A 72089-nucleotide genomic window follows, 5' to 3' on the forward strand; every position below is an offset into this window, starting at 1 on the left:
AAAGTTAGAGAGTCAGTTAAGTCCTAATCTTCAGATGTTTTGAACATTTTTATTATGATTCACACTTACATTTCAAACTTTTCATAAATCATGTTCAAAGGTGTGGATATTTATAACTTTCAAAGCTTTCAGATAAGTGTTTAACCTTTTATTCAGTAGTAAGTCAAGCCAAGAGTTCGCTTGGGACGAATACTGATTTTTGAGTGTCGGCCCCGCCCATGATATAGGTTCGGGGTGTGACACATCCTCCCAATGGCCACTAAAGGTTTCTTTCGAAACCTCTAATAGCTCTCCAGTTGCTTCCCTAATACAACTAGATGCCTTATCCCACATGTTATCTGCATTTCCACTACTCCCCAAAACCCTCATCGCCATTTATTCTCTCTCATCTCCCAGGATCAGGTAGGGATAAAACCACCCTTTTTTATCCTCGGTCAATTATACAAAGTCTTCTTTTCCCTTTCTATCTTAATCTCGTCATCCATCGTCAAAATTTTATATTGTGTAGTAAGATTCTACTTCAGGATAACCTTTTCGTCCTTACAAAAGACTCTAGCACCCTTCCTAATGAGTAAATAATCTATGGGTTTTGGTCACTACACTATGAAAGATAACCAAGTGCTTCTCCTTTTTTGAAAAGCATGAATTAGCGAATACCAACTCAAAAGGTTTAACAAAGTTTAAAAGCGAAACTTCTCCGTTGAATCTAAAACCCAAACCTCCATACACGCGGCAAAACCACTAGTGGTTAACCCGGTGTGCTTTGTGAAATATCCACCATTGAAAAACTTCTTTGAGTGTGGTATACCCCTTACTACCTTGTAAAATCCTTGGAGAAGTGCTTCTTGACCTCCCCATCAAAGCCCACTTGTTGTGTAAACACTAATGATGTTTAACGTAAGCCCTCTAATGACTACCTTAACTGTAATCACCCTGTCAATGATCTTTCTAATCTACATCACATGCTCCCTAATCTTCTATCTACTAAAATTCCCACTTTATGCTATCCCTCGAGCCCTAACTACCACAACTTAAAACTGTTCACATCTCGAGCCTCGACACTTACACATTTGATCTCCTTGACACAAACTATGTTGATAGGAATCTTCACTAGCTCTAAGCACTTATTCGTCCTTGTCTTAATGTTTCAAGATCCTACCCTTAACCTAGAAGACCCATTAACCCGCTTACCACATTTATTCCTCAGCCCCGATTGCGACCAAAGAGATGACCCTAGTCTGATATGATTCACCAAAGCCACTAAAATAGATGTTTAGGAAACTAAACAGAAAAAAACTAAAGTTAAGTAAACAATACCCTAAATTTGCACAAAATCTATTATTTTCTAAGAATAGAAACCATAAACACATGCTTTAACAAAGTTGTATATAAAAAGGAAATCGAAAAGCCCAAAGAAATATGTTCATTTCTTTTGGCCCACCCAAAACAACCTTCTACCATTTTTTTTGTTATGGTCGATAGGAACCCACACACCTCCACTCTCTATCTAAGCTCAAAGCATCTCTCATACAAACCCTAATCATCACGCGCATCTCATTTCACTTCCTTCACTCCTTCATATTCTCCATTCTTGGTACCCTCTCTTCCTATTTAACATTTCTTTTACCTTCTCTCTTTACAGCTTTTCAATTTTTACATTTTTTTCTGTTTTTTTTTTGTTAATCTTGTTGATTTGTTGAAATGGTTGAATCGAGCAGTTCACAGCACTTTATGCTTCCTGTGAAGAGGTCATCGATAGTTGAAGTCGGAGGAGATAACGACGGAGGTTCAGTGGATCCTTTAACGAAGAAGTACAAGACCGCCGCCGCCGCTGCTGGTGGTGATTCATCGACGGTGACTATGGCAGGAGCTGGTTCTGCTACCGGTGATGTTAGCGCTAACGGTAACGCTACTAATGGACGTACTGGTGGTGTATCTCCGGTCGATCTGCGTAATCTGTCTGATATTGATGAGGATCTTCACAGCCGTCAACTCGCTGTCTATGGACGTGAAACAATGCGCAAACTTTTTGCAGCTAATGTTCTCATCTCTGGATTGCAAGGCCTTGGCGCTGAAATTGGTATATGTTTCTGTATTTTTTTCCTCTTGCTATTTACTCTGCTGGAATTGGAAGGAGATTATAATGAAGTACTGTTTGTTTTCTTCTGCGTTATGCTTCCATTTCTATTTTCATGCATGAAATTGGTGTTATTGAAGTTTTCATTTCATTTCCATTGGCTAGTTGATCGATAGTGTATGCTTTACTGTGCTAGAATTGGAAGTTCAAAATCTGGCATCAACTTCCTTGTTAAGTTTTCATTTCCATTGATGCCTAGTTGATTGATAATGTATGTTGTGCATGTGGCCTGATGCAGTAGAATGGATAATGATGCCTAGTTGATTGACAATGTATGTTTTGCATGTGCTCTTTCAGTGACCTACTTTTGTTAATCTTTGAGATGGTGATAACTGATAAAGAGAGGAAGTGATTGTGATATATTAATGTGCTGAATATGACAAGTATTCTGTTAAAAGTCTGTGATATAACTGAATTGTGTTTCCTTATTGCAGCAAAGAACCTTATCCTTGCGGGTGTGAAGTCTGTTACTTTGCACGATGAAGGAAATGTGGAATTGTGGGATCTATCTAGCAATTTTATCTTCACAGAGGAGGATGTTGGGAAGAATAGGGCACTTGCATCTGTCCAGAAGTTGCAAGAGTTAAACAATACTGTCATTATCTCTACGTTGACGGATGCTTTGACTAAAGAACAACTTTCCAATTTTCAGGCATGTAGATATGTACCTGATGTTATTGGTTTTAACTTTCTTGCATATTTTTTGTCTTAACGACTTACTGATTTTGTAATGCAGTAGTTCTAAATCAGTCTTAAACTAGATTGACTGGCATTATAAATTTTCTACACCTGCTCATCTCTATTCGGTCAATTTTATTTCACAACTCTCTAATTATACTTTAGGACAACATAGGAGCTCTAAATCTCACACTTCTATATTGCATAGAAGTCCAAAATACTAACTAAACCAAGATCTAATTCAAAATGTAATCATAGTTAAACTAAGTTGTGGTTGCTTTCTACGTATAGTGACAAGGGTTAAGATTTTATATAAAACCAAATTGACCTATGCTCTGATGAATTATGTAGAAAGTGAAAGCTGTTGTGATTTTTCATTCGAGACGTGATGTATTTTTAATTTCTAGAGCAGAAATGATCTATATTAGTTTCATAAAGAAAATCTCCAGTTATTAAAGACTCTTGGTGAATTTTACCTATCCAAAAGGAAAATATCCTAATTTTTCAATAAATGTTACTATAGTTGCAAAAATGATATAGGCCATGTACTGATAAACAGAGATCTATTTTAAAGATAATTCTAGTCAAATGAAATTGTAGTTGCTTCCACGATACAGTTATAATGGTTAAGATTTCATAACACACAAGTGACCTGTGTTCATATTCACTGTTGGAGTGATAGACATTTAGACTTTCCAAGAATAAATTATCTCAACAATGTCAATGAAAATTTGTTTGAGGAAATGTGTTTGGGCGGTGAAGAATTGGCTTTTTATGTTTTTTATTGTCAGTGATGTGAGCATGACAGAGTTAATTTGGTTGAGATGTTATAATTATGCTACTAATATCCTGGCATGGTTTTGGGGAGATAACATCCTGAATGCACTATTTTTATCTGCAGGCCGTTGTATTTACAGATATCAGCTTAGAGAATGCTTTTGAATTTGATGATTACTGTCATATGCACCAGCCTCCTATTGCTTTCATCAAAACTGAAGTTCGAGGCCTTTTTGGTAGTGTGTTTTGTGACTTTGGCCCTGATTTTACAGTTGTTGATGTTGATGGTGAGGATCCCCACACAGGAATCATTGCGTCTATTAGCAATGACAATCTTGCTCTTGTGGCATGTATTGATGACGAGAGACTTGAGTTTCAGGATGGGGACTTGGTTATATTTTCTGAAGTGCGGGGCATGACAGAGCTGAATGATGGGAAGCCTAGAAAAGTAAAATGTGCAAGGCCATATTCATTTACTATTGAAGATGACACCACAGAGTATAAAGCATATGAAAGAGGGGGTATCGTCACTCAGGTCAAGGAGCCTAAAGTGTTAAAGTTCAAGCCACTGCGTAAAGCAATTAGCGATCCTGGTGACTTTCTTCTGAGTGACTTCTCAAAGTTTGACCGCCCACCTATTTTGCACTTGACCTTTCAGGCCCTAGATAAGTTTGTGTCTTCATCAGGACGTTTTCCTGTTGCTGGATCTGAGGAAGATGCTCAGAGGCTAATCTCACTTGTGACTGACATGAACAATAGTCAAGATGCAAAAGTTGAGATTGACCATGAACTTATTCGTAACTTCTCATTTGGTGCAAGGGCTGTGCTAAACCCAATGGCAGCTATGTTTGGGGGTATCGTTGGGCAAGAAGTTGTGAAGGCTTGCTCTGGGAAGTTCCATCCACTATACCAGGTCAGTAAATGAATTGTTATAATTGAGCCAGAAGAACTCTTAAATTTCATGCTGTTTTTCTGTCGAGATGATCTGTTCAACTTGTAGCTGCATTGTTTGAACAAGCTATATTAGATCATATGGGATTTGTTTCTAGATTTTAAACTCCAATTAGAACTAAGTGCAACGGAACTCTATCTGAACACTATTTTGCTTCTGAAGCCATGATCGTTTGAGTTTGAGATGTTATATTTGTGTCTTCTTGACTGTCAATATAGGTAATCCTATGTATCTTTGGCAGTGTGGCAACTATTTCCTGAAATTTTAGATTAAATTAGTTTCTGGTGCTGCATATTGCCTTTTTGTTGTATTTATGGTTGCTTTTTAGTAATCTTGGAATGTTCTGTCACTGAACATTTGTTTTCAATCTGTTTACGACAGTTTTTCTACTTTGACTCTGTTGAATCTCTTCCAACTGAACCATTGGATCCAAATGATTTGAAGCCCTTGAATTGTCGTTATGATGCCCAAATCTCAGTTTTCGGAAACAAGCTACAGCAGAAGCTGGAAGAGGCAAAAGCTTTTGTAGTTGGGTCTGGTGCACTTGGGTGTGAATTCTTGAAGAATTTAGCTCTCATGGGGGTTTGTTGTGGTGTTGAAGGAAAGCTAACAATTACAGATGATGATGTCATTGAGAAGAGTAATCTCAGTAGGCAATTCCTCTTCCGTGACTGGAACATTGGGCAAGCCAAATCTACTGTTGCTGCTGCCGCTGCTTCTTTGATCAATCCTCGCATTCGCATTGAAGCACTGCAAAACCGCGCAAGCCCTGAAACAGAAAGTGTATTTGATGATACGTTCTGGGAGAATTTGAGTGTTGTGGTCAATGCACTAGATAATGTGAATGCCAGGCTTTACATTGATCAGAGATGTTTGTATTTTCAAAAACCGTTATTGGAGTCTGGGACCCTGGGTGCCAAGTGCAACACTCAGATGGTGATTCCCCACCTTACAGAAAATTATGGTGCATCAAGGGATCCACCAGAAAAACAAGCACCTATGTGTACAGTTCACTCTTTCCCTCACAACATCGACCATTGCTTAACATGGGCCCGCTCAGAATTTGAGGGCTTGCTAGAGAAGACACCAACTGAAGTTAATGCTTATCTGATCAATCCTACCGATTACATATCTTCTATGCAAAAGGCTGGTGATGCACAGGCCAGGGACATTTTGGATCGTGTTCTTGAGTGCCTCGACAAAGAGAGATGTGATTCATTTGAGGACTGCATAACCTGGGCTCGCCTGAGGTATAACCATAAAAAACCTACTAAACTTTAACCCTTTTAAACAGATTTCTTTTTTATATATATGCTTTTAACCATTTGCATTTCCTTGTACCAGGTTTGAAGATTACTTTGCAGACCGTGTTAAGCAGTTGACATATACTTTTCCTGAGGATGCCGCTACAAGTAGTGGTGCTCCATTCTGGTCAGCACCAAAACGTTTCCCTCGACCATTGCAATTTTCTGTTGATGATGCCAGTCATCTTCAATTTCTCCTGGCAGCCTCTATGTTACGAGCAGAAACATTTGGCATTTCCATTCCAGATTGGGTGAACTCTCCTCAAAAGTTAGCTGAAGCTGTTGATAAAGTGATGGTCCCTGATTTCCAGCCAAAGAAAGATGTGAAGATTGTGACAGATGAGAAAGCAACCAGCATGTCGGCATCATCCATAGATGATGCTGCAGTCATAAACGAGTTGGTGATGCAGCTGGAAACGTGTCGTCAGAAATTACCTTCAGGTTACAAGATGAATCCCATTCAATTTGAAAAGGTGCTCTCTCTCTCTCTCTCTCTCTCTCTCTCTCTCTCTATTGTGTGCATGTTGCATATGTTAAATGGCATCTTTAAGAGTGATCATTTGGTTGGTATATGCGTTCCCTAGGAGGAAGAAAAGAAAAGGGTCTGACATGTATATGCCCGACTGATGCTGAACTTGAAGACGCACATGATGTTTAACAAACATTTTATGAGGAAATGAAGATAATACAACTTTTTACCATGATAGATGTTCAAGTTATAATCATGTATTTTTTTCTTCCATCTTCTCTCCAAATTAAATTGTCTGGATTACAGGACGATGACACCAACTATCATATGGACTTCATTGCTGGACTTGCAAACATGAGGGCTAGAAACTATAGCATCCCTGAAGTGGATAAACTGAAGGCCAAATTCATAGCAGGGAGGATCATTCCAGCAATTGCTACTTCTACTGCTATGGCCACTGGTCTTGTTTGTCTTGAGCTTTATAAGGTTTTGAATGGAGGTCATAAGGTGGAGGACTACCGCAACACTTTTGCCAACTTGGCTCTCCCTTTATTTTCCATGGCTGAACCAGTTCCACCAAAGGTGATCAAGCATCAGGACATGAGCTGGACTGTGTGGGACAGGTGGATTTTGAAAGACAATCCAACTTTGAGGGAGCTTCTTCAGTGGCTTCAAAACAAAGGTCTGAATGCTTATAGCATCTCTTACGGGAGCTGCTTACTTTATAACAGCATGTTCCCTAAGCATAAAGAGCGGATGGATCGGAAAATGGTGGAACTGGCCAAGGAAGTAGCCAAGGCAGATCTGCCTCCGTACAGGAAACATTTTGACGTGGTAGTGGCTTGTGAGGATGATGAAGACAACGATGTTGATATCCCTCAAGTCTCTATTTATTTCAGGTAGATTGTTTGTTCTTTCCTGTAACCACTCACCGGAGTAGCCTGAAATCATAGGGTGACAGTTGATTTTCTCCATGCTATGTTTGGTCTTTCTTGTTGGCAAAAGCTAGATAGATATATTCTATTCTATACTAGCCAGCCTGCATACAAAGTCAGAACCATATGTTGAGTAGTAAAATTATGACGACTGTTGAACTTCGAGCATCTGATTTATCACATGTCTCCATTTTCTTGCTCAACTATTTGAAGAAATATAGTTGATGTTGGTTAGTGGATTCGAAGTTATGAACTAACTATTTGCTTTGATACCATAATGTCTAAATTGTTGCTGCTGTGATATTTACATTTGCAAACTAGATAAGTGGTTCTTCAGTGCAATTTTTGCTGAATTATTGTTCTTATATGATATATGATTAAAAGGGGAAAAAAAGTACAGCGATGGAAAAATTTATATGCACGACTCGTATCATTTTTATAGACTGTTTGGTTGGTGTATAGACTGAGTAGGGTGTACTATTGTAGTAATAGCACCTAACTTATTATTCTAATAATGTTGAATAAGGTATTATATATGAGTAATACTCAGTTTCGAAAACTATTAAATAAGAGATCACATTATATCAAAGTGAATTGGCTTTTAACCATTTATATTGAAATGAAAATTATATACCCCTTTGGTCTCCTTTTGGATCTTAATTATGGAGGAAAATCACTTTAAATTGGCTTTTGATCATTTATAATGAAAAATTTACACATAATATTACTCCCTACTCTTATTTTACTGATATACTTTCATTGAATACAAAATTCAACAATTTTTTTTTTTTAAAAAAATTTATGGTATAAAACAAGTTTACTAGCAAAGATTTTTAAAATTTAGGGTTTAAACCAAGTTTATGTATATGTAGTTATAAATTATGTCACTAAAATTTAAAATAAATTACTCATTAAGAAAGTAAAAAAAATGAGAATGTTAAAAGTAATTCTATCATTTTTCAAAAAACAAACTAAATAAAGAAAAATGTATCATATAAATTGTCATTTACAATTGCGGGTTTTAACAACTCTAAACAACATAAGTATACTCACACGCTAATATTAGTATTGCCTATACATTTTTGAGACTAGATAGGAAAACACAAGTAAAAGAAAGCGATAGAGAATGATTTTATGTCTTCTTGTTCTACATCCAAGTTGAAACTCTCACAATAGATATGCCTTTCCATTCCAAGACCATTTCATGTTGCCTCTCTTCTTCAATCCTCACCTTAAATGGAGTTTCTCTTTCATTCACCACTTCTTTGGCTTGTAATAAGTTTTCTTTGCTTATTCTCATACCTTGCAACCCCATTTCACTACAAGAATCAGAAACATTTGTCATCTCTTCCCAGTTTTGGAACCAAGAAAATGAGCACACTTCAGGAGCTAGAAAAAGAGATTCCATGGCAACTCTTGCTTGTGCAAGATGAGAGGGAAAATACAATTCCAATGACTCGAAAATCGATTGGTAATGTAACAAATTCTTGTTAAAGTATGAAGAAAAAGTATTGTTTGTGTTATGATGACTATTATCCATTGCTTCTCCATCGCCAAAAGTGACAAGTCCTCTGTGTGTTGAAGAATTAGCTAATAACAACTCCTTAGCTAGTTTCAGAAACCCCAACGCGTCGATTCTACGCATCCTTTTCCCCATGTAAGAAAATTGAAACATACAGTTGAAAACCAACCATTCACTCCTTTTACCCCTTTTCTTCATTCTTCTCAATTCACTTGCCAATTCTTCAAATGTCATCTCATCAACTTGTAATGTTAGGCCAAAAAGATTTGCATAATCAACAAGTCTTCTTTTTGTTTCCTCAAATCTCCAATGATCACTTGTTGATTTCTTTATGGATGTTAATCTCAAAATCTTTCTTTTTTGGCTCATGGCTTTAATAATTGGAGGCCATTGAATCCCTTTTCCCATATCATAATCTATTATGTGAATTGTCTGTGACTCATCAGGCATAGCTTCTATAATTGCGGAGTTAGCAGCAAAATGAGCAAATTTCCCTAATGGGAAAATTTGGTAGAAGGCTTTGAATGCTGCTTCAATAATCTTGTTTGATTCTTGTTTCAAGTAACTTTCTTGATCGTCTTCTTCTGTATGCTGGAATAAGTTTGAAGCAACGCGTTCCAACGATTCACCTAAAGGATTTATTTTCCCCTTTATGCATCGTATGATCACTTCTGCTAATTCTTTGTGACCATTTTCCATTGCCTCTCCATACACCGACAATAAATGATGAATTCTCATTTGGTTGTCGATTTCTCTACTTTGTGAAATAACATCATTTCTTGACTGTATTGTCGTTGAGGTATCAATGGATATGCTTGAAAGTGCAGGACTACATGAGTCTCCATCTTTTTTAGTCTCTGAAGTGATTTTTGTATTTTCATTTCCTTCATTTTCACTATCGTTTAACCATCGAGAGACATCAACGAACTCGATATCATCCATGGGGAGATCATTAAGAACATCATCAGAGAAAAGGGAAGTGAAATCTGATAAGGAAATTTCAGAGGAATCTTGATCTTTGGAGTTAAGTGAAGAATAATTAGAAATAACATGATTTTGATATTCATAAAAAGGATGAATTTGGTTAGTTGAAGACCATGAGTTGTGAAGAATCTCTGATTGAATCATCTTCTTTGATGCCTTTTCTTACAAGGGAAGAAGAAAAAAATTTTGTTTTGTTTTTTTTGTAGGTTTGTGTTACACTGTTTGCTCCCAATGATTGGTGAAGAGGTATATATAATATAGAATGGAGAAAATTTTAAAGTAATTTCTTTACGATAAGAATTCTCAAAAGCGAAGTCTTAACATTTGAAATTCCAACTTTGAGACTAGAAATTTAAAATGTTGAGTTTTTGACATAAAGAGTTTTTGACGTATACGCCATGTAATTTTAAAATTAGCATTGTACTTTAACTTATTTTAAATGATTACAATAACAATTACGAAAAATTATCCAATTACAAAAATATTTCTACAATCAATATTTATCCAATCTGTTCTTTGAAATAATTACATATTGTCTCACTAATTAATAATTTCGTATCAAAATTTAAGTCCACCATTCCGTCAAGTTTCAAGATAGATACATGTATCAAAGATATTATATATATGTAATTTGATACAAGATATAGATGCACAGAGAGAGAGAGAGAGGCGAGCGACAGAGGAGAGAGGCGAGCGAGAAAGTTAACATATATCTTTTGATATAAGATACATATACTTTGATATCATATATATTGTAAAATACAGATACATAGAGAGAGCAAGTAAAAAAGAAGTGAGTGACAAACTCAGTGCATCAAGATACATGCGAATCACTTTTGAATATAGTGTATATTGAATTATTACCTAATTTTACCTGCATATATTAAAAATACATGTCTCTAACTGTGTTCGTATATATATCTGATAAATTATAAAAGATAATTTTAAAAATTAAAGTGAAAATATATAGTTAAATTCTAAATTAGTGGAATTTAAAAAAAAAAAATTAGTGGAATTTTTATTGTTTTTTTCTTAACAAATATCACCAAATTTTTTCCATCTTATTTTATTCGACTGGAGATCTTTATTGACATATTCTTGTAAACTAACACTGTTCCATTGATTTGATATCACTCCATGACAATGGAGCTTGAGAGAAAAACGAAGAAGTAAGAGAGAATATATTATTGAAAAACGAAGAAGTAAGAGAGAATATATTATTGAATGACTTGAGAATTACAGTTGTACAAACTACTTATATACAATTTGTAGATTAGTTAACTATCTATCAGACTAATTATCATTAAGACCTAGCTTGGACATCAAATAAACATGTCGAAAAGTAAGCAACCCCTTAATAAGTATGTCTGCAGGCTACTCTGCAGAAGCCAAATAAATTGTATTGATCAATCCCGACTGGATCAGTTCACGAGTAAAATGATAATCAATGTCAATGTGCTTTGTACACTCATGAAATACTAGATTAGCTGCTATTTGGATTGCAGACTTTCTATCACATGATATATCTACTGGCAACTGAATCGATAATCCCAATTCCTTAAACAGACCAATGAGCCAAACAACTTCAGCAAGTGTTGAAGCAAGACTTCTATACCCTGCCTCCGCTGAGCTTCTAAAAACAGTAGTCTGCTTCTTTCACTTCCAAGAGATAAGTGAATCAGCAATATTCACTGCATAGCCACTCATTGATTTTCTAGTTGTAAGACATGAACCCCAATCAACATCACAATAAGCCTGTAGCTTAGAAAAAATAGTAGATGACATGATAATTTCCATTCCTGGTGATTTCTTTATATACTTCACCACTCTGATAGCAGCTTCCATGTGAGATTATTTAGATGAATGCATAATTTGACTAAGATTTTTTATCGGAAATGAGATGGATGGCCTAGTTAAAGTCAAATAAAGTAACCTCCCTACCAGTCTTTGATATGGACCTGGATCCTTCAACACATGGTCATGTTGTTAGTGAATATGTTGATCAAATACAACTGAAGTTAACTTTTTGTTGACTTTCATAGGTGCTCCAACTGGCTTAGTACCTCCTAGACCCTAATCTAAAATAAGTTCAAAGGCATACTTCCTTTGATGCATCAAGATGTCTTCACTACTTCTAGCAAACTCAATGTCCAAGAAGAATCTAAGTTTGCAAAATGTTCTTAGTATCTTGTATAAGTCCCATATCACTTCCTGTTATCAACAGATCATCTACATAGATCAAAACAAAAATCTTCTGTCCATCTGTATGCTTAATGAACAAAGATAGTCCAAGTGACTTTGAGTAAAGCCGTCCAAGTGACTTTGAGTAAAGCCTGACTCCATCAAGTATGCAGTCAATTTGATATTTCATTGCCTAGAAGCTTGTTTGAACCCATACAATAATTTAAACAATTTACAAATACTTCTTGCTTGACCATATGTTGTTGGAACATTGAAACCTTGAGGCAAATCCATGTATACCTCTTCTTGGAGATCTCTTTGAAGAAAACCATTGTACACATCCATCTGATGGATAAGCCATTTCTGAGCTACAAGCAAAGCAATAACTGATCTAATTGTTACCATTTTCACTACAGGTGAAAAGGTCTCTTGATAATCCAATCCCTCTCTTTGGCTATAACGTTTTGCTACCAATCTTGTTTTATATCCCTCTATATGTCTATATTCTCTACACTTGACTTTATAGACCCATCTACAACCAATAACTTTCTGTCCTTGAGGTAATGAAACTACCTCCCACGTCTTGTTATTTTCTAGAGCACTAATTTCTGCCTTCATGGACACTATCCATTGTATTACGTTAATTACTTCTGAAATAGGTACTAGGTTCAATGGTAGTTGAGGCTGAAAAGTTACATAAGAAATCCTAGTATTGAACATATAAACATGTGTAGCTCATAACATTTGATAAGGTATATGGGCAACTCCTTTTGTTGTTAGTCATCACAAAATCTTTGTGCCAAAAGGTGGTCTAATGGATCTATGTGGTCTGCTATCATCGAGTGCATCATTCTGCTCAATTGAAACTATAATATCATCAATATTTTTTTGGTACATTATCAACTCCATTGCTTTGTATGGCATCACCAGTTGATTGTATGGCAACATTAGTCGACTGTCTTATAGGGGAAATTACAGATTCAACATCAAAAAATGAGTCAAAATTTTCTACTGAAATAGGAGAAACAACCTAATTCATTGTGTTTGGATGTGCCAAGTTGCTCTGAAATGGAAAAACATGTTCATTAAAATGAACATCTCTACGAACAAAAAACTTTCTTGTTTTCCAAATCTAATAATCTATAGCCCTTTCGATGAGCTCCATAACTCATCATAACAACCCTGATTGCTTGTGGCCAAACATATCTTGTTTGACCAAGTTAGTCACACAACATAAACAACCAATAACCCTCAAATGTTTTAAGTCTGGAATATTGTGACAAACAAGTTCATATGGAGTCTTCTTGTCTAGAATAATAGATGGAATCTTGCTAATAATATAGACAACAACTTCAAGACAAATCCCCCAAAATTTGTCAAGCAAACAACTTTAAAACTTGATAGCTCGAGCTGTTTCAAGTATATGGCTATGTCTCCTCTCTACCAACTCATTTTGCTGAGGAATATATGGACAAGAACTCTGATGAATAATACCAAGGGATTGAGAAAGATTTGCACAATGCTGATTAAAATTGTCTGACCTAAAAACTTGGATTTGCTTATTGAATTGAGTATGAACCATAACAATGCAGTTTTTGAGTAAAAAACATCAAACTTAACTCTCATAAAAAATGCCCAAGTCCATCTAGAATATTCATCAACTATGGTAAGAAAATACTGCACACCATCATATGTGGTTGTTTGTAAGGACCCCATTCCATATGTAACAACTCAAACAGTCTACTACTCTTAGTGACACTAAATGGAAAATGAGCTCTCGTTTGTCTTGCCAAAGAGAATATATCACATTTGTCTATAGTGAAACATGATTTATTATGAAAACTGTAATTTTCTTAAACTGACATGGGAGCATGTCCCACCCTTTTATGTCATAATGCTGCATCAGCCTCTTTTTGTACTACCAGAAATATCTGCTGGTTTTCTGTCCACATCTTTGGGTACATTACATAGAGTCCATATTGTTCCTCACCAATCTCGTTCACCTTCCCAGAGGAGAGATGAGAGATCCTGAAACAAACATAAATCAGGGAAAAATACAACACAACATTGCACTTCTTTTGTCAACTTGGACACTGAGAAAATATTGAATTTAAATGTTGGCACACACAATACATTTAATGAAATCACCTCCTGAAAATTGGCAGTTCTCTATGTGAGATATATTTGCAGATTCTCTTGTTGGTAATTGAACATTTCTTGCATCATCTACTGATGTACCAATTTGTAACACAAACTTGTCACATATCATATGATTAGTGGCTCCAATATCAAAAACCCATTTCACACTATCATCAATATGAGAAAAAAGTGTACATGTAGTGTTGGAACCATAGTTGGAATTGCCTTTCATGTTTGCACTCGTATCACTTGTGGAGCATTTGTTCAACATTTGGAAAATTTGATTGTACTGATTCTGAGTAAAAGCAGGTGCAAGGCCAGCAGGTCCAACTTGAGTTTCATGATTATATCCTATATTTAGTCTTGCAAGAGGATGTGTAGTAACATTGACTCTTTTCTTCCCTTTGAAGTTCTCTAGAAAACTAATTAGTTTATAGCAAGTCTCCTTAACATGTTCCTTATGCAAGTAATGTTCACATTTCATCAATTTATAACAATCAGCCTTAGTATGACCCTTCATATTAAAGAAATCACAATATTTCTTTTGATGACCTCCCAAACCATATGATTGTCCTGGTCCTAAACCTTTAGTTGAATATATAGTTGTAGCAACCTTTTCTGAAGCATAAAAAGCTGAAGGATCCATTCGACCTGCAACAACACAATTCCCTCCAACAAATATTTTTTTTTACTTTCATCCAGTATGATCATAGCATACGTATGACTCACACTAGGTTCAAAACTCATCATTAAAATTTGAGATCTCGCCTGAGCATAACCATCGTTTAGCCCCATAAGAAACTGAAATAACTTTTGCCTCTTTAAATGTCCTACAAAATCTTTCGATCTCTCACAAGCACACGTAGAGAATGGAATAATCGAATTATGTCTATCCCAAAGATCTTTCAGTTTAGAACAACACACTGAAACAAATGATACACCTTGAAATACAGTTGTTATTTCCTTATGGAAATGGTAAGGTCGAGAATTGTTTACCTTGTCAAATCTCACTTTAAGGTCATTCCAAACGAGATACGCATGAGATCTACAAAGGATTCCACTAAGAAGATCTGATTGTACACTACTCATTAACCACATACCCACAAAGGGATTGTATCTATCCCATCTTTTCAGTAGATCTCCTGCATGGATGTTTCCATAACAAATCCATCGATGAATCCCAATTTGTTCCTTCACAGAAGTGGTAACTTCATAGATCGACTTCAAAACATGTAAATTCTCCATGCTTTTGAGCTGAATTTCAATTGAAAGTGAACCTGATGCATCATAAGGATGCAAATACAATGAATGATTGTAATCGATATTGCTCCCCATAGATCAGAATCTTCTTCAAAATGCGTAACAATCAATGGTAGGAAAAATGAATCTCCCGATCCTCTGTATTTTGTATTCCTCAAAGAATTCCTAGGTCCAACCTTGTTGTGATACCATGTAAACTAACACTGTTCCATTGATTTGATATCACTCCATGAATGGAACTTGAGAGAAAAATGAAGAAATAAGAGAGAAAATATTATTGAATGAATTGAGAATTAAAACTCTACAAACTACTTATATACAATTTGTAGATTAGTTAACTAACTATTAAACTATCATTATTATCAAACTACACTATAAGCAAACTAATTAGCACTTGTCAATCAACTAATTAATTGTTAGTTTCAACTCGCTCAGCACTACATTCAACAATTCTCCCTTTAAGCTCATCTTAGACAGATTCTATACAAATAAACTAGAAATTTGAATTGTTCTATAATTTCTGTGGCTCAGACAGAATTAGAAGATTCTTTGGAAAAATATGACAAAAAATAATACACTAATTAATGTGTCTAATACATTATCTCTAACTAATTGATATCACCAATATAGATCTTGTCTTATCTTTTAAGGTCTTAAAAACTTGCTACAAACAGTTTATTGTAGTTTATTAGTAGTACTAAATTTTTTATTATACTATCAATATATATACATATATAATTAATTATATAAGAAATGTTCTCCTGCTTTAAAATATCAGCAAGTAAAGACAAAAGTCCAATCAACTGTTTTTACATAATTTATTCTATTAAAGTTCCATGTTGAGTCATCTTTTTTTCTTGGAATATTCTAAATAATTTATTAGGTTCCATATCATATCAGTAATCACTATAGGAAATCATCCAAACTTTTCATATTGCCACAATTTTGTCCTAAAATGCTATCTAAATATGTAAGTTACAATAGAAAATCGAATTATAAAAGAAAACTATTGTAGAAAGGAGACACGAAATATAGACTTAAAAGAAAATAGATGAGAGGACTAGACATTTTTCTCAATAATCTGCGCATAATTTCTTAATTACATATTATTATCCTTTTTGATGGAACCATTTTATGTCAACTACTCAATCTGAATCTCAAATTAACCTAGCCCTATTGCTCGTTCTCAGCTCAATAACTCTTGTCAGCCCAAAAACTACACGTGTGAATTTGATACCCACATTAGGTTGAACTTGGTTCATAACAAAATATTTCATTAGCTTTAACTTCTTTTAACTACTTATTTTTTTCATCTGTTTAAAAAATAATAATAATTTTTTTAACAATTTCTCAATTTCAACTTTATACGTGAAATATTTATTATCATAAAATTAAAAAATATTTTAATATAAATAACATATTTTTATATTAAGATCATAAGATTTAAAAGTCAGTAACAAAATTGAAACGAAGATACTAGCCATTTATATAATAGGCCACATTGTCTTCTTCAGATTGAAAGGACAATATATCTATGGCCTTATTATGTGTTATTTACTTATGCTCTTATTCGACTTTACTAAAAATATAGAAAAATAAATTTTGCTTCATTCACAAGCTGATTTATCACATTTAAAATTTGTGAAATGATTAACTAAAGTGGACATGATGTCACTATATAATATTTTGTTGTCAAGAATAATCCATTAGTGGCAAGTCTTGATTTCAAATTATTAGTTGAAGACCATGAGTTACACTTCTTGATTTCAAACTATCAACAAGTTCGATACGCATATCTCGATTAAATTTAATTTTATATTCGAAAAATCTTATATTAAAATAAATAAAATTTAAATTTTATATAAAAAAATCTTATATTAAAATAAAATGCTCTCTATCTTTTTTTTAGGTTTGTTTTACACTGTCTGCTCCCAATGATTGGTGAAGAGGTATATATATAATAATATGGAATATAAAATGGAGAAAATGTTAAAGTATTTTCTTTATAACAAGAATTCTCAAAAGGGAAGTCATAACATGTGAAATTCCAACTTTGAGAACATGTTTAGGATTTGACGTATGCGTCACGTAAATTATTTTAAAATTATTATATAAATTATCAACTTACACAAATATCCATATCATAAATATTATAAATTTTTATTTTTTGTCATACTCATTATAATTTTGAACCAGATTTCAAGTATATATATTAGATACATGTATCTATATTATCATATACATTCTGAAATATAAATAGATATAGAGAAAGGCGAGTGAGAGAATAAACATATATGTTTTTCAATACTAGATGCATGTGTTTTTTACACCAAATACATTCTAAAAGAGAAACACAGAGGGAGAGAAGTGGGAGACGTGAGCAAGAGAGGAGAGAGAAGACGGACGATCGAGAAAATTAGTGTATTTGTGAATCACACTATAATATACTATATTTTTAGAAAAGGCAACTTTCACATATAGAAAATAAAAAATTCATATTTGTATACTATAAAAGTTTGTATGATTGCGCTCCATAGCAAACACAGAAGGTGTATAATTCGCTATACATATACAGTTGAAGCAAATTGTATAAAACGAAGTGTATAAAACAAGAAAGAGAAAGATACTTGGGCAGAGAACTGTATAAAAACGAAGTATATAAAAAGAATTGTATTATTATAAGTGTATAGAACGATTATATACAATTTGAACTTGAATAAAATGAGAAAGCGAGAAGGACAAAAGAGACTTGACAAGGAATATACAATTGAATCGAATTGTATAAAACGAGAAAGAGAGAAATTAGATACAATTTAAAAATTGGATAAAACGAGAAAGAGATAATGACAAAAGAAACTAGGCAGGGGAGTATTTTTATTGTATAATTGTAAGTGTATAAGACGAAAATATATGCACTTGCATGTGTATAAGCAATTTTCTCACGCTTTATACAAACAGAAACACAATTTATACAAGTGAGAAAGGCGAGGGTGGTGAGCGAGATTTGGGAGAGTGGGGAGCGTGATCTGGAAGAGGGGAGAGAGCGGAACAAAAATATCTGTATTTATACAATATTCTCTGCTTTATACAATTAGAAACAATTTTTATACACTTGTGTTTGTATAAAAAGTGAGGAAGCGAACGAGAAATTGGAGGAGAGTGGCGAGCGAGATATTTGGGAGAGAGGCGTCTGACAATTTTTTGCAAACGTTTGCTATGAAACACAATTAAATCAAACCCTAGCTACTCTATTTATTTTAGTTATTAATGTGCTATTATATACAATTTCCCTAAAAAAGTTACACCTAATTTGACACACATATATCTAAGACATATATAAGTATCTGACAAAATAAATATGATACGAAAAATAACTTTAACAATTGAAGTAAAGAAACACAATTAAATGTAAACTAGTGATTTTTTTATTTTTACTTTTTTGGATCTTACAAGCTTACAAACAGTTTATTATAATTTATTAGTGCTAAATTTTTTATTATACTACCAATGTATATAATTATAAGAAATATTTTTTGGCTGTAAAATTCAGTAAGTAAAGACAAAAGACTAACCAACTGTCCTTACAGAGTTTCTTCTATTAAAGTTCCATGTTGAGTCATCTTTTTCCTTGGAATGTTCTAAATAATTTTTTAGGTTCCATATCATATCAGTAATCATTGCAGGAAATTATCGACGCTTTTTATATTGCCACATTTTGTCCAGAATGTTATAAAATTACTCTATAGTTTTAGTTTTTATTTGAACTAATTTTTTTAGCCAGTTGAAAAATTAATAATTTCTTATTTTCATTTTTTATGTGATACGTTTAAAAAAATTAAAAAATATTTTTTCTTAATAGAAAAAATTACGCGGTTAAATAAATTTATATCATTTAATTACTCATCATAGCTATATTTTGATATAATTATCACTCGCGACTAACATTATACATTAATTACATAGAGTGACTTTTAATTTGTATATTTAATCATGTTTGTATATGTATAATTCGCTAGAATATACAAATATATATACATTATATACAATATCTAACCGATATACATATAGAATTCAACTCTCTCGCTCGCCTATCTCCTATCTCTGCCAATCTCACTCGCTTCTCTCCTCCCTATACCAATCTCGCTTGCCATATATACAAATGCATATGTATAATATGCAATTAGCTAACCAATATACATAAACAATTGACATCTCTCCACTCTTTGCCCTCTCTGATCATCTCTCTCCTTCATCTCTCAATCTAGCTCGCCTCTCTCCTCCCTCTCCCAATCTGGATAGTTTGTCTCCTCCCTCACTTAGTCTCACTTGCCATATATACAATACATATGTATAATATACAATTATCTAACTGATATACATATACAATTCACATCTCTCCCACTCTTTTCCCTCTCTCGTTCACCTCTCTGATCTCTCTCTCCTAGTCTTGCTGCCTCAATCCTCCCTATGACATATAGATACAAAGAATAGTTAGATTATTTCTGAGTGACTTTATGTCAAAGTTTCTCTTTTTAATTTTAAACTAAAAACTTATTAAGTCTGAAAAATACTTTCAAATTTTATGCTAAACTAAAAGTCAAACCAATTGAAACGGAAATAGGAATAACTATTTAGATAATAGACCACAAGTCTCCTTCATATTGAATGAACAACATGTATCTTGATTACGTGTTATTGACTTTTGCTGTTATTCGAGTATTTACTAAAAAATACAAAAATAACTTTTGCTTCATTCACAAGCTGATTTATTATATTTCAAATTTATGAAATCATTACTTACAGTAGACATGATGTCACTATTAATATAAAAATAATTTTGTTGTCAAGGAAAAAAATCCAAATTAGTGGCAAGTCTTGATTTCACTGTGTCTTCCTTTCAGCATCACTACTTTAGGATACATCATTTTCCACATTAATTATTTTTGAAAGATTTGTTATTTTTCTAAACAACAATATTACTTCCATTTTTCTTATCTTTCTATTTCTTCTCTTGTCTTGATATGTCTTGTACATAATTTTGTTGGCATCTGGTCTCTATACTTGAAAGTTAATTCCTTAAGAAGTTCTTGAATCAAATTTAAATAAGTTGTTGATGTTGGCATTTGTGATAAAATAAAAGTTTAACTTAATTTAGGAAAAGTTAGATAAAATATTCGTTGAATCGAAATTGCATAGCCAAAAAATAATCAAATTATCAATTCTTATAAAAATGGTAATTCGATACGTGGACATATTTGGTCATAGATTTTTCAAGTAATATTTGGAGAAAAAATTGACAAATAGTCTTTGTTTATATAATTTTATTATTTGACATATGTTTTTGAAAAATAATCCAAATTTCCAAATGCTATAAAAACTTAATATTTGGGTCAAATCTCATTAATTGAGATCTTTAAAAAATTTAAATTCTACCCCAAAATTTCAATTTCAACACCCTCTATATTAGTTGTTTGCGTTGTATTATATAATTTTTCCCCCACATAAATATCAAAGTTGTGATGAAATACTTAGTGAATATGAAAGTGATGTTATGACTATTGATGAAAATGTTGAACAATCGACTCAAGGTAACAAAGTCATGTATTTTGTCTACTTCACGATGTATGGAAGGATGCTTGTTGTACTCACTCCGTACTACCATATTGCTCTAGTTCATGGACACTACTTGTTAGTTGTTGCAAAGACGATTCAATTGACGTATAATACAAACTTATAATTAGTTTTGATAGTTTTCTTCTAAACTTCTGAATATAAATTATATTTCCTTAAAAGGTGAAATATGTTTCCTAAATATAATAACCAAACACATGATAATTTCACCTAAAATTTTAACACAAATAATATTTACCAAAATAATTTGAAGATTTATAGTCAGACACTGGCTTTTAATTTTCAAGCGAAGTGCATTTTATTTCGCTACTTCCTTTTTCTTTGCTGCTTTTATTCTCCTCTTTCTTCTTCTTCCTTCTTTTTCGTTGCTTTCAGCGATTAAAGTTTCTTGAATGTTTGGTTTAAAAATTCGACATGTCAGTAAATGTAAGTTATTTTGAATAATATATTAAAAGACATAAAATATTGAGTGAAAATCATATCTAATTAAATTTCACGCTATGTAAAGAAAATTTGAGTTGATCTGAAACATAGTGAAAGACTATGTTTAGCCATTAAAACTCACTCAAACAGTGATTTAAAAATTCAATGTGCCACAACAATAAACCGTTTTGAGTGAACATAATATATTGAAAGATTCAAAATATTGAAAGAAGCAGCATACATATATCTAAAATATGAAACTATGTAGAGGAGATTTGAATTTGTTGAGATTGACTATTGATCATAAGTAAATAAATAGCAAATTTTATTTTATGATTTTTGTTTTCAATTTTTATGTATTTTTATTATTGTAAAGACTCCTGATTTTAGGTATAAAAAAGATTTCAAAATACACTTAAATTTGAGACATGATATAACTTCAAGTCAAAAGTTAGTAAAAAGATTGTAGTTAAAATTGGTGTAATTTTGTTTTGAATTTGGGATCTGATGGATAATGAAGTTTAATTTGTTAGTCATAGTTCAACTATAAATAGGCGATCGTCTATTTTAATGTGTACTTTTAAAGAATTTTTTTGATATATAAGATTTAAAAAGTATTCGTTCTGAGCTACTCAAAAATAAACCATCCATTTTATTTATTAATATAGGTTATTTAAAGCATTATTTAAGAGCTCTTTAAATTATTGTGGAACAGAAGTTTCATCAATATGGTAAAGAGGCAGTGTTCTTGGATTGGATTTTGGGATACATTAATTGAGAAAATGAGGGGGAAAATAGAGAAAAAGACACAGAATAATCTAAAATGATAAATATAAATCCTAACCAGCTAAAGACATGCCACATCAATTTTTTGATTCCTAACTTTATATTAGTTATTAAGTATAGATACATTACAAAAACGATAATTATCTTTAATAGTGCTTGGAATTTCGATACATTATCAATAGAGAAGCTGAAACCATATGATATGATTTTTTTTTCTTTCAAAAATCAATAAGATAAAAGACAAAAGACAAAAGACTAACCAACTAGTTAACAAAGTTTCTTTTATTTAAGTTTCATGTTGAGTCATTTTTTTTCCTTGAAATGTTCTAAAGTAATTTTTTTAGTTCCATATCATATCAATAATCTTTATAATAAATTGTCAATGCTTCTCCTATAGCTACAATTTTGTCCTTAATGTAATTAAATTAATATTGGATAAGAGAGTACAAGTTTTCTTCAAATAAAAAGAAGTTAACATATGGTGGCTTAGTTACGTCTTATGTTGTTTTACGATATTTACTAATTATTCATTTATCACAAATGAAGATTATTAATTTTTTCTTCATTCACTAGATGATTTATTTAATTTCTAGCTTGTAAAATTATTATTGAAAGTGGACAAAATATCATTATAAATATATAGGATTCATATATATAAGTATAATAATATATCAGATAGTTTGCTAAAACTTTTATCACAATTTTTATTCTTTGAGTGAGCAATTTATGTGTACGCAATAAATTCTTCATTACGTTAAACTATAATAGCCTAAAAACCACATAAAAAGTATAAACCATAGTAGGCAATTCATAATATACATAATAATTATATTGATTTATATATTTTAAATAGTGCCTAAAAATATGGCCGGAGGAACATAAAGGAAAGAATCTCAATAAATAAATATATTATTTTAATAGTTTGTCTGGTTTCACTCTCTTTCTTTCACCATCACTACTATTAAAAGACAAACCATTCTCCTTATTAAATATTTCTAAAAGGTTTGTCTTGTTATTTATATTTGGGAAAATGCACAAATACCCCCTCAACCTATGCCCGAAATCTCAGAGACACACTTATATTATACTAAGGTCCTATTACCCCCCTGAACTTATTTTATAAGTAATTTTCTACCCCTTTTTAGCCTACGTGGCACTAGTTTAAAAAAAAAGTCAACCATTGTCAGGCACACAAGATAGTGACACGTAGGCTAAAAAGGGGTAAAAAAATATTAACAAATAAGTTCAGGGGGGTAATAGGACCTTAGTATAGTAAAAGTGTGTCTCTGAGATTTCAGGTATAGGTTGAGGGGGTACTTGGGCATTATCCCTTTATATTTTCATAAACAATAGTACTTTCATTTTCTTTCTTTTCTATTTTTTTCTTCTTTCTTTTTTTTTCTTCATATGCTTGCATAAAGTTGTTTGATGAAATGTGGATCATGATTCAATTTCTCACTTCATAAAAGTGAAAACTATATCGTATATTCTCACTTCTGTGGTACTCCAAAAGTGATCACTCGACCAGGTCACTCAATAAAAATAATAGTGCGAAAAACTGTAACAATCCTAAAAATGGATAAGATAAGAAATGCTTAATGTGTCAAGAATGCTTACAGTTAGACCGGGTTCACACGGATTGATGCGCATAGAACCAGACCTCGGAACCCTTGCTACAGCCAAGCCAACTAACTTGGGGAGTTAGTTGAGCTTGGAAAGGTTGGGTCCAACCATTTAGGGCTCTCGAATATGAAGATTTACTCGAATGAGTCTTTACTGGACTTAAAAAAGGGAAAATCATAGTTTTGGAAGATCTAGGGGTAAAATGGTCTTTTTTCAGGCTAAGGGTAGTATCGTAATTACCCTAAATATGTAATTAATTATTCAATTAATAAGGTGGAGGGGCATTTTGGAGAGAGATGACCAAAAATTGGCTCTTGAAGTGAAGTCTTGCTCCACCTGGGTTCGAACATAGATGGAAACAATGAATTAAATTTGTTATTATTTTAAGTTGGTATATTAATGAAATGAATTTGTATTTATTATTTATTAGCTGATTTAAAATAAAAGAAAATCAGATCTTTAATAATTAAATAAAAACCTTAATTGACTAAGTCCTAAACTAGACTCCTAATCCTAAGAAAACTCTTCTCTCCCACACTCATCTCTCTCTCACGTCTCTATCACTCTCACTCACAATTCTCTCTGCCAAATAACTTTAAAAAAAATAGTAGGTAAACCAAAGTTCTTCACACTTGAAGAACTCACAATGAAAATATAAGAAAACAAAAAAAAATCAATCACGTAGGCAAAGAGAAGTTTGTCCGTCGAGTTGGTGTTGACTTTGAGGGGATTTGGATATGATCTTGGGTGAAGTTTTTGGGCATCAAGTTGAGGGTTTAACGTCAAAAAGGTATGGGTTCTCTTCTCTCTTGGTCCCTTTTCCAAGATACCCCTAAGGTTCAGATGAATCTATTCCAGAAACTAGGGTTGTTCCTCGTTGCATATCCTTGTCACTAGCTCCCATTGAATCACAGGTTGATTATGTTTGCTGGTAGAAAACTAGGGATGAAACGTGTTTTCGTGATAATTATGTGTATATATGTATGTTCGGAATTATGTGACTTATGTTGATGTTTTTTTTGAAATTATGTGTACGTGTGTGTGCAATGTGAACCGTATCTATGTGCCTCGGGTTAAGGCTTTAAAAATTTGTTGTTGTCATTGTATTTAATGTACAAATGATTATATAATTTGTGATGTTGATAGGAGTTGAAATGTGGCTGATTTGAGTGATAATCTCTCGGATAAACGAATCCATGAAAAATGCACCTAAGAACGTATTAAATGATCTACGAGTTACCCTATGAAATTACGTATAAATATTGAAGAAAGTAGGCTGCAAAAGTGATTAAAATTTCTAGCAAGTTGATGGTTTAATTTCGGTAAATATTGAAGTTTAGAGGAGTTTGAAAATAATGTTTAATAAATGTGAGGTCAGTTGGGATTGAACCCAAGACCTCACTATAAAAAATCTATGAATGAAAGAAAAAGAAATGTGAGGCGTGGGAATCGAACCACAACCTCTAGGCAGTGAAGGAGCGTAAAGAAAATGAAAGAAAAGAAATGTGAGGCGTGGGAATCGAACCCACGACCTCTAGGCGCTGAAAGAGAGTAAAGAAAATTAACAAAAAGAAATGTGAGGCATGGGAATCGAACCCACTACCTCTAGGAAGTGAAGGACAATTAAGAAAATGAAAGAAAAGAGATGTTAGGCATTGGAATCGAACCCACGACCTCCTAGGCAGATTCAAGGAGAAAATTAAAAAGAAATTAAAGAGGGGTTGTGGGGGTTCGAACCCACAACCCCTTGGCCAAAGGAGAGAAATTAAAAGTAATGAAAATAAAAAGTAAATGAGGTTGTGGGAGTTCGATCCCACATCCTCTTAGTTCTATTAAGCGAATGAAGTGAGAAATTAAGAGAAAAATAAAATGAAGGCATTGGGGCTCGAACTTGGGTCCCCAAGCTGTATGGATCAAATAAAGTAAATGAAAAAAATGTAAGTGTTGTCCAAGAAATTTGAAACCGGGTTCCTTTTTCCAAATTCCGTATTGATTCATAAGTCATACGTGAATTAAATATTTAAGAATAATGCTGCCTACTTAGATCGAAATTGAGATCTTGGCATACATACAAGATGCGTAAGTCTTGTACTACATAATTTTTGGAAGATATGAATTACTTAAACGAACGATGAATGAAGCCTCATGACTTGTATGTATAGACCCATAAGTCTAGCATACATGTTAAAATAAGTGAACCTAAGATGTATGTAATGAAAAGATGTTACCCTAAAAGGGTTAAGTAAGAGTATAAAACACACTAAATGGCCAAGTGCATTGACACATGATGAAATGAACAATGAAATGATGAAATGAAGAATAAAATGATGAAACCCTAGAAGGGTTAAGTGAGAGTGTGAAACACATTAAATGACCAAGTGTATTGGAATATGATGAAATGAACATTCACGTAAAATGGGGTGAGTAATTATGAAGAGCAAATGTGCTAATGTTAATGAATTTGGTGACAACATGATATGAGGCTAATGTAAAAGATGAGAGCAATCTCAAATGAGCCTAAGCAAATGTTATCAAAACGTACTCACCTATGAGAGTGTAAAGTTAATAAAGAGATCAGTCTCTATGAACACTCTAATGAGAGTATTGAGATTAACACACTTAATAATAATGATAAGATGAGAAATCATCTAGCTATGATATCCTCATACTAGAAGCCAGCTTCCATGACGTATGGTGATGCCTTCTTTCGGGAAGGGTAGAGGTTCACGTAACTCTCATAAGATGAGACTGTACAGCATGTCAGGTATGGGTCTCCTTATATCTCCTAGTCTTCGAACCTATACTGCCAATATAGGTATCTGGCAGGGTTCAATTCCCATGTACGCTAGCATGTTTTGGGTCACTTTGGACGGCGATTCCACCTCTTTTTGGTGTGAGGGAGACACTGGATTTCATGATGCTCACATGATCTATGTCAGTTAAAGTTAAAGTTCTCCATGAATGAATGAGTCCATCTTCAAAGATACATATAATGAAATAAATGATACCAAAGGCGTTAGGAATGGATAATAAAGAGGTGAGCTAGACTTTGTAAGTAATGACACTAGGTCATTCTTCATCATTGCACAACGAACCCGATGAAATTCTTAAACTACATTCTAGGTATAACTGGTGTTTACACTAGCCTATGAATGAAACAAAATGAAGTACGTATGAATGAATGGAACAGACTCTGTCTTTGCTAAATAAGGCTCCCTAGTTGAGGTCCCATATGTTGAGCCCTCATTTTTGGGAAGTCTTGATGTCAAGTCCATGATTCCAAGGTCTCATGGCATATTAACGAATGATATGCAAAATGCTATGTGCTATATGCATATGTTATGTGGTATGTGCAAGATGTTATGTGCTTTGTGCAATATGATAAGTATGACGATGCATGTTACTCTCATGACATGACTTTACTAATCCAAATTTGGAAAGTTCACTCACTTTCCTAATCCAAATTTGGAAAGCTCACTAACTTTCCTAATCCTGATTTGGCAAGTCCACTGACTTGACTTTCCATAATCATGTTGTTAGAAAGATCTATTCTTACTCATGCATGTCCTTGGTGTGTGCTTGCATATATCCATACTTAGTACAAGTGTGTATTAACCCTATACAACTCTACAATTTTAGGTGCAGGCACAGGTGGACACTAGAGCTACAGGTTGATGCTGAAACTATCCGGATGTGGAGCATTCATCTTAATTTGATAGTCCCTCATGCTTTCCAGGATGCTTGCCCAATATATTCTAGCTTTGTTGTAGTATTGAGCTAGTGGAGTATGTTCCACTAGTGTTTCTTTCTGCTTTTGTTCAGACATTGTATTGGTGCCATTTTGACAAGTATACATATAATGCTATATTAAACTATTTCTTTCATTTGATGATATTAATGTTAGATGGTTGATGGTGAACAATTATGAATCTAATAGAATGATTAGTACGTATGTTAATAAAAAAAGTTTCAAACTTTCCGCTAAAATTAACCTAGATGAAGTAAGAATGATGTAAGTAGGCTTGTTTGCGACCTCTGAGACGTCCACGACGCCGGTCTTGTCTGGGGTCTAGACTCGGGTCGTGACAAAAATAAATTAAGCACAATAATGCTACGTTGAAACCCCCTTGAATAACGAAGGTGAAAATCACCTGTACTCACAAGATTTCAGCCCAAACTTCATTCACTCAAACGGAGCAAAACTTCATATTACAAACTCTTGTAGCCTAGGGATTAAACTCTTAATCCCTTCCCCCTTACTTAGCAACACTACTACAAAGGAATCTCAACAATAACTCTATTGCCCACTAAACCAACTAACTCCAGTTGATCTAGACTTAAAGAACCCTACTATGCTAACTCTAACCGCCAACTTAGATATTCGAAGCTAAGATCATAAACATGCAACAAGTCTACTACATCCGCTCTTGAACTAACTTTAGTTGACACTCCTAGGCAATTTTATCCAAGAGAACAGAGCCTTAACTAAAACATAGATGATTCAACTAACTCTAGTTAATCCGAATAAACCTAATAAAGACTTAGACAAGCAACCAATCTACCATCTTTTATAGTTTAAGAGTAAATTTACAAAAGAACACATGACTTTTTCTTTGTAAGCTTATGAGTTTTCAGAATCCAAGACTTCTTTCGCTAAAATTTAAGTCATGTTTTTGTAGAAGAGACTAATATGATACGGACACAACCCTTGAAAATCCATTTGCTGAGAGCCTCCTACTATTACAAGTGGTGTACCAATGACCATGTCAAATTTGACAACTCTGTTTTGTCTTTTACCAGGTCCCTTGTTAGTTCCGATTTTGTAATCAAAACTCCGAATCAACTTGAACAGTTACTCTCAACTACAAAACATTTTAGTCACAAATATCAACATATTGAACTCAAAAATCATAGATCAAAAGTCATATTTCAATAACCGACATGTATCAAATCAGATACTCTCAGGTATAACACATTTTAGTCACATACCTCACATATCGAATAAATCAATCCAACACAACAATTGGCTCAACTACATGCATCAAACAAGTCAAATATATGTATAAAGTAGATTGATCACAAAGGTCAACATTTGTCAGAACTATTTCCCTTCAGCACAATATCACTAGCTAGAACCATTTCCCTTCGACTTTCACATCAATCACATCTTGAAACCATTTTCATTTGATATTTATGTCACTAGCCCAAATTATTTATATTCGGCTTTTGTCACAAAAAATTCACTTACTGAAACAATTTTCCTTTGGGATATATCACAAAATATCACTAGCCAGAACAATTTTTCTTCGACTTATATCTCAAAATATCACTTGTCGAAACCATTTTGCGTTGATATTTACAAAAAATATCACCAAACGAAACTATTTTCCTTCAACCTTTATATCAAATGTCTCGTCACCGTGTTCAAAAATCAACGCACACAAGCAATATCAATAATACTAGGAGACAACAATTTATATCATTCAAGTACACTTTCATGAATTCAAGCATGTCACCAATCAATCAAATATGGGCCACAACAAGGCAATTCATAATCTTTCATAATCATTATGATGTCTTTTAATGTAATATTTTGAAAATCCAAGACGAGTCTTAATGCCTAGCATAGGTTCCATAGGGGTATAAACACTGTTTCAAGACCTATTCTAATGAATATAGTCCATTTGAGATAAATAGGAACCAAAACGTCCAAGAACGTCAATGACATTCGGAAATAAGTTCTAGGAGGTACTAGCGCGCCTAAGCCTATTTGACGAACTTTTAAAAGTCAGAAATCCACAAAAATTGGTGGAAGAGTAGTTAATAGGAGCTTAGGGTGTTTCTTGGTCGAAACATCCGGGTAAGATTCAATCGGACCAACCAAGGACCCTTGAGGAGGACTCTATCACGTAGGAGGCAGCATTGCCTACGCAGTGTGCAACCACGAGAGCCATAAATGGCTCGTGTGTGGATCAATGGGGCTTCGATTCCAACCGTCGTCCCACACTTAGATAAATTTATGGATCCCTCTCCTGCACAAGTCTGACCAAAATGATGAGTTTCCAGGACGGGGGGGGGGGGACCAATTGCAACTCACAGACGACCCGTCGATCAGGGTTCCATCTGTGAGGGTCAAATTCCCTACACATTTTAACTTCAGTTTATTTAATTAGTATAGGTGATTAATTAGGGTCTTAAGGGATTCTAATTAAATTAATTACGCCCCATATAAAGACCCTTACCCTCATTAGTCTAAACACAACTCACAAAATAAACTCTCTTCCTTCTCTCTTCTTTCTCTCTCTATTTGGAAGACACCATTGAAGACAATCTAGGGGGAGGTCTTGGGGGATGGAAAGGGACGATTTCACCATCAAATATTCATCAAACGTTAAGGTATGGGATCTAATTCACCTTTGAGACTTCTTTCCTCAAAGGGCTCCTTCAAAGTATTTCTAAAAGTTGGGTTTTCAAGTGGGTTTCATCCAATTACGAATTTGATGTTGTGAACTGAGTTGTTTATGGTTTATTTGGGATATAATGAATATATTAACATGTATTTTAACTTGATTATGATAAATTGTGATGGTTTGATCTAAATAGAAGAACATGATCCTTAACCCTTAACCCTAGGTTTGATCTTGATGTGAAATAGGTTGTGATTGATTCAATTGACTTAATTATTCATTAAATCACTATTAAATGATGTTTTTGCACTAATAATTCACAAATTAGGAGTATTTATAGACTTTCATACTAGTTTTTGAGAAGTGATCTAGGTTATGAGAATTGACCTAAGTATATTGTCTTAAGGTTTGATGTAGTATTGAATTATAGTGTAGTGACTCATCTAGCCTTGTTATCATGTTGATTATTGAATTATGATATGGTACATCTAAATTGGGTTTACTTGAGGGTTTATGGTAAGATATTGATGATGAACTATGAAGGAGACTTGGTAAGTCCTATGATCTTTATCTTTTACTTCCAATTGTTGTAAATTGTGATTGAGCAATGATGTTATGTTGGAGTAAGCCTTGTATTAGGATTGATAGGATGATATAATTTTGAATTGAAATGTCTTGACTATGTTGTGAGGTTGATTAAGGTGTACATGGTATAAGGATGGTGTAGACTCGCAATGTACCTTATTATGATATGAAATGCTAAATGTGCTAAACCTCACTTGTATGAATTATAATGAATAGAGTTATACTCATTCAATTCTTGTTGAGATATTGATGATGATTATACAAGGTATAGACCCTATATCCTAAACTAAGCAATAATTAAAGGCTAAAAGACATTTTAGAAAAGGACTCTAACTTAACACCGAGTGAACTAGAGTGAGGATTTTACCTTCCACATAGGGAAGGTAGGACACTAAAGTACTCTTGAGATTGGAGACTACAATGCATGGAGCATAAAGAGGGTCCCAACTATATCTCCTATTTCTTGAACTATGTTGCCCTCATAGGAATACTAGCTAGTGGATCCACGTAGTTTCTATGTTTTATGTTTTGATACTACCTTGGCAAGTAGTCTACCTTTTTTGGTGTAGGGTTTTATGACAGGGATTCCACAGTAGCTCATGTGGTCTATGTCGGTTAGATCAAGATGTTTCCAAAAGGTAAAATGACTTAAAGGACTGAAATCTAACTAGTATAACCTAAGAGGTCTAACATAGTCTAGGTAGGGGTATGAGACTCTACTTAGGCATACCACTAATTAGCCTTAAGGGGAGTCTTAGGAGGATGTTTTTATGTATGTTTATGTTTATGATGATTTATGATACGTATATGAAGGACTTGCATATTGTTGATACTATATGATGATTAGTTCACATATGGATATGTATAGGTCTATATTGTTAAAATAAGATGAAAGGTATATTTAAATGTCATGTTATGTTAAGTAGGGTGTTAGTCATGATTCTTGTTGGGTTACTTGATTGAGTAAAGTTATGGGGATTTGCTTGGTAATTGCACTTGTTGACTTGATTGTGATTCATGGGTAATTGTCTTGCTTTATTATAATGACATGTACTCTTATTCATGCTTATTGTTTAATATGACTTGGATGTAGAGTGACTTGAATATGTATCTACTTGTATAGTGGGAATGTTTGGTTGGACTAGACTTGATGTTTTGGTATTTTGATGAACATGCCTATGACTTAATAAATGTGAAATACTGTTTGGTATGGTATTGTTGAATATGCATATAGGTTTTAAAAGAAAAATGTATACTTATAGAAATGTCCTTTTCTTAGCATGTTTTATAAATATATGTGCATATGGTCTCATACTTAGCACATGTGGCGTACTAACCCCATTTCTTCCTTTTTCTCATATATTTTAGGCTTCAGTCGTTGAAGTCTCTTTCGAGATGACTTGAAGAAGATATGGATATTCTTTACCATCCAAGTGGGTATGTCCTTACTTTTCGAGGGTGATGCCAATATATCTCTTATGGATTTCCTTTCTATTTTAAGACTCTTATGTTTATTCTATTTTCATTTGAGTATGATTTGTATAAGCCTATATGTTGCTTGAGCTTCTTTATATTGATGTAGGGCTATACCCAAATTGTTATGATCTTTAGATGGTATGAGATGAGACAATCTTTAGGACTATGTTCTATCTTATGTGTGTGTGTGTGTATATATATATGTGTGTGTGCGTGCATGTAATAAAAGTAGAAGACTATGTAACCTTTCTATACGAAGGGTCTATGTATACTCGATATTTATATGATGATTATATGGAGGTCTATGTAAAACTCCTTGTAGAATTAAGAAAAGTTCTAAATTTTTTGCTAAATTCGACTTATGAATGTGATAATGCAAACTAAGAGGCTAGTCTTAGTCCTCACCACGTCTATGTAAGTTCGTGTTCAAAATTGTGGAGTGCGCCACACTTATGGATACGAACCTACATGATGCCAACGAAACTCTCATTTTCTTGGAAATCTTATATCGTGCCATTAAAGTGTACTTATGGTGTGATTTTGCATGTAATACTATTGTTGTTCTTATAGGAAGAATGAACTTTCGAAGGAATACGGGAAGAAGACTTGAAGAGGAAATTGCCAATGCGGGAGCTCCTCCTTATGGTGAGCAAGTTACACCACTTGAAGAAGATTTTAATATGGAACAAGCTTCGGTCAATCATCCACCTTGGACAGATGGAGATATAAGCGCTGCCCTCATCCAATTGGCTCAGGCCGCCACTGTTCAAGCCCAAGCTATGACAGCCCAAGCCAACTGGGAGGTTGTATCCCGTCCTCATCAGCAAGTCTCTACTATGGCTTTCCATCAAGGGACTTCACTCGAATGAACCCTCCTACCTTCTACGGGTCTAAGGTTGAGGAAGACACACAAGAATTCATCGATGAAATCTATGAGATACTTTTGGCTATGGGGTTTTCCACAAGTGAGAAGGCTGATTTGACAACTTATCAACTCAAGGACGTGGATCAAGCATGGTTCATGCAATGAAGAGATATTAGGCCATTGAGGGGTGGTCTGTTGACTTGGGAAATTATTAAATTAATTTTTCTAGATTAGTTCTTTCCTAGAGAGATGAGGGAGGATAAAGTGACATAGTTCATCAACCTTCGCCAAGGAGGTATGAGTGTTCATAAATACTATTTGAAATTAACAAAGTTGTCAAAATATGCTCCTTCTTGGGTTTTTGATCCTAGAGATGAAATGAGCCATTTTGTGATGGGGGTGTCGGATAATTTGTAAAAGGAGTGTCATTAGGCTATGTTACATGACAACATGAATATTTTTTCGTCTTATGGTGCATGCCAACCGTGTGGAAGAGGCAAGGTTTAAGAGGAAGAGTAGAGATGCTAAGAGAGCAAGATCATTTGATGGAGGTTCTTCAAGGAATAAGCTTCAGATATAAGACAAGCCTAGGTGTAAGAAGCGAGTTTCAAGTCAATTTCCTTCCAAATTCCCAAAGGCTAGTTGTGATAGGGTGTATAACCCTATGTTTAAGAGAGGAAAAGGTACTAATTCATCAACCGATAAGACAACTTGTGGAAAGTATGCCAAGAAACACTATAGTGATTGCCTTAAGGGGACGTATAATTGTTTTGGTTGTGGTAAAAAAGGCACAAGGTTAGGGATTGGCCAAATGTGAGGGTTCAAGACAAGAGTAGTGGTCAAGCTCTAGCAAGTGGTTCTAATGAGGCTCCAAAGAAGAACCAGTTCTATGTTATTCGCTCTATGGGTGAGAAAGAGATTTCTCCCGACGTGGTGACCGGTATGTTGAAAGTCTTCTCTGTTGATGTATATGCCTTACTTGATCTTGGTGCTACTTTATCCTTTTTTACTCCTTTAGTAGCCAAAAAGTTTGACATTTTACTTGATATTTTTATGAACCTTTTATAGTGTCTATTCCGATGGTGAGTCGAATCTTACAAAAAGGGTGTATAAAATTATCCTATAATGTTTCCCAATAGAGTTTCTTATGTTGAACTAGTAGAACTCGATATGCTTGATTTTGGTGTTATATTGGGTATGGATTGGTTGGATGCTTTCTTTGCTTCATTGATTGTAGGACAAGGGTGGTGAAGTTTAACTTTCCAAATGAACCCGTTGTAGAGTGGAAGGGGGAAACTCTATTTCTAGAGGTCGTATCATCTCTTGTATAAAAGAATGCATAATGATCTCTAAAGGTTATCTATATCATATTGTATGAGTCCAAGATCTAGACTCCAAAGCTCCTCCCATTGAGTCGGTCCTGTAGTGAGTGAATTTCTGGAGGTCTTTCCTAATGATCTTCCCGGTATTTCTCAACAGCGGGAAATGGATTTTGTTATTAATTTGATACCAGATACAAATCCCATTTCAATTCCTCCTTATCGTATGGCTCCGTCCAAATTGAAAAATTTGAAGACTCAACACAAAGATTTACTAGATGAAGGCTTCATAAGACCTAGTATTTCTCCATGGGGTGATCTGATTTTTTTGTGAAGAAGAAGGATAGGTCCTTAAGAATGTGTATTGATTACTGCCCACCCAATAAGGTCACAATCAAGAACAAGTATCCTCTCCCTCGGATTGATGACTTGTTTGATCAACTCCAAGGAGCAAGTTACTTCTCCAAAAATTGACTTAAGGTTGGGGTATCACCAACTTAGGGTGAGAGGTGAGGATATACCAAAGACGACATTCTGGACTAGATATGGTCATTATGAGTTCTTAGTAATGTCTTCTGGTCTCACTAATGCTTCGGCGACGTTTATGGACCTAATGAATAGAGTATTTATAAAATACCTAGATTCATTTGTCATTGTCTTCATTGACGACATCTTAATATATTTGAAGAATGAGGGTGATCAAATGAACCATTTGAGGCTAGTATTGCAAGTACTTAAGGAAAATAAATTGTTTTTCAAGTATAGAAAAATGTGAGTTGAGGTTGGTGACATTTCTTGGTCATATCATCTCCATTGAGGGAGTTGAGGTTGACTCAAGGAAAATGGAGGCGATGAAAAATTGGCCTAGACCTTTGAATCCAATCGATATTAGGAGTTTTTTGGCTTTAGCGGATTATTATTGGAGGTTTGTGAAGGGTTTTGTGTCCATTGCATCCCCCTTGACTACTTTGACCCAAAAGAGTAGAAATTTGAGTGGTCATAGGCATGTAAGAAAAATTCTCAAATGTTGAAAGATAGGCTTACTTTCGCTTCGGTGTTTACCTTAATGGAGAGTACAAAGTTTTTTGTTGTGTATTGTGACGTATCTCGAGTGGATTTGGGGTGTGTGCTTATGCAACATGGGAAGGTGATAGCCTATGCTTCTAGGAAACTGCAGTACATGAGCAAAACTATCTAACTCATGACCTTGAGTTAGCGTACGTGGTGTTTTCCTTGAAAATATGGAGGCATTACTTGTATGGTGTTTATGTTGATGTTTTTACTGACCATAAGAGTCTCCAATATGCATTTACCCAAAAGAGGTTGAATCTCCAACATACAAGGTGGTTAGAATTTTTACAAGATTATGACATGAGTGTCCTCTATAACCCCGACAAGGATAATCTGGTTGCGGATGCCATAAGTCGTATGACTATGGGTAGTGTATCCCACATTGATGAAGTCAGGAAAAACCTAGTGAAGGATGTACATAGGTTGGCTATGTCGGGTGTGCGGTTGGAAGATTCTTCAAATTATGGTTTCATGTTTCATAACAACTCTGAGTCATCATTAATAGTTGAGGTGAAGTCCAAACAATACCTTGACAAATCATTGATAAAGTTTAAGGAAACGGTCCTCGGCAAGCTTAATGAGGCATTTTCCCTAAGGGAGTGGGGATAGTATTTTAAGGTGCCATGTGAGATTCTGTGTTCCCAAGGTAAATGGGTTGAGGGACCGAATCCTTGAAGAAGCCCATGGGTCCCGTTACTCAATTCACCCAGGTTCGAAAAAAATGTACCATGACCTTAGGGAAATTTATTGGTGGGAAGGTATGAAGAAGGACATAGTGGAGTTCGTCGCTAAGTGTTCAAATTGCCAACAAGTAAAAATCGAACATCTTAAACCGGGTGTCTTACTACAAGAAATCTAAGTTCCTACATAGAAGTGGGAAGACATCAATATGGATTTTGTAGTAGGTTTACCTCGGACTCAAAAGTTATGACTCTATATGGGTGGTTGTGGATAGGTTTACCAAGTCCGTTCACTTTATTCCCGTCAAGTCTATTTATTCGGCAGAAGATTATGCTAGGATCTTCATAGATGAGATTGTGTGTCGCCATGGTTTTCCGTTATCCATCATATCGGATCGGGGTGCACAATTCACATCTAGGATTTGGAGGTCATTCCAAAAAGGGTTTGGTACTAAGGTGAAGTATAGAATCACTTTTCATCCCCAAACGGATGGTCAAGCAAAACGTACTATTCAAACCTTTGAGGATATTCTTATGGCTTGTATTATTGATTTCAAGGGAAATTTGGATAAACATTTGCCTTTTGGTGGAGTTTGCTTTTTATAATAGTTTTCATTCATCTATTTCCATGGCTCCCTATGAAGCCTTATATGGTAGGAGATGTAGGTGTCCTATTGGATGGTTTGAAGTGGGATAGCCTTTACTTCTTGGTCCCAATTTGGTTTATAAGACTTTGGAGAAAGTTCATATCACAAGGAACCGGTTGCAAACGACCTATAGTCAACAAAAGACTTATGCCGATCATAGGAGAAGGTATTTGGAGTTTGAAGAAGGTGATAATGTGTATTTGAAAATTTCTGCAATGAAAGGGGTGGTTAGATTTGGCAAGAAAGGGAAGTGAGTCCTCATTATGTGGGGCCCTATGAAATCTTGCAAAGAGTTTGTATGGTTTCCTATGAATTCAAACTTCCTAGTAAATTGACTTTAGTTCATGCGATTTTCTATGTTTCCATGCTTAAAAAGTGTATTGGTGATCCTGAGTCTATTCTTCCTATTGAGGGTCTTGGTGTCAAGGATAACCTCCCTTATGAAGAAGTTTCGGTTCAAATTCTTGATAGGAAAGTCATGAAGTTAAGGAATAAAGAGGTGGTTTACGTAAATGTGTTTAGAAGAATCACATAGTTGAGGGTGCAACACGGGAGGCTTAGGCCGACATGATGTCCCATTGCCCTCATCTATTTTGATAACTAAAGTTAGTAGTTGTTACTAATAATGAAAAATATGACAAAAAATTGATGTTGTTTTGATTGTTAGTGAAGTATTGAAAAATGTGCATTATTGATTTTTGCTTTACAGTGATTACATTTAAGTTAGCATTTGAACTTGAAATTTTGCTCTTTGGCTTGTTTTGATTTATGTCATGCATTTTGATATGGTGAGTCTTTATGAAAATGTTATACATGTTCTTGGACTGAAATTTGACATAATTGGCTCATGTAAAGTATGTTGAGGTCATGTTGTAATTGTGATAAGGATATTCCTCATAATGTAATGTTGAACCTTATGTATGGTAATTGAAGTTTTGAATTTCCTTTTGTAAGTAACATGATTGATATGTTATTTATTGTTGATGGTTGGGCTGCTAGTCTTGAGTCTGTTCCTCCCAAAAGAATTTTGTGTCATTCAGGGACGAATGTTCCTAAGGCTCTTTTCATGTAACATTTTGAAAATCCAAGACGAGTCTTAATGCCTACCATAGGTTCCATGGGGTCTAAAAAATGTTTTAAAACCTATATAATGAATATAGGCCATTTGGGAAGTCTAGGAACCAAAACGTCCAAGAACGTCCATGACGTTTGCAAACTAGTTCTAGGAGGTACTAGCGGGCCTAAGCCTATTTGACAAACTTTAAGAAGTCAAAAATCCACGAAAATTGGTGGAAGGGTAGTTAATAGGTGCTCAGGGTGATTCATCATTGAAACGTCTAGGCAAGACTCCCCAAGGACAAACCAAGGGCCCGTGAGAAGGACCCTAGCACGTAGGAGGCAGCACTGCCTGGGCAGTGTGCAACCTCGAGAGCCCACCAACGGCTCATGTGTGGATCGACGGAGAGTCGATGCCAACCGTCATACCACAATTAGATAGATTGATGGATCCTTCTCCTGCACAAGTCTTTGACCAAAACGACAAGTGTGCAGGACGAAGGGTGTACTAGTCGTCGACTCACAGACGGCCCGTCGATCGGGTTTCCATATGTGAGGTTCAAATACCCTGCACATTTTAACTTCAGTTTATTTGATTAGTTAGGAGGTTAGGTAATTAATTAGGGGTATAAGGGAGTTTAGTTAAGTTGATTAATCCCATGTAAAGACCCCAACCCTGATTAGTCTAAACATAACTCACAAAATAAACTCTCTTGCTTCTCTCTTCTTTCTCTCTCTATTTCGAAGACACCATTGAAGACAATCTAGGGGGAGGTTTTAGGGGATGTAAAGGGAAGATTTAACCATCTCTTCATCAAACGTTAAAGTATGATATCTAATTCACCTTTGAGATTTCTTTCCTCAAAAGGCTCCTTCAAAGTATTTCTAAAAGTTGGGTTTTCAAGTGGGTTTCATTCAATTATGAATTTGATGTTGTGAACTGAGTTTTTTATGGTTTATTTGGGATGTAATGAATATATTAACATGTATTTTAACTTAATTATGATAATTTGCGACGGTTTGATCCAAATAGAAGAACACGATCCTTAACCCTTAACCCTAGGTTTGATCTTAATGTGAAATAGTTTGTGATGGATTCAATTGACTTGATTATTGGTTAAATCACTATTAGATGATGTTTTTACACTAATAATGAAAAAATTAGGAGGATTTGTAGTCTTTCGTACTAGTTCTTGAGAAGTGATCTAGGTTATGAGAATTAACCTAAGTATTTGTCTTAAGTTTTGATGTAGTATTGAATTATGGTGTAGTGACTCTTCTAGCCTTGTTATCATGTTTATTACTGAATTATGATGTGGTACATCTAAATTGGATTGAATTGACGGTTTATGGTAAGATATTGATGATGAACTATGAGACTTTATAAGTCTTATGATCTATATCCTTTACTTCGAATTGTGGTAAATTGTGATTGAGCAATGATGTTATGTTTGAGTAATCTTTGTATTAGGATTGATAGGGTGGTATGATGTTGAATTGAAATGTCTTGACTATGTTGTGAGGTTAACTGAGGTGCACATGGTATAAGGAAGGTAATGACTATCGATGTGCCTTATTATGATATGAAATGCTAAATGTGCTAAACCTCAGTTATATGAATTATAATGACAGGACTTATACTCATGCAATTCTTGTTGATTATTGATGATGATTATACAAGGGATAGACCCTATGACCTAAACTAATCTATGATTGATAATTAAAGGCCTAAAGACATTTCAAAAAGGGACTCTAGCTTAGCACCGAGTGAACTAGAGTGAGGAGTATACCTTCCCACATAGGGAAGGTAGGAGCACTAAAGTACTCTTGAGATTGGAGACTACAATCCATGGATCATAAAGAGGGTCCCAACTATATCTCCTATTTCTTTAACTATGTTGCCCACATAAGAATTCTAGTTAGTGGATCCACGTAGTTGCTATGTTTTATGTTTTGGTACTACCTTGGCAAGTAGTCCACCTTCTTTTGGTATTGGTTTTTATGACACCGGATTCCACACTAGCTCATGTGATCTATGTAGGTTATAGAAAGATGTTCCTAAAAGATAAAATGACTTAAAAGATTGAAATCTAACAAGGATAACCTAAGGGGTCTAGCTTAGTCTAGGAAGGGGTATGAGACTCTACTTAAGCATAACACTAGTTAGACTTAAGGAGAGTCTTAAGAGGATGTTCTTATGTATGTTCATGTTTATGTTTATGATGATATATGATACATATATGAAGAACTTCTATGTTTTTGATACTATATGACATTTAGTTCACATATGGATATGTATAGGTCTGTATTGTTAAAATAAGATGAAAGGTATATTTTAATGTCATGTTATGTGAAGTAGGGTGTTAGTCATGATTCTTGTTTGTTTACTTGATTGAGTAAGGTTATGGGGCTTTGCTTTGTCATTGTAATTGTTGACTTGATAGGGGTTCATGGGTAATTGTCTTGCTTTATTATAATGACATGTACTCTTATGTATGCTTATTGTTTAATATGACTTAGATGTAGAGTGACTTGAATATGTATCTACTTGAATAGTGGGAATGTTTGATTGGACTAGACTTGATGTTGTGGTATTGTGATGAACATGCCTATGACTTAATAAATTTAAAATATTGTTTGGTATGGTATTGTTGAATATGCATATAGGTTTTAAAAGAAAAATGCATACTTATAGAATTGTCCTTTTTCTTACCATGTTTTATAAATGTATATGCATATGTTCTCATACTTAGTACATGTGGTGTACTGATCCCATTTCTTCCTTTGTCCTAAACATTTTAGGTTCCGATCATTGAAGGCTCTTTCGAGAGGACTTGAAAAAGACATGGATATTCTCTACTATCCAAGTGCATAGGTCCTCACTTTTCGAGGGAGATGCCAGTATCCCGCTTCATGGATTTGCTTTATTTTTTAAGACTCTTATGTTCATTCTATTTCCATTTGAGTACGATTTGTAAAAGCATATATGTGACTTCTTTACATTGATGTAGGTCTATGCCCAAATTGCTATGATCTTTATATATGTGTATATATATATATATATATATATATATATATATATATATATATATATATATATATATATATCGAGTATACATAGACCCTTCGTATAGGAATATTACATAGCCTTCTATTTTTATTGCACATATCGATATATATATATATATATTATGTGTATATAGAGGTCTATGTAAACCTCCCAGTAGAAGTAATAGAAGTTTTAAATTTTCCGCTAAATTTGACTTATGAATGTGATGATGTAAACTAAGAGGCTAGTCTTAGTCCTCAAAGAGGGCGACGGCGTCAATTACATCTATGCGGGATGTGATATTTCTGTTCCTGATTTTTGTTGGTTAACATTAAACAAGCGGAGAAAATAACCTTTCACCTCATTCTCAATTACTCTCCAACACATAAACAATAAAGATAAATAAATAACTAAACCAAATTATAAAGTTTAAGAGATCACTTACCTTAAAAAAATCAACAAATCAATTGGAAGATTGAGTTTTCTACTTTCGAATCGTTTTCAAAGCAACACATTTTATAACAATCAAGTATTCAACACCCCTCAGTTATATTTAAAAAATGGGTCAATCAACTCAAAATTCAATTTCAAAAGTAAGGTTGAATTGAAATTTAATGCTTCAAAACATCACTCATGAATTAAAGAAATCATTGGTTGAAACCATTACGGAAAAAAGATTTGATTTTAGTCAACAACCCCAATTTTACTTAAAAATGCAAGTTCATTCCAAACCTCAATGTATCACTCCAAAATCTTGATTCAAACTAATAAACTCTATTATAATAATTGGTAGTAGAAGATCTAAAGTAAACAAACATTAACTGATAATTTTATCTTGAAAAAACAACTTGAAAAGTGTCTCTTTTGAGTCCTCAAATCTCCAAAAATGGAAAATGGGGAAGAAACACCGAAATATGGGTTTAAAAATAGCGAGGGGTCCACCGCTAGCGCGCCCCTACCTTTAAACATAGAACACTGCCCGTGAACATTGGATTTATTGAGCTGGACCTCCACGAACATAGAGGTCAACACCTTTACCTCCCGCAAACATGGTCGGAACTCCTCAAATGCAGGGCCCTCATCCCATCCCTTTCATGAATGCAACCATAAGCTCCGCGAATGCGTATGGTGCACCATAGCACAAAAAAAAGAAAATGAGCGAACTATTAAACTCTGAAAGAAACCTCAGAATTTGTTCGGAACCCCGTAAACTCAAGCTGTATATACAAATCAATTATACTCGACGTTTCAGACTTAATGGAATAGCCAAAAAACGAATATGAGTTCTCCTTAATTTGACATCCGTGAAAGCCACAAGAAAATAAGTTTACGCCTAAAAAGGTTGAAACAAGCTCAAATTCAACCAAGACCTCACCTAAAACTAATATAATATCCCAAATCCAATGGAGATCTAGGAATTCCGATTCGAGACACCGAACCCCGAATATTGACCAAAGTCAATCCAAAAGCTAAAATTCTACAATTTAGCCCCCTACCCTCAGACCCTAGCGGTACCATGCGCGAGGCTCCCACCCAGGACCTCGAGGCGCCGTGCACGAGGCCTCTGCCCCTTGGACCTCGAGGTGCTGTGCGTTGGGTCCCCCGCCCTCCGGATCTTGAGGCGTTGTTCCCCGAGTCCTCAGTTCCTTGAGACCTAGAGGTGTCGTGCATTGAGGCCTCCGCCTCTAAGACCTCGAGACATGTGCGTGGAGGACCCCGTCCCTCGAGGCCAACCGTCCAAGTAAAAAACCCCCAATACATTTCATATAAAAATTTCAATAAATTCACAATTAAATGTCTAAAAGATGTTCATAGAGGTAACCTGCATGCAAGTATCATACCAATCATGGCCAAACCGAATGATTACAAGGCGTTTTTCTTTAACAAGGATAACTTGACCCACTGCCCATACAGAGTGAAGATGTGGCGAAAATTGATCAGCATTCTATCTCTAATACAAGATGTCACTCCAAATCAGGATGAAGACTCGCTTCTGGAGCTTGTCAATCGTCGCTAGAAATAAGAAAATAAAGGTCTAGTTGTTCACCGTTTATCTTTCATGTATGTAGGAAGGAATATTTGAATGTTTTAAAACTAATATTGTAGATGTTAGAATCTATTATTGTGAATGTTGGAAATATAGGTGGGTTGGGCTGGTCAAATGAATTGGGTTAGTTGGGTTTTGCCCAAATTTGAAAAGAAAGTTGAGTTTGAAGTTCTATGATAAAATAGTTAAATTTACATTAAAAGGGGGTTAAATTTCAAATCAAGACATGGGCATACGAGTTTTCAACTATGGCCAATTGTAATTTAGAAGTACCCAAATTGAATTAATTAGCGCTTAGAATTTAATTATAATAATCTACTAACTAACTAATACTAATTTAATAAAATATATGAGTGAAACAAAAAATCTTATGAGGTAATTTTTTTAATATTCATAAAATGTACTAATTATAAACATAATTATATAAAAGCATACACATTATTTAAAAATCATAAAAAGGGAAAAATATTTTAAAATAACTTGAAAAACATTGTGAATGTTATAAAAATAATTATATCAAATCGTTTGCAATTAAATAAACTCGATAATTAATTTATATTATTGGGGATCAAAATTGGGGTATCAACAATAGGGTACAAGGTTCTTTAACCACTTTCAAATTTCTTTGTTCCCTACTTTAAATTTCAAAATGAAACCTCCATTGTAAAAAAAAGTACTATTAAAGTGTCTAATTAGAATCAAGTTTCATTTCGTATAGTAACAAAATTATTTAGCACTCCATGGTGTTCAAAATTACACTGGTGATACACTACACTTTTTCTCACCTCAATGAATCAATCAGTAATGAAGAACTCATATAGAACTCTTACAAATGCTATTGACAACAACCTAGAGGATACTAAGTAGAATTTAATAATCAACTTTCTAAAATGAGTTTTGAAGAGACAATTTCAACATAATGGTTAAATGGTCATCATATTTGAAAAGATAGTTAGTTGAGCCACCTTTTCTTAGAAGAACTTTTAGAGGGTTTCATTTGACTTATATTTAAGAAAAGGTAAAAGGCATTTGTAGTTATTATGGAATAATTTAATTTTGGTCTTACTAAGGGTGTACATGACCGAGTTGGTTCATGTTTTCTAAATATCAAACAAAATCATTTGAGTCAATTATGTTAATTTATAAACCAAATTAAACTAATAAAACTTGATTATTTTTTGGGTTGGTTAGAATTTAAACCAAATCATTTGTGTCGAATTTTTAAATTTTTAAATCAAACTAAACTAATAAACTTCAGGTTTTTAAAATTTTCCAGTAAAGTATTTATGCAAACACTAATTAGCTTGTGCTCCAAATATTTCTTTAGTCCAACCAAAGTACAACTATCTAAGGTGTTTCTTAAGAAAATAACACAAAACATGAGATGAGTGATGACACTAAAATATTCAATAAACAATAATAATGAAATCATATAAAATAATTTGTGTTAATTGATAAATTATAATGAAAATGATCATAATTTTAAAGTACTAAATCAATATAAAATAAGTCTAATAAGTATTAATTACATGATAAATATTAAAAACAAATTAAAATTAGGTTATGTATTTGAAATATCCAAAACTAAACTAAAACTAAAGAACAAATGTTCAACATTATTGTTATTTTTTGTGTTGAAATAATTTATTTTGTTAGCATTAACACTGATTTGATCTTGAATTGATCCACTTGGTCTCATGGGAAAACCGACCAATTTTCAAGGTCAAACGAGCCCCAAAGTAGGTAACCCCCTATTTTGCCGATTTCGTGTGTTATAGTCCATGGACTTTTTGGTGATCCAGAATTCAGATATGAATTTTTATGAAAATTTTCATGGATGTCCATTAAGACCTAAATAATGGAGCCAAATGGTCTCGGTGGGAATCCGACCCCTTTTAAAGGCCCCAAAGCAGGTAACCCCCAATTTTATCGATTTTCGTGTGCTATAGTCAAAGGACTTTTTGGTGATCTGGAATTCTAATATGATTTTTGCTGAAAATTTTTTGTAGATATTTATTAAGACCTTAGAAATGGATCCAGTTTGTACTAACAGGCGAATCAACCAATTTCAAGGTCAAACGAGTCCCAAAGCATGTAAATCCCCCATTTTGCCAATTTTTGTGTGCTGGTGACCTGGATTCCAATGTGATGTTTGCCGAAATTTTTCATGGACGTCCATTTAGATCATAGCAATGGATCCAGTTGGTCCTGATGGGAATTGCGGTCCAATTTCAAGGTCAAACAAGACCCAAAGCATGTGAACCCCATATTTTGTCAACTTTCGTGTGCTATAGTCCATGAACTTTTTGGTGATCCAGATATCCAACCTGATTTTTGCTATCATTTTTTATGGAGGTCCAATAAGACCTTAACAATGGAGTCAGTTGATCTTGGCGAAAAAACCAATTTGTCAAGTTCAATCGAGCCTCAATGCAGTTTAACCCCTATTTTACCTATGTTTATGTTCTATAATCTAAAGATTTTTTGGGATCAAGAATTTCGGCGTAATGTTTGCCAATTTTTTTTATGGACACTGATAATACCTTAGCAATGGAACCAATTGGTTTCGACGGGCAAAACAATCCATTATCGAGGTCAAGTGAGCCCCAAAGTAGGTTAACCCCCAATTTTATTGTTTTTCATATTAGATTGTCCATGTACTTTTTGGGATTCAGAATTTTGCCATGATTTTTAAAAAACATTTTCATGGACATTCGTTAAGACCTTAAGAACGGATCCAGTTGGTCTCGACGGACAAATTAACCCAAATCCAAGGTGTAACAAGCCCAAAGAGGTAATCTCCATTTTATTGATTTTCATGTGATATACTCAATTGGCTTTTTGGTGACCCGAAATTTCGATGTAATTTATATAAAAAAATTTCATGAACTTCCTTTAAGACTTTAACAATGGAGCCAATTGGTTTCGATGATCAAACCGACTTATTTCAAGTTCAACCAATAAGGTAGACATACTATTTTACCAATTTTCATGTGCTATTATCTAGGAACTTTTTGGTGATCCAAATTCTGATGTGATTTTTGTCAAACAATTTTACGAACGCCCATTAAGAACTTAACCATGGAGCTAGTTGGACCTCGACGGGCAAATCGGTCCATTTTCAAGGTCAAACGAGCCATAAAGCAGGTAAAACCTCCATTTTGCCAATTTATTTGAGCTATAGTCCATGAACTTTTTGGTGATCTGTAATTCTGCTATTCTTTTAGCCGAAATTTTGCATGGACGTAATTTTAGACTTTAGCAATGGATCCAGTTGGTTCCAACGGGCAAAGTGGTCCATTTTCATTGTTTCAAAATCAGGTAAAATAGTCCATGGACTTTTTAGTTATCAGATATTCCGATGTGATTTTTGACAAACTTGTTCATTGATATCTGTTAAGACCTCAATAATGAAGCGAGTTGGTCTTGACTGGAAAACATGCCCATTTCAAGGTCAAACGAGGTCCAATGTAGGTAGAACCCCCATTTAGCCTTTTTTCGTGTGCTAAAATCCATTGACTTTTTGGTGATCAAGGATTCGAACGTGATTTTTGTCAACATTTTTCATGGACGCCTGTTAAGACATTAACAAAGGAGCGAGTTGGTCTCTATGGTAAAACTTACCAATTTTTCGAGTCAAACGATCCCCTAAGCAGCTAAACCCCTCATATTATTGATTTTTGTGTGCTATAGTACATGAACTTTATGGTGATATGGAATTCTGACGTGATTTTTACTGAAATTTTGCGTTGACGTCCGTTAAGACCTTAGCAATGAAGCCAATTTTTCCAGAAGGATAAACCAACCAATTTTTATGATCAAGCAAGCCATAAAGTAGGTAAAACCCCAATTTATCGATTTTCGTGTGGTATAGTCCACATACTTTTTAATAATCCAAAACTGCGACGTGATTTTTACATAAAGTTTTCATAGACGTGCGTTAAGACCTTAGCAATAAATTCATGTTGGTCCCGACGGTCAAACTAGCCCATTTTCAAGGTCAAACATGCCCAAAAGAAGGTAAATACCCCATTTTGCCAATTTTTGTGTGCTATAATTCATGAAATTTTAGGTGATCCAGAATTATAATATAATTTTGCCGATTTTTTTATGTAAGTCCGTTAAGACCTTAGGAATGACAGTTGGTCCCAATGAGCAGACAAGGCTATTTTAAAGGTTAACAGATCCTAAAACAAGTAAACCCCCCATTTTGCCTATTTTTGTGTGCTATCGGCAATGGACTTTTCAGTTATCTGGAATCCCAACATGATTTTTGCTTAAATTTTTTGTGGACGTCTGTTAAGATCTTTGCAATTGAGCGAGTTGGTCCTAACGGTCGAACCAACCCCTTTTCAAAATCTAACGAGCTCCAAAGTAGGTATATGGACTTTTTGGTAATACGATTCCAATGTGATTTTTTGCAAAAATATTTCATGGACGTCCGTTAAGACATTTCAGTTTGTCTTGAAGGGCAAACCAACCTTTTTTCAGGGTCACACGAGCCCCAAACGAGGTAAATCCCCGATATTGTCTTTTTTTGTTTGTTATGGTCCATCAATTTTTTTGTGTTTCAGAAATTCGACGTGATTTTTTATAAAGAATTTCAAGGACATCCCATTAAACCTTAGCAATAGATCTAATTGGACCCAATGGGCAACCGACCCATTTTCAAGGTCAAGCTAGCCCCAAAGTAGGTAAACCCCTAATTTATCGATATTTGTGCATTATAAACCATGAGCTTTTTAATTATCCAAAATTTAGATGTGATTTTTACCAAAATTTTTCATGGATGTGCGTTAAAACCTAAGAAATGGAGTCTAATTGGTCTCGATGGGCAAACTGGCCCATTTTCAAGGTCAAACGATCCCTAAAGCAGGTAAACCTTTTATTTTGTCGATTTTCATGTGCTTAAGTCCATGGACTTTTTGGTGATTTGGAAATTCAACTTGATTTTTTCTGAATAATTGGCATCCATTAAGACCATACAATGGAACTAATTAGCACCGACAAGCAAATAGGCTCATTTTCAAGGACAAATATGGCCTAAAGCAGGTAAACCCATAAATTTTGTCGTGTTTAATATGCTATAGTCCATGAAATTTTTGATGATCTGGTATTCCGACGTAATTTTTATCAAAAGTATTCATGGACGTCTGCTAAAATTTTAGCTATAGAGCCTGTTTGTCCTGACAGGAAAACCAACCCATATTAAATGTCAAACGAGCTTCAGAGAAGGTAAACCCCACATTTGTAGTTTTTTATGTGCTATGGTCCATGTACTCTTTGGTGATCTAGAATTTCATAGTTATTTTATTCGAAACTTTTCATGGGCATGTGTTATGACCTCTACAATAGAATTACTTGGTCGCAACATGAAAAATGGCCCATTATCAAGATAAAATGAGCCCCAAAGCAGATAAGCCCCTGATTTTTTTTATTTTTATGTGCCATAGGCCATGTACTTTTTAGTGATATGGAATTTCAACGTGATTTTAGCAGAAACTTTTTAATAGACGTCTGTTAAGAACTTAACAATAGAGCTAGTTGGTCCCGACGGACAAACGGTCAAACAAGCACTAAAGTATGCAAACCCCCTATTTTGCCGATTTTACTGTTCTATTGAACTTGGACTTTGTAATGATCCAATTTCCAACGTGCTTTTTGCTGAAATTTCCCATGGTCGCCTGTTCAGACCTCTAAAATTGAGCTAGTTCATCCCGATGGGCAAATAGACCCATTTCAATGTCAAACGAGCTCCAAAGCAAGTAAACCCCATAATTTGCCACTTTTCATTTGTTATAGTCCATGAGATTCTTAATTATCAAAAATTTTGTCATGATTTTTACCAAAATTTTTCATGGACGTGCATTATGACCCTAGAAATGGAGCTAAGGTGGTATCGACGGGCAAACCGATCCATTTTAAAGGTCAAATATGCCTCAAAGTAGGTAAACCCCCTATTTTTGCAATTTTCGTGTATTATAGTCCATGGAATTTTTGGTGATCCATTATTTTGATTAAATTTTTGCCAAATTTGTTCATGGACATCTATTAAGACCTTAAAATGGAGCCAACTAGTCATTACAGAAAAATTGGCCCATTTTCAAGGGCAAGGAAACCCCAAAGCATGTAAATCTCCCATTTTTCCCTTTGTATATTTGTCCATGAAAGTTTTGGTGATACTTTTCATTGAGGTTCATTAAGACCTTAAAAGTGGAGCCACTTGATCTAGATGGGCAAAATGACCCATTCTCAGGGTCAAACGAGCCCCAAAATAGGTAAATCCTCCATAATTTGCTATGGTCCGTGTACTTTTTGGTGATTTGGAATTCTATAGTGATTTTTGCTGAATGTTTTTCATGAATGTGCATTAAGACTTCAGTAATGGAGCTAGTTGGTCCCGACGGGCAAACCATCCCATTTTGAAGGTCAAACGAACCTAAAGCAAGTAAACCTTCCATTTTTTTGATTTTTGCGTGCTATAGTCCATTGAATTTTTACTAATATAGAATTACAACATGATATTTGTCGCTCATTGAAGTATCGATCGTTACCTCTTACTATGACATTAGGCGTGGACAACCAATGAAGCTTCCACTGAATTTGATGGCTCTCAAGCTCAGTCAGAAATATCTGCTATTCCACAAATCATACAGGTGCAACAAAACGTGCCAACCTTCTTGGATGGTTATCAATCTTGTTTCCTTGACAAAGATAGGTATCTACCACGTCATATCGCTTGTGGAAGTGATCGAGGTTGAAGTAGAAGGTTTCATCTGTCAAAGAACATTCTACTATCAACATATGCTGACAAACTCCTCATTATCTCCGCCAGGATCATGGGCACTATGGTTTTCCTACCCCCTCTTTGATATAGGTATCGAACCACATACCTTAGACATGTATTGATTCTTTACCTTGATTTTGGAAAAAACAAGGATCCCAATAAGGCGATGTCAAAGGCATCCAAACGATACTTTTCCCATTCTTCAACGGAGCACTCAAATTCATAGTCATAAATGTAGTAGCCATCATCTCGACCGAACCGTGAGTATAAGAAGTCCAAATGAGTCAATCCAAGGTCTAAAGAAGTCGAGGTTCGATTAGACTTCATCCCCATACTTTTTAGAAATTCCGGTGATGATGGCTTATGAGGTACCATCATTTGACACTCATGGTATGGAAGGTCGATAAAACCGCTAATTTCTTCAATTGTTGGTGTCAAGTTGCAATTTATAAACTTGAACACCATTCTCACAAGGTCCCAAAATCTAGTAGCGCCCTAGTCAGGTGAGGGTTTGGTGTGACAAAGATAAGAAATGTGAGGCCACCCAACAATTGATGAATCTCCCTTTCCCAATATCTCCTGATATTCATCCACCAGGTCTTAAGTCTCTAACTCACCTCTGTCACAATTTGAAGGTTTAGGGGTACATACTCATCCATGACTCTGCAAATAAAACAATAACAACTTCTAAAATCCATTTTGGCAAAGTTGGTTTGATCTAATTATTATGATCACATTGACACATAAATATGCAATTTGTCTAAAGGGTGTTGGGGCCCTTTAGACGAGAGGGTGGTTACTAATTATGTGGATTGACACCAAGGGTCAAACCACCTAGTTCTTATGCCGCATGTATGACCTAACAAAGACTTCTAAGAATTGGCTTGACATGGACTTGAAAGGGATTCTATGCGAGAGGCTCGTGGTTTAGCGGTAGTAAAACTATCCGTTATGTCCATGCATATGCCGACTCTTTATATTGAGTATTTGAATAGAATTGGAGTAGTTGTGAGAGGTGTAATGTCATGACATCACGAGAACAAAAATAAAAAAAGGAAGAGAGTCCCAATTGAGGGAAGTATGAGCCGAATGTCAGTTATCAAAGCAATAAAAATTTAGCATTTAAATTGTAAAGCGGTAACATAGGCAGTTTATAAAACAATATATACATAAATAATTAAAGGAAAGTAAACATATAAAGATATAAAAAATCACGCAAATAAGAAAAGAGGGTATGAGATTAAACATGGAAGTAAACAAATAAGGTAAAAGAGAAAAGGGCAAACATGGTAATAAACAATTATGAGAGAGGAAAGGGGTTGAACATGAAAAGAAGACGGTAAATAAGGCAACAAAATAAACTAAACATGTTAAGCCTAATAAATAATGAAATGACCAGAATAATGTAAACCCCACATAAATAAGCACGAAACACGTAATGGTAAGAACCTAATATCCTTAGCGGATTCGCCATTCTGTCGTGCCCCATTTTTCGTAAAATGGGTTTTGTGCATGACCAAACAACTCTTTTAGGATTTGGAGCTTAAAGAGTCTCACCTAACGAATTAAGACGTGTTAGGGCACCTATTTAACCTAATTAAGTCTAGCTAAGGTCAATGATCCAGAGATCAGGGTAAGAGTTCAAATTACCTTGAGGGGAAGGTATTAGGCATCCCTCGAGGTCCACAAATGTGGGTCCCGGCCATATCTCATGCAATCAATATGGGGGTTACAAGTAGCAATTAAGGTCATTTCATTTATTAGTTTATTTAAGTAGCATGCTTGCTAGGTGATAAGAAATATGAAACAAATAAGACCGTTTTATTATTTGAATTAATTTAAACATGCAAGACAAGGTGATAGCAATAAATAAACAATCAAGTTTATTTTTATTTATTTTAACATTCGAGACTATGTGATAAACAAATCGAACAAATAGATCATATTATTATTTTAATTAATATTTAACTATGTGAGTCTAAGTGATAAAATATTAAACAATTGAAAATAAATTTATTATTTTTTAATTAATTATGTAAGCATGCAAAACTAAGTGATAACAATAAATGAACATTAAATAAAAATTTAAAGATAAACGAGGGGATAGAAAAGAGGCAAATAAATAAGCAATCAGTTTTATTATTTTTATTTTAATCTTCCCCAAATAAATTGGTAAACAATTAGGACTACTTCAATTATTATTTGAGCATACGAACTATGTGATTTAAAATATTGACCAAATATTAAGCACTAAATAAAGAGATAAACAAGAAGACATAATATGCACAAAAGATATAAAAGATAACTCGATTTAATTTATTATACTACACCAAACAAGAATAAGATGTGCGAAAGTAAAGTTTTGAAAAAATTTGAGTAAAATTTTGATAGAATTATTATTAAGAAAAATGTTCGTTTCTTTATAGGGATGATTCAAAGATATTGTTAATCGCGCTCCTCCACCATAGAGACAATTTTCTTTTGAGATCGGTCCTAGAAAATAATAAAAAGTTTATATTTTGAAGATGATTTAAAAAGAAAGTTTGCATATAGGCACATATATATTTACATATAAATACACATAATCCCTTTTGAAAATCATGGGTAGGTGGTACTCCCAGGGACGCGTCGGCTTAATTTAAGAATATTGAAATTAGACCTCGTAATATCTTTGACTTTCCCACTAACGATAGGTTAGAAGACAATACTTATAATTTATATATATATTTTAAAACAAATGTCATAATCAATCCATAGTTTGAAAGGAGGATTGAACAATTACTAAAAAAACATGTTGTAAAGTCTTTGTAAGAAAAAAAATAGTAGAACATTAATGTAGTCAATAAATTAAATTCAAAGATTTTAATATGAAATGTATTAACAACAAATTTTATTTAATTGTGATTGATGGGTATGCTATAAGTTTGTTTACAAACCTATAAACATGATTTCTAGGTGTTCAGAACGGAGATATGAACATTTTAATCCTTAGGCATGGTTTCTACGTGACAAGACAGCGCTAAAAAATTAATTATAACATAGTTTTTACATCTAACCGATGAGCCTACAAAATTATTAAGATGATATAAACATTCAAAAATTATTGGAATCTAGTTATTTTAAAACTCATTTACAAATAAAGCGTCAAAAATTTTGAAAATTGGTGAGATTACAACACCTACAAACAAGAATTCTAGGTGGTTAAAAGATATAAAATAGAATAAACCTATAGGCATGATATCTAACTTTGAAAATTACGATAAACAAGTAGCATGTAAATACCCTTCCCTTAGGTGATCCCCCCAAAATATTTTATTTTATATATATAGAGTTAAAGAGTTGTACAAATATTACAAGTAAAAATAAAAAGTGAATAAACATATATATAACAGTAAAATGAACGAGGCTTCGTCCACGATTTCTTCTAGGCAAGTCTTCAACATCTTGAACTCTAAGTTCAAAACCTGGAAGAAGAGGTAATGTAACACATATACGATGAGGGAAAAAATTATAATATAGTAGACTTATAGTAGCAAATTACTTTCGTATACATGTAAATAATACACAAAAAGAGTTAAAGAATAACCATCGTTATATTATCAAACTAAAAAAGATAAAGAAACTAACTTGGATGCTTCCTTGTTATTTCGTTTCTCAACACACAAATATTATAATTATGCAGAAAATCAAATTGAAATTAATAAATAAGACTAACCAATTTTGCAGAAAAGATTATCAACTTGTATTAATGTGTGTGTGATCAATGAGAGGATGAGTGAGTGTGAGAGTGTTTGTATTAAAAAGTATGAATGAATGATGAGAGAATGAGAGGGGGGACTATTTATATAGTAAGAGGGTATCATTATAAGGAAAATAAAATAAATTAAGGAGTATAATAAATATACTATCTTCCTTATTCAAAAAGGAGATTCAAATCAATAAAAATTTAAAAATATCATTACCAAATAAAAGCAAGTAAGAATAATTAGGAAGAGTAATATATATTTTCCTTAAATAAAGAGAAGTCAAAATCAGAAAATATTATTCTACCATAAATAAGAGAGTAAGAAATCAATAAACTTACAAATAAGGAAAAGTAGATCAATTAATATTTTTTTCCTTATTTCAAAGGAGTCAAAATCATAAAATTTTAAAAATATACCATAACCAAAAGTAAATAAGTAAGAATAAAGTTATGAAGACAATATTCTTTTACCTTAAATAAAGAAGAGCCAAAACAATATTCTTTTATTATATATAAACAAGTAAGAAATCAGATTAGGAAGACTAATATAGTTTTTCCTTATATAAAGAAGGGCCAAAATCAGAAAATTTTTTGAAAAAATCATTACCAAATATGAATAGGTAAGAAATATATTTTCCTTTAATAAAGAAGAGTAAAAAATTACTATTTTACCATATAACAACCAATTTAAAATCTTATTACCGAAGCAAATCAAGTAAGGCTATTCACTATATTAGTAATACACACAAGTTGACAGAATTTTAGGAAAGAAATAATTAAGGAATCAATCAAATATCTTCCTTACTTCTAAGGATCCAAAAATCAGATTTTAAAAAATGACTATTATTATTCTACCAAATATAAGTCACCAAATAAGGCAAGGTAGATAAATAAGTTTTTCATAAACAAACATGTAAGAATTGATCAAACCAAATATTAATGAAAAAGAGGGATTGATTAGTATTATTTTTCTAAATAGAGAGCATAAGATCGTTAAATAACTATTTTCAAATGAGTAAATATTTTTTCAAGAACAAACAAGTAAGAAATTTTCTAATTTTACCAAATGAGCGAAGATTTATCATATAAGTTTAGCAGATTGACTTAAACATATTATAAGACTTATTAGAATTTAATCAAGAAAAATCGTAATAGAATAGCATACTTACAATTAGTAATATTCATGAAAATTAAATATATCCGAATAAACAAACATTGATCCTTCATTAAATAATCTACATAATAGTTAAGCAAGCTAGATTAACAATTAAGGAAGAACAAATGCATATTACTCTATCATTCGAGCATTGACAACAAGCAAAACATAATTGAGGTATCTGAATTACTTGAACTATGAATAGACAAAATAATAATGGATAAAAAAATATTGAGGACGGATCTCAACAGATCCGTCACATGACCCAAAGCTCGGATATCGCCGGAGCTTGCTTTGTTGGAGTCGCTGCCAGAGCGTTACTGGTACGTGCAGGGAGAAGAGCCAAAAGATAAAGAAGAGGGGACGGTAAAAATATTACCAATGACCTTCCTCGCCTTTGCTGGCCGCTTTCACCGGTTCTGCTCCCTGCGATGGTTGCTCCTCGATGGAGCTCGGAGCCGTCCGCTGCTCTTGCCTGCGTAGGGGAAGGGAAGCAGAAGGGGAGAAAGAAGAGAGGAGGGGGATATGAAGGAGATGGGAGGGGAGATAGGGGCGGCTTCCACAACTTGGAGGTGGCGATTCCCGCCAGAAAAAATATACAGAAAGAGAGGGGAAGAAGTGAGGGAGGTGGAGAGAGGGAGAAGGGGAGGAAGCGGAGGAGAGGGGTGGCGACAGAGGGGCGTCGCCACCTCTAGCTGATGGCATCGCCGTCCGAAAAAGAGAAGAGGGAGGGGGTTGCCAAGGAGAGAGAAGGGAGGAGGAGGGATGGGAGAGGGGAGATGAGAGAGGCGGCGGAAAGAGTGGAGGGAGAGAGGAAGATGGGTTGTCGGAAAGAGAAGGGAGAAAGGACAAAGAAGAAGAGAAGGGAGAGGGGTGGCGGAGAGAGGGAAGGGGAAGAGTGAATTTTTTTTTTTGGAATTAGGTTCTTTTAGTTAGAATAGGTAGATAAAATCTGAACCATAGGATTAGCTTAGATGGAAAACTAGGATTTAATCTATGATTATTTCAAAGATGGACGGATGAGATCAAAACATGAAGTCTTGAAATTAGATTGGGAAAGATATGGAATGACTAAAATTGCAATTAAGATGAATTGAAAGAATGGCTATGATTGGAATAAAATTTGAAGTGGAGTGGCTAGAATTGAAAGAAATTAGAATAAAAATGGATTTAGTTTTAAATGATTTTGAGGAAAATTTAGGAATTACTATTTAATTAAAATACTACATATTTTAAAATATTTTTTTATATATAATTGAAAATCACTTAAATTTTAAATCATTAATGATTTTTTAAAATACTTTAATAATATTTACAATAATTTTATTAAGTGAACTTATTAAAATATATAATTTTCAAGCAAAATTGATTAAAATTCTAAACTTTAAATAGATTTTAAAATACCTATTTAATCGAATAATAATCCTAAAAATTGTTAAAGGTCGGTCAAAATTGGGTGTCAACAATATTTTTTCAAAATTTTTGAATAGAGGTTTGTTAAGAACTTAACAATGGAGCATGTTGGTCCTGATGGGTAAACCGTCTTATTTTAAAGGTCACAAGAGCCCTAAAGTAGGTGCACCCTATCTTATGCCGATTTTAGTGTGCCATAGTTCATGAATTTTTAAAGATTCAAAATTTTGATGTTTTTGTTGTTGAAATTTTTCTCGGAAATCCATTAAGATCTTATAAATGGAGCCAATTGGTTCATACTGGAAAACATGCCCATTTTAAAGGTCAGACGAACTCCAAAAGCAGGTAAACCCCCTATTTTGCCTATGTTTCCATGCTACAATCCATGGACTTTTTGGTGATAAAATTTTTTTGACAAGATTTTTGCTGACAGTTTTTGTGGACGTGCATTAAGAACTTAGCAATGGAGACAGGGTTTCCCAATGGAAAAACTGGTCCACTTTCAAGCTCAAACGTTCCCCAAAATACGTTAATCCCCAATTTTGCCGATTTTCTTGTGCTATGATCCATGAACTTTGTAGTGATCCAAAAATTTAATCTAATTTTTATAGAAATTTCTTATGAAGACCCTAACAATAGAGCCAGTTGTTCCCGATAGGCAAATTAGCCTATTTTCAAGGTCAAACAGCCCTAAAGTAAATAAACTCGCCATTTTGGTAATTTTCGTGGTTTATATTCCTTAGATATTTTGGTTATTCGGAATTTTGACGTGATTTTCACCAAAAGTTTTCATGGAGGTCGATTAAAACCTTAGCAATGGAGTTAGTTGGTCTCGATAGGTTAAAACAATCCATTTTCATGATCAAACGATCCTAAAGTAGGTAAATCCTTTATTTTTGCCAATTTTCGTGTAAGTAATGGACTTTTTGGTGACCTAGAACATTGTTGCGGTCAAATGGCACAAGCAAGTCCACGTACAAGTTATAAAGTGACTCTTTTTAAGAACTGAGTATCGTACCCACAGGGACTTAAGATCAGAACTTGTCAATTTTTCTAACTTGTAATTCAACACAAGTGAAATTTCCAGATTTTAAAGGTTGTTTATTACCTAATTCTAATTTAAATTGAAATATAACTATTACAATTCAATTTTGTGAGTTTCAAACAATGATTTGGGAATGATCTAGGGTTGCAGCTCTAGTCAGGAATTATGTAATCAATATCTTTTAAATAGGTATTTATTGAACTATCAAATCACTTAATCACAGGGTTAGATGTAGTATCATGGTCTCCCGACCTTTAATCACCTAAAATATATAACACTCTAACTACATTGTTGAGCGGGGATAGAGTGATTAAATACTGAGCGTTAAGCTATCTTCCTGTATGGTGACCTAAGCAAGGTCTCTAGTTATATCCCTATCATCGAGACAAATCAACGTTAGCTATTTAGGGTTCAACAAGCTCCTTATGCTCCAATTTCTATCCTCTTATTCCTCTAATGAGTTCAATTTGGACTATAGATTTATTTCAATGGTGATCAATCATGAGATACCATTTATAAGAACATTAGAGAGATTCATGCAATAGTTCATGATAACCCAAAATCAAACTCCAAAGATTACATTTATCCTATAGCCACAACCGTAGAACTAGGGTATTTAATTATTCATAATCCGATAATCAATCTAAGAATGGTTAATAATCATCAAATTAATATTGAAAGGAGAAGAGATAAAGAATTAACCCTATAAAACTCCATAGCGTAGTTCTTTTGTTCACCGTTCAAAAATTAGAAAAAGAATCATTAGTAAAATTAAAATAACACCCTATTTATATCAATAGTCGAAGTAGCTAATTCAGAGCCTTAGGCGAATCTTCCGATCCCAGATCAAGGTATAAGGCTCTATTGCGCAATGTTCAAGCGACACGAGGCGTTCTTCCTAGGGTTTTTTTCTTGAACTGATTTTTCACTCCTTTTTGCGCGATGCAAGGGCAACACGCACTTGCCTTGGAGCATTTCCTTCAGCTTATCCTTGCTTCCCTTTGTCTCGAATCTTCAGATTTCTTACTTTGTCCCTTTTTGTGCACATTTCTCCTAAGTATCTTTCCTACACAACTAATCATGTTGGTTTGATTAGAAATACATATATGAGTCGATACGACTCTAAACACATACATTGTGAATAACTAGGCATAAATATGGACATACTCAGCATTACGGGAATATAAATATGCCCAAGATCACTACCCCACACTTATAGATTTATTCGTCCTCAAACAACTATTCGCTACTCCTAAGATTAAACTCACTACACTGGACTGCGCTTCCACAATCTACTCTCCAAAAATTTTGTCCATAATTCAATCAACACATTTCACCTCATTGTATGCATAGATTCTGTGCATGCTTTGACAACTTTTCACAACCAATTCTGTTGAAAAACATGTGCATCACTACTTATTACTTTAATTCCTACAAAAAGTTCCTTTCATGCCAATAAACAGTCCATACACAAAATCTCCAATCGAATATAGTTTAAGGACTTAGCATAAAAAAAACTCACACTCAAGAACAGAATTCCACATGTATGCATTGAGAACCATAAGCTTTCCCATTATGTACATCTCTACTAATGAAGTGTATCTTGCTCAAAATCAAACACGACTTGTTCGGGTTGTAATGTAGGCAAAGGGTCAAAGAGTATTCATTTAGATGTTAATAGTGACTAGTTCTCCCTATTGCACTATGTTCAACTTTTTCACTACAATCACAACTTTTCTGTTTCATCTGCTCTCTTCTTTTTCAAGTATTACTTGCCTTTGCATTTGATTTCTTTCCCCTTTTATTGACACTTTTTTAACACTTAATGAAAGCCACCCTTGACTTAGATATTTCTCTTGAGTTAAGGTGTGTACCCTTTTGTTGGGGTCAGGTCCATCATCAAGGTGGTCACTAAACTAGCCACCTTTAACTCGGGTTTCCCTCCGTTGAAGTGTACAATGTCCTGTGGACCAGGTCCTCTTAGTTTCTTATTCTTGGGGCATTGCCTTACCTTTTCATTTTCTTTACCCTCACAACTGTGCTTCATCGCCCTCTCTATAATTGTTCCCTTTATTTCCATCTTTTAGCTTAACATAGTGCATTATAGGTCAGGATCAAAATTATGGGATCAATGAAAGTGGTTCAACTTATTATGTGGGTTACAACAAAATTAAAGGTTACAAGTTTAAGTGGGCTAAGCTAGGGGTATTGATCATGCTAAATTTCCAAACCATTACCAAAAAAACGTTGCTGTCATCTTTTTAAGCACAATAACACCTACATTTCGCTTCAATAAGAACCTAGGCAAGTTCTAAACTTAAAAAACATAGTCATGTATATCATCACAAAGCTCACCAATCATGGAACAAGTTGTATTCACAAAGATGAATTTTCATCACACAGTCATGTTACACTAAAGCTTAGCTTCGATTGTACATTTCCATCACATGCCCAAATATCATTGATTTCATACATCAATGCAAAAATATTCTTTCATACATATGATTTTAAGAGAGTTCAGGCTTCAGCACAATCCAAACTATGACTCACATGAAGAAATTTCCTTTAAGACGGTCGTCATCCATCTATCATTGCGCAGCTTGACTCAATCTATGACTATAAACTCAATCCTACTTACGGAAAAATATATTTTTTATATGGTTCAAAGGCACTATTCTCGGCTACAGAACCATAAACAACTACCAAGGAACCCAAAATCAAAAATTAAAACATAAAATTCATACAATATTGCACCAACCAGACAAACTAAACCCCACCCCACCCCACACTTATACAACAACACTATCCCCAGTGCATTTAAAAAAATTTAACTAAGTTTGAAGTTTAAGCTAAAGAACTCCCTGATCAATCCTTCATGGCGTCGTTGCCCTCGGCAATGTCACCTGCTCTTGTAGGATCCAACTCTTCTTCAGAATCCTAGTCAACATATAAACCAATGTGCAAGTTCTCCTTATCCGTCGGAATATCATCCTCAGTCGTATCTCTAAACTCCGGACCAATACCAAATAATGCCCCAACATGAGCATTCAGTGGATAAAGTATGTTAATCTCACGAACCTCTACCACATTAGATGGTTGACCACTAGTATTGTGCCTCAACATCTCTAAACCATACATTCTCGCCATGATAAACTCATATCTTCGGTGACGCTCTATAGTGGTAAAAGTGGGGCCTAAATCAGTCTCAGGCCCTTTGATACGTGTAATATCCACTGCTACTAGTGTTGGGTACACTGGTGCCATATAATCCAGGCTCTTCTTCGAAACACATACAAGAAGAAACATCTTTGTAATGAGTCCCCTAACTGCATACATGTGTCCCTTTTAATACCAAGCCTTCCGCATAGTTGATTTAATAATGTCCCCTATGTTGAGCTACGTATCCATCATCAATTCATACAACAAACACACCTGGTCACAGGTAATGTCCGCATAGTGCCAACCTGGAATCAGGAAGTTCATCATGACCTTCAACCAAACCCTTGTCTCTATGAGCATGTGGGCATATGGAAGAGATTTGTGATTTCTCTTGTTGCTATGTTTGGTCCACTGATCCATGGACAGCGGTCTGCAAAGCAAGTGTCCGATAGCCTGGTAGGGAGGTCTAATGTTTAGCCAGGTTAGAACCAATGTGTTTGTGTCCTCAGCCATGCCTAGTATAAAATTTATGTTTGCTGATGTGCTAAACACATTCCTACCTCGAATAGAACTCACGAATAATGCTAAGGTTGCATTAATCAAGCTCAGCAAATGCAAACCCCATTTGAAGCTCTCTCATCCTAGTTAAGATTTGTGGGAACTCACGAGCTAGGCTATCACTTTCAATGCAAACATCAAAGAAATAGGAAGCCTCCGTATGCTTCTCGTATTCTTTCCTTCCTTTCACACAACCTTTTCTCCATATCGCATCTACCCTTTGGGAGACGGAGGGCTATTGGGACATTTTTTTCTCCTTGCCTTTTCTTTTGGGTTGCCTGAGCAACAACTTTCCAAGGGCATTGTGATGTAGACATAGTTAATTGCATAATATGTCACAATTCAGCCTATGTTGTTTCATTCATCAACAAGTTATGGGTGGTGTTTGTATACCACCCCACACTTAGTTGAGAATACAAACTTAGGTACTCAGACTTCCCACAAGTTATAACATAACATATTAAAACAATCAGTAAGTGTATCACTTGATTAGACATCACCATAGAGTATTACCCAGTAAATCAGTGTTATGATGCTACTCCCTATTGAAACATCTATTCTTTAACACAAAATATACCATGAAATTTTGTCATCTACTAAAAAATTCAAAAACAACAATCAAACAATGTCTATTTCACCCTTATCAACCACTTTCTCTAATGAAAATCTCGACCCTCGTCAACCCACACGGTGTGTTAGTACTTAAGACTTCCAAAACACCAAGCATAACAACAAGTTTTTAACCTACACTCTTAGAATGCACCTGCACAATCCATTGTTTATACCTCTACAACTTACCCTAACAACAATTTATTCCAACCCATAATAACAAAATTAATGTGCTCTACTCAAGAATTCAAAGCACACCTAGTGTCTCATGAAACAAATGATCTTATAACCCCAATTGTCTCATGTCTCCCCAATCAACCAAATCACCCACTACAACCATTAAAATCTATCCATATGAAAAAAATTGCCAAAAAAATTAAATAAAACATACCTGGGCACGCATAGGAGCAGAAGAGAACTTAAATTATCAACAATCCTAGTTGTGCGACACATAATGAGACCAAAAAAGTCACTTGGGGGAGAATAGAGGCGGGAAAAAAAGAGATGAATTGAGAGAATTGTGGGGGAATGGGGGGAAAACGAGGTTTAAAAGAGGAAATTAGGGGATGGGTCGGGTTATTTCAGTGAAAATGGGTGAAACTCATTTAATTTAATGAAAAGCCCAGAAATCATACATGGCCTAGTGATGTGCGAGCTAACTAGGTGTTCTGGAATTTTAATTCCGGTTGACTCAAAATATGGGTCAAGCCTCGCAACGTGGGAATGACACTTAGTAGCTGTTTCTCGTGACGTAAAATCATTTACCGTCACATTGATATTTGCTCTCTCCATCGCGATGTTGGGCCTTCACGAGGCTCTCTGCCTCAAATTTCTTCAGTGAGGCTAGGTGTGGAGCCTTTGTCGTGACACAAGGTTGACACGTTGGTTTCCCCTTGAGCATATATTATTACATCACTGCACCAAAGAATTGTAGTAAAACCATGATGGGTTGATTCTCATCCAGTCCTTACTTTCAATCATGGCATGACTCATATTTTTGTATATTTATTTATTTATTACAATAAAATATCAAAAACAAATATACTTGTAACTAATTACAATGGTTTGCAGGTTGTCTCACGTGTCACACTTGATTTAACATCGCATCATGATACATATCATAAATTACTCATCATCCAATGTGAGTGCTTCGAGCTCACTATCCACAACCTTTCCAAGATGATGCTTGACCCTCTAACCATTTACAAGGAATGTAGAACTTGTTTCCTTGTTTCTCAATTCAACTGCACTATGTTTGGTCATTCTCACGTCTTCAAATGGACCACTCCATTTAGATCTTAGTTTTCCTAGTAACAACTTTAATCTGGAATTAAACAACAAAAGTAGTTGACCATGATCAAAAGTACGTTACACAATATGCTTATCATGCCACCTTTTGGTCTTCTCTTTGTATACCTTCGAATTTTCATAGGAATCTAGCCTAAAATCTTCTAGTTCATGCAATTGTGCGACCTTTTTCTTCCTGCTAAATTGGCATCCAGATTCAGCTTTTTGTTGCCCAATACACTTTGTGTTCCAATTCGGTCGGCAAGTGATAAACTTTTCCAAACACCATTCGATAAGGAGAAGTCACTATCAGTGTCTTGTAAGCAGTCTTATACGCCCATAAGGCTTCATCTATCCATTCAGCCCAATATTTTCTCTAGGCATTCACAGTATTTTGAAAGATCTGCTTGACCTCCCTATTCAATACCTCAGCATGCGCGCTACTTTGGGGATGATATGTTGTTGCCACTTTGTAACGTACCCCATACTTTCCTAATAGATTATGAATGGATTTACTGATGAATTGTGTACCTCCATCACTGATATTGCCCTTGGCGTTCCAAACAAGGTTAAAATGTATTTCTTGATGAACTTGACCACCACTTTGGAATCATTTGTTGGTAATGCAACAACTTCCACTCACTTGGACACATAGTCCACTACGACTAGAATGTAATAATTACCTCGGAGTGATGGGAATGGCCCCATAAAGTCTATTCCCCACACATCAAAGATCTCTACCTCCAAAGCGTTGTTCAATGACAGTTCATGCCTCACTGAAATGGTACCCATCCTTTGATACTGATCACGACCTTTCACAAACAAATCAACATCTTTAGACAAGATAGGACAAAAGAAACCAGAATGTAATTCCTTATGTGTTATTCTTTCGCCCCCATGATGTCAACCATAGGGTGATGAGTGGAAACTTTCTAATACTTGTTTTTCCTCTTTCTCAACTATAAACCTCCTCATTATCTGATCAGGGCCCTGCTTGAACAAATACGACTCATCCCCTATATAAAAGCGGGCATCATACTTCATCCTCTGCTTCTGGTTTGTTGACGCCCCAGGTAGAAATAAACCAATCACCAGAAAATTTACAATATCTGCATACCATGGTACCTGTGCAATGTCCGGTGCCAAAAACTGCTCATCAGGAAACTCTTTACAAATTTGACTCAGATTCACTATATACAATGAGTCTTATAATTAGGATAGATGATCGAGTATTTGGTTCTCCGTTCCCTTCCCGTTTCTTATTTCAAGATCAAACTCTTGAAGTAACAAGATCCACCTAATCAACCGAGGTTTTGACTCCTTCTTTTTAAGAAGATACCTAATAAATGCATGATCAGTGTAGACTATCACCTTTATTCCAACTAAATATGACCAGATTTTACAAAATGAATAAACCAAATCCAACATCTCCTTCTCAATCACAATATAGTTTGCCTAGGCTACATCTAGTGTTTTACTCGCATAATATATGGAATAAAACACCGTGTTCTTTATTTTCCCCAAAATTGCTCCAACAACTATATAATTGGCATCAACATTAGCTCAAATAGAAGTTCTCACTCTTGGGAAATTAGGAGAGGAGCCTCAATTATCTTCCAGTCTAACATTATAAACGTCTCCAAACATTTCTTATCAAACAAAAATTTCATCTCTTTCTCCAATAAACTGTACATGGGTCTCGTAGTGTTGAAGAAGTCCTTGATGAACTACCTGTAGAAACCAGCATGACCAAGAATGTTTCGCACTCTTTTCACAGATATTGGAGGTGGAAACTTCTGAATCACTTATACTTTTGCTTTATATACCTCCAGTCCACTCTTAGATACCTTGTGTCCCAGCACAATTCCTTCTCTCACCAAGAAGTGACACTTCTCCCAATTCAACACCAGATTGGTTTCCTCACACCTTGCAAGGATGCTGTCAAAATTGATTAAAAACAACTCAAAAGACTCACCAAAGACCGAGAAGTCATCCATAAATATTTCCACAAAATCTTCTACCATATCATGGCAAATTGCCATCATGCATCTTTGAAAAGTATCTAGGGCATTGCACAAACCAACTTGTATGTGTTTGAACACATGTGTGCCATATGGACATGTGAATGTCATCTTCTCTTGATCTTTGAGTGCAATGACAATCTAATTATAACTTGAATATCCATCAAGAACAGACTTCTTGGTCAGCCAACCTATCCAACATTTGATTAATAAAGGGTACTGGATAAAGGTCTTTTCTGGTGGCTTCATTAAGTTTCTTGTAGTCCATACATATCCTCCACTCAATCAGTGTTCTTGTGGGGATCAATTTATTCTTATCATTTGTCACCACTATGATTCCACCCTTTTTGGGCACGCACTGCACTGGACTTACTGATTTAAAATCATATATTTGGTATAGTATCCCTGCATCTAACCACTTGATCACTTCTTTTCTGACCACATCCTTCATCAAACGATTTACTCTCCACTGATGTTGTGCACCCGCCTTGTACCCTTTCTCTATGCAAATCTATGCATACACAAAGTTGGGCTAATACCATGGATGTCTGACATTTGCCATCCCAAAGCTGCTTTTTTTCTCTTGAGAATCAACAGTATCGCTTGCACCTATTCTTCAGTAATGCTGCAGACAAAATAACTGGTGAAGTTTTGTATTTACCCAAAAATGCATTCATGAGGTGGGCTGGCAGCTCTTTCAACTCCAGCTTAGGAGCTTGTTTAATGGAGTTTAATGGTTCCCCTCATTCTCTAGCAGTTACAATATGTGACACAGCTAAGAACTGCACCATTTCAGGTATCTCAACATCTCCATAGATGTTATCACCCCGAAACACTTGCTTAAGAGGATCCTTGGCCGCTATGTACCTAGCTTGTGCCTCAAGCTTTATCACAGTAATGGCAAACAACTCCTCATTTACAGAAGGCATCTTCAAGGCTTTATACTCATCAAAAACCTCTTCTTTGTAATGCTCTCTCACAGTGATCTGCACATCTACCACATATATCATTACCCACCTAGTTTCTAAGAAAGTTCTCCTTAAAATGAATGGGACCTAAGGATCAGGCTCAAAATTTAGTACTACAAAGTCTACTGGGAAAATAAGATATCCCACTTGCACTAGCACATCTTTTACCACCTCCCAGGTCTAGCTACAGATCTACCCGCCAACTGCAAAATTATGGTTGTTGGCTTAGTACTACCAAACCCCATCCTTTTATGTAGAGAAGTTGGCATCAAGTTTATGATTTCTCCCAAAACATAACCCTCGAGCATGGATACTTTAACCTATGATAATCTGCATAGTGAAGCTACCTATATCTTTCCGTTTAATGGGCAACCTGTTCAAGATTCTACAGTTCGATTCTTTAGAAAGTTCAACTATCTCATATTTTGTAAACCTTCTTTTGTTTGCCACTATCTCCTTCACATACTTTGCATACCTTGGTATACCTTGCAACACATCTACCAAAGGAAAGTAATATGAAATTGTTTCAAAAGAGAGAGAAACTTAACAAAACATTAATCCCCTTTTTGTTTTTTGAACTTCTGAGGGAACGGAGGAGGTGGTCTCTCTATTGATTGTTCTTTTTCAAAGGGTACAACTACTTCTTCCCCATTCGGGTTAACCTAATTTTTTTCACTCTTTTTGCTTACCATTTCAGTGTTGTTTTTCTTGGGAGTTAACTCCTCCAATTGAAGACCACTACGGGGTACTCACAACATTTACCCGTTCAGGATTTGGGTCAATGCTACCAGGCAACCCTCTTTATGTTCTAGAATATTAGGCACCAACAAATTGCCTGAATTTTTTCTCCAAGTTCTGAGTGGATAACTGATTGTTGTGAACTTCCGCATTCAACTGAGCTTGGTATGCCATAATTTTCTTTAACATATCCTCAACACTCATGTTCTCAGATTGCGGTTTAGGCTGCTCTCTCTTTACCCGTGATTGGAACCCTTGTGAGTTACTCTAATGCCTGTACTGATTTTGTCCTTAGCTTTGATTTTAATTCCCACCCCCAAAAAAATTTGGGTGCTTTCGCCAACTTGGATTGTATGAATTCCCATAGTTCTTTTTGCCTCCTCCTCTCTGAACATTTCCTACAAAATTTACAAAGTGTGGGTTTACAACACATATCTCAGCAATGTGATCACTTCCTCCGAATATCTCATACCAAGACGGTGGTTGTTGAACTGCATTAACTTGAGAGGTTTGTTGTCCCAATGCCATGTTTCTGAAATGTGTAATCATCATATTCTGCATGGCAGAAATTTGTGCAGTTAAAGCAGTCGCAGTGTCAATCTCTAATACAACTGCAGTTTTCTGAACGACAGGTTTCAGTACGCTTCTGTTTCACTCTGGATTTCCCAAAGAAATCCAATTCAGAAAAGTATATAATTCAACATAGGTCTTCTGTAAGGCTTGTCCACCTGCAGTTGAATCAAAAATCTTGGTAATATGCTCCAAACCTTCAATGAAGGTATGGACAAACACCTCATTGGATTGATGGTGATAAGGGCAACTCCTAAACATCGATTTGAACCTGTCCCAAGCTTGGTACAAGTTTCCACCACCATTCTGTCTGAAGCTTAAAACTCCACTCCTCAACTTGTCTGTCTTCTAGATGGAAAGAATCTAATGATGAACTTCTGTGCTAAATAATTGCAAGTGGTAATTGAATTTGCAGGCTTTGAGTTCAACCATCTTTTTGTTTCCCCATGTAGAGAAAAGGGGAATAGAGTGAGCCTTACATAATCTTTGTTCACTCTAATTATAGTGTAAGTATAACTAATCTCCAAAAAGTTTTGAATGTGAACCATATGATCCTCGTGTGCAAGACCAGTAAACTGCCCATTCGTGTGCAATATTTGAACCATACTCTTCTTCATTTCAAACCTCCCACCAATTTTCGGTTTTTGAATACACGAAGTCACATTTGTGGGGCCTGAGATTGTCGCAGCTCTAACTCTCATCTCATTAGATGTCATTATCTCAGGTTCTTGTTCTCTTTACCACGTTTTAGTGACTAGCAATGGTAATTGCTCAATGAACAAAGGGATTGGATATTCAACTTGTCTTCGCCTTCTGTGTACAAATATTTTAGGTTTTGAGAGAGGCGACAAAAATTCTTGATCATTGTCCAGTTTGGATTATCAAACAACCTGCAACAATGAAATGCTAAGTTCAAGTTGTCAACACTTCCATTTAACTTCAGAAGTTAGAAAAAAATCAATTATTTCCTAAATCTAAAGTCACTGATAGCGGCGGAAAACACTTATTGTGGTCAAATTGCACAAGCAAGTACATATGATCATACAAGTAATAAAGTGGCTCTTTTTGAGAACCGGGTATCCTAACCACATTGACTGAAGATCAAAACTTAGCAATTTTCTTAACATGTCATTCAACACAAGTGAATTTTCCATATTTTAAAGTTTAATATAACCTAATTCTATCTTAAACTGAAATGTAAATACTAGAATTCAATTTTTTGAGTTTCAAACAATGATTTGGGAATGATTTAGGGCTGCAGCTCTAGTCAGAAATTATGTAATCAATATCATTAAAATGGGTATTTATTGAACTATTTAATCACTAAATCAAAGGGTTAGATGTATGATAATGTCTCCCGACCTTTAATCTCCTACACTAGATTAAACTCTAACTACATCGTTGAGCGGGAATAGAGTGAATAAATACTGAGCATTAGCTATTTTCTTGTATAGTGACCTAAGCAAGGTCTCTAGGTATATCCCTATCTTAGAGACGAATCAACCCTAGCTATTTAGGGTTCAACAAGATCCTTATGCCCCCCGTTCTATCCTCTTATTTCTATCCCGAGTGCAATTTAGACAATAGATTTATATTTATAGTGATCAAGTATGACGTACCAAAAATAAGAACATAAGAGAGATTCATGCAATAGTTCATGATAAACCTAAAATCGAAATCCAAAGATTACATTCATCCTGTAGCCATAACCCAAGAACTGGGGTATTTAGATACTCATAATCTGATAATCAATCTAATAATGGTTAAGATCATCAAAATAAGGTTGAACTAAAAGAGGTAAAGAATCAACCCAAGAAAATTCCAGAGTAGTTTTTCTGTTCTCCGTTATAAAATTATTAAAATAATCATTTATGAAATAAAATAACACCCTATTTATACTAAAAGTCAAAGCGGCCAATTTGGGGCCTTAGGCTTGCGACGCGCGACAATATTCAAATTCCATATCAGGGAAGGCTTTATAGTGCAATGCGCGAGCAAAACGAGGAGTTCTTCCTTGAATTGAATTCTTACACTAATTTTCACTCCCTTTTGCACGACGCGAGGGCAGCACGCACTTTCCTTGAAGCATTTCCTTTAGCTTATTCCTTCATTTCTTTTGTATCGAATCTTCAGATTGCTTTCTACGACCCTTTTCGCTAACATATCTCCTAAATAGAATAAATGACTTGATACAACTCTAAACACCTACTTTGTGAATTCAAACTAGGCATAAATGTGGACATACTCGGCATTACGGGCATATAAATATGCCCAATATCAAATATCCATGTGATTTTTATTGAAAATTTTCATGGACATCCGTTAAGACCTTAATAATTAGTCAGTTAGTTATGAAGGGAAAACCAGCCCATTTTAAAGGTTAAACAAGTCCTAAAGAAGGTAAACCCCCTACTTTATCGATTTTCATGTGCTATAGTCCATGGACATTTGGGTGATCTTAAATTCCAATGTCATTTTTACAAAATAAATTCATGGACGTTTGATAAGACCTTGGGAATGAAGCCAGTTGGTCTCGAAGGGCAAACCGGCCCATTTTCAGGGTCAAAAAAGTCCCAAACTAGATAAATCCGCACATTGTCAATATTTGTGTGATATGGTCTATTGACTGTTTTGATATTCAGAACTCCAACGTGAATTTATTTAAATTTTCATTGACGTTCTTAACACCTTAGCAATGGATATAGTTGGTCTCGACAGGAAACCAACCCATTTTAAGGGAAAACGAGCCTAAAAGTAGGTAAACTTCCCAATTTATCGATATTCATGTACTATAATCCATGATCTTTTTAATAATCCAAAAGGCAGACGTGATTTTTAAAAAAAAATTCATGGAAGTGCATTAAGACCTTAGAAATTGAGCCAAATCAGTCTTGAGGCGCAAACTAATTTTTAAGGTCAAAGGTTCCCCAAAGCAGGTAAGCCCCCTATTTTATGATTTACGTGTGCTAAGTACGTGGAATTTTTGTGATCTGGAACACCAACGTGATTTTTGCCAAATTTTTTAATGGACATCCGTTAAGACCTTACAACAATCGAGCCAGTTTGTCCCAACTGGAAAACTGACCCATTTTCATGGTCAATTGAATAATAAGTATGTAAACCCTCTATTTGCCGATTAAACTGTGCTATAGACCATAAACTTTTTAATGATCCGAAATTTTGATGTGCTTTTTACTGAATTTTTCATGGACGTCTGTTAAACCTTTACAATGGAGCGGGTTGATCCCGATGGGCAAACTGACCCATTTTTAAGATCAAACAAGCCCAATAGCAGGTAAACCCCAATTTTTATCGATTTTTGTGTGCTATAATCCATGGACTCTTTAGTGATTTGAAATTTTGATGTGAATTTTACCAAAAACTTTTGTGGACGTTTGTGAAAACCTTAGCAATAGATCTAGTTCGTCCCGACGGGCAAACAAACTCATTTTCAAGGTCAAACGAGCTTCAAACAGGTAAACCCCTAATTTTTCATTTTTCTTGTGTTATAGTGCATGAGCTTCTTAATGATCCAAAATTCTTCCATGATTTTTATCAAAAAAAATTCGTGGACGTGCATTAAGACCTTAGTAATGGATCCAAGGTGGTCTCAACGGGCAAATCTATCCATTTTAAAGGTCAAACATGTCCAAATGTAGGTAAACCTCCCATTTTACAAATTTTTCGTGTGCTAAAGTCGATTAACTTTTTGGTTCTCTAGAAATCTCACGTGATTTTTGTTGAATTTTTTTACGGACATTTGTTATGACATTATGATGTAGCCAGTTAGTCCCGACGGGAAAACCGGCCCATTTTCAAGTTTAAACAAATTGCAAAGCAGGTAAATCCTTCATTTTGCTAATTTTTGTGTACTATAGTCCATGGAAATTTTGGTGATCCACAATTATGCTGTGATTTTAATGATGTTATTCATAGAAGAACGTTAAGACCTTAGCAATGGAGTCAACTGGTTTCAATGGGCAGACCGACTCATTTTCAGGTTCAAACGAGTCACAAAACAGATAAATCCCCCATATTATCGATTTTTGTGTGTTATAATCCATGATATTCTTAATGATCTTGAATTTTTCTATGATTTTACCGAATTTTTTCATAGAAGTGCATTAATATCGTAGTAATGGATCAATGGGCAGACCGACTCATTTTCAGGGTCAAACGAGCACTAAAGCAGGTGCACTCCCATTCTGGAAATTTTAGTGTGTTACAGTCTATGAAATTTTTAATGATCCACAATTGTTACGTGCTTTTTGCCAAAATATTTCATGGACGTCCGTTAATATCTTATAAAATAAGCCAATTGGTTTCGACGGGAAAATCGACCCATTTTAAATGTCAAACGATCCCAAAAGCATGTAAATCCCCTATTTTACTGATTTTCACGTGCTATAGTTTATGAACCTTTTGGGGATCCAAAATTTTGACAACATTTTTCATGGACGTGCATAAGAGCTTAGCAATGGAGTCAGTTGGTCCAGATAAGAAAATCAACCTATTATCAAGCTCAAACGATCCCCCAAAGCAAGTAAATCCTATATTTTGCCGATTTTTTCTGCTTAATCAATAAACTTTGCAATGATTCGTAGTTCCAATGTCATCTTTATAGAAATTTTTCATGGACATCCGTTAAGGCCTTAACAATAGAGTTATTTGGTCCCGACGGGCAAATCGTCCCTTATTCAAGGTTATAAAGCACCAAAATAGATAAACTCTTCGTTTTGCTAATTATCGTGGTCTATAGTCCTTGGACATTTGGTGATTTGCATTTTCAATGTGATTTTTACCGAAAGTTTTCTTAGATATCGGTTAAAACCTTAGAAATATAGTTAGTTGGTCTCAACAAGAAAAAATAGCTCATTTTCAAGGTCAAAGGAGTCCAAAGTAGGTAAAATTCTCCATTTTTAACGACTATCGTGTGCTATAATCCATAGACTTTTTGGTGACCCATAATTTTGACGTGATTTAAGATTAAATTTTCCATGAACGTCTGTCAAGACCTTAATGCTGAGCCA

General features: G+C 34.7%; 2 protein-coding genes across 2 annotated transcripts; one reads left to right on the forward strand and one right to left on the reverse strand.

The window, feature by feature from the left end:
* The first annotated feature begins 1416 nt into the window (after positions 1-1416).
* On the forward strand, positions 1417-7522 carry LOC101253520 (ubiquitin-activating enzyme E1 2). The gene is made up of 7 exons (XM_004246216.5): positions 1417-1594; positions 1719-2080; positions 2572-2789; positions 3717-4505; positions 4926-5794; positions 5889-6321; positions 6624-7522. Exons 2-7 carry the CDS (start codon positions 1732-1734, stop codon positions 7218-7220), a joined length of 3255 nt encoding a protein of 1084 aa, XP_004246264.1. The 5' UTR covers positions 1417-1594; positions 1719-1731; the 3' UTR covers positions 7221-7522.
* Positions 7523-8224: 702 nt separating this feature from the next.
* LOC100037728 (protein NODULATION SIGNALING PATHWAY 2) lies at positions 8225-10078 on the reverse strand. Its single transcript, XM_004246214.5, has one exon. The coding sequence runs from the start codon at positions 9900-9902 to the stop codon at positions 8400-8402; it is 1503 nt and encodes a 500-aa protein (XP_004246262.3). The 5' UTR covers positions 9903-10078; the 3' UTR covers positions 8225-8399.
* Between the last annotated feature and the right edge of the window lie 62011 nt (positions 10079-72089).

Source organism: Solanum lycopersicum, chromosome 9 (genome assembly GCF_036512215.1).
Source record: "Solanum lycopersicum chromosome 9, SLM_r2.1".
In the NCBI taxonomy this organism is placed as follows: Eukaryota; Viridiplantae; Streptophyta; class Magnoliopsida; order Solanales; family Solanaceae; genus Solanum; species Solanum lycopersicum.

Coding starts and splice junctions, on each gene's coding strand:
- LOC101253520 (XM_004246216.5), top strand. CDS start 1,732: ATGCTTCCTGTGAAGAGGTCATCGATAGTTGAAGTCGGAGGAGATAAC. Junction 2,081..2,571: donor AGGCCTTGGCGCTGAAATTG/GTATATGTTTCT, acceptor TCCTTATTGCAG/CAAAGAACCTTATCCTTGCG. Junction 2,790..3,716: donor AACAACTTTCCAATTTTCAG/GCATGTAGATAT, acceptor TTTTATCTGCAG/GCCGTTGTATTTACAGATAT.
- LOC100037728 (XM_004246214.5), bottom strand. CDS start 9,902: ATGATTCAATCAGAGATTCTTCACAACTCATGGTCTTCAACTAACCAA.